This window comes from Salvia miltiorrhiza, chromosome 3 (assembly GCF_028751815.1).
Source record: "Salvia miltiorrhiza cultivar Shanhuang (shh) chromosome 3, IMPLAD_Smil_shh, whole genome shotgun sequence".
Lineage (NCBI taxonomy): Eukaryota > Viridiplantae > Streptophyta > Magnoliopsida > Lamiales > Lamiaceae > Salvia > Salvia miltiorrhiza.
The window spans coordinates 48,328,112-48,400,200 of NC_080389.1; the positions used below are offsets into that span (position 1 = coordinate 48,328,112).

Here is a 72,089-nt window from a genome sequence, read left to right on the forward strand (position 1 = left end):
GTGCCGGTGTAGGTCGATGAACAGGAGAACGAACAGCCGTAGCTCGGACACTCTTACAACTAAAAAAACCCTTCAACTCCTCGAAAAACCCCCTCAATGTCCCCTTGACCCGTTCATGTAAAGCATCGCTGTGCCTTTTCATTCTCTCCTCGTGTGCCTCTTCCATTCTCCTCACAACTGTCTCCATATATTCACGGTCTACACGCCGGTTAGCATGATCGCCGCTACTAGATGATGAAGATGTAGTAGGTGGCCGAACACGCTTTTCCCTAGCTCGTCTACGACGACCCTCTTCATGGGAAGATGAACTCCGCGCCCGTGTGTCCATCACTGTCGCAGCCAAATCATGCGCAGAAATAGGTATATCATGCAGAGCTCCTCCTTCCTCTTGTTCTTGCTCTTCAACATGAATGTCGTGTGAAGGCCCATATGGGAAATCCTGATTAGGAGCTTCATCATGTTGTACCCCCATATACACACGAGCTTCATCATGCTGTGCCCCCATATACACACCAATGGTAGATAAGTAGTACATAGTGCTGACTTCAAATTCGTCTGCGACCAACTCCAATATCTCTTGCTCCTACATAAAAATAAAAATATAAAGAATCATTTCTGTTTAAAAATTAAAAATAACTCCTAATTTAATTTGTAAATGGACTTGGTAATACATCATGGCATTAAAATAAATCTCTAATTCAATTTCTTGAGTAATTTCGAATTTCTTATTTTAATTTCTAAACGAGGACTTCACATTTCAAACATGAAATTTCAAGAATTTAAATGCCTCACATATTGCAAACATTATAATGGTCTTTTCTGTCAACTAAACAAAATAAATGTATTTATAAGAAAAATTAGTGTAACAAAATTCTATCTACAAATATTTAATCACACAACAAATGATTACATAAATTAATAAAGAAAACATCTAAGTACCACTTTCTCGAAGAAGGGCCGTAAATCCTTCGTAGCCGGTCTACTACGAAACTTCCACTTCAAACATCTAGGGTGCGCAAACTCAGCAACACAATTACCGACCACATTACCTAAATCGGGCATAATCTCAAGCGACCACACATGCAACGCCCAAACAGGTCCATACAATTTATACTGTTTTTTAGACTTGCAATTTGTCGTATAGTAACACAACAAATTATACGTATACGCCCCCCACGGAAATTGGTTAAATGCATCAAGATCATCTACCAATGCCCAAACTCAATGCTAAATTGTTTTATCAGTCTCATAACCTACAAGCATTCCATATAGGACTATAATGTAGGCAATCCTCAAGTATAAACTACCATCCTCATCATCAATTTCAAAATTCTCAGAAAGATCAATGAGGGTTGATAGTTTCACATGAGACTCACCACAACTAAATTTATTAAACACTTCCACTCCACTCAAATCATGATTACGCGACATATCTACATTAAAATCACCAAAATTAAGACCAGTCACTAAAGCATAATCCCTCTTCGAAAAATGAACTCTCGTATTATTCAATAAAAAGAAAAGACCATCACGGCTTGACTTTATTTGGCGAGAGACTACTTGATGAACGGCCATTGCACATTTCGGACCAGGATTCTAATCCAATAAATGTCCAAAACAACCGCGTAAAAATCTATTTAACAATTGTTCACCACCTTTATCCTTTAAATTTTTCTTCACTTTGTCTAAATACTTGATTTTATAATAAGTGCCCACGTCCGAAGTTACATTGATAGTGCTTGGTCTCAATAGAGCCCCCTGTTACAAGCAAAAAAAATATTTCAATAACAAAAATAACTTCGAAAACATTTCCGAAACATAATTCAAAATAATGCGCAGACAATATTATTCTGCGGAAACAAACAATGCGCATAAATTATTAACTATGCGGAAAACTTATTAACTATGCGGAAATATCATATGCGGAAAAATTATTAACTATGCGGAAAAATTCGCAAAAATTATTACAGGGTTATGCGCATACAATCAATGCGGAAAAATTCAAAACAAATCTTCAAAACAAATCAATTATTAACTATGCGCAATCTTCAAAACAAATCAAACTATGCGCATCTATGCGGTAAAATTAAAAACAATTCAATTATTTAACATTTATGCGCAAACAATCTTCACCAAATTTGTTATAATAAAATCCCACAATTTAGCCAAACAATACGCAAAATGGTAAGGATTTGGGAATGGCTAAAAAGGTATTGACTAAAAAGAAAAAAAAAATCACAAACAATACGTAAAAAAATCACAATCTTCAACCCATTAGTAAAAAATTCACAATTTTTAATTGTTTAAAAATTCACAACACCCACTTGCGGAAATCATATACAATTTCTTCTACCCATTTTTTCCTATGTAAAATTATAAAAAGAAAAAAAAAAATTCACAAAATAAGCATTCAACTAATTCACAAATCTCTTCAACTGCGGCCATAATCTCCAACGTCGTCTGAAATGAAATGAAAATAAGTCCGTTGCTCTAGGTTTCAAGGAAGCAAGAAATGAAATGGCAAGGATTTGGGAATGAAAGGGAAATAAAATCGCGCAAAACACCACAACTATGCGGACGAAATGGAGTGAGCAATTTAGGGGCAATTCAAATTCAGACATAGTAATGACAAATCTATCTACCAACTACTGTTCCCAATAAAGCGGTCAAATGAGAATCAATATGTGTCAGTACAGAAATGTTAAAATACAGACATAGAGAAGGGAGCAGTCAGGAGTGTACGAAAAAATATTAAAATACTATCATGGTTATGGATTGAATTGTTTGGAAAAAGTGGGTATAGCCTAAATATACTTTTACAAACTTGGGCACTTTTATATATTAGCACTTAATTCTACGTGAAATACGTATAAATTCATTACAAAAATATAGAATTTAAAATTTTGCATTTTATAAGATTTAAATTAAGGACTATAAATTAAGTCAATAAAGTGATGAATATCATATATCTTCATGATTTAAGAATTAAAGATTATTCATTTTGTTTTTAAATAATTTTTATTTTAGCTCATATCATACCACTAATAAATCAATAGATTGAGGATATATTTGAATTTTATCCCTCTAAATACACTAGAAAAAAATCACTAATAAATCAATTAATGGCTATTATGTGTGTCACAAAAATTAGTGACATTTGATAGTGTAGCTAATCACTATTAGTTACACTTTCAAATGCAACTAATTTTTATGACATGAATACTAACTACCAAGTCTCATGTCACTAATAGAAACTTTTTTTTTTGTAGTGATAGATGGATAATATAATAAGATACAAATATTATTAAATTGCGATTTTATTAAAGAAAGAAAGAAAAAACCTAAGAACTCTTGAAAGCACAAGACAGCAGACTAAGGGCCGAGCCTCATTAAAACCACTCTAAAGAAAACCCAAAGGGAAAAACCTTAGAGAGGAAAAAGAGTACTCGTCTAAGACGAAACCAACAAGAGGGAAACAAGCGGAAATGGAACCGCTTCCAGAACTCCGGCCTAACCTTCGTCCTGAAGCAGCCCCGGCTTGTTTCCCTAACCAAAAAACGTAGACCAGAGTCACAGAGAGCAAAGAAGAAAAAATCGTCTCGAGAAAGAGAAGAAAAAACAAGCACCAAAAAACGAAGACGAACAGAATCAACAAAAAAAAGAAAACAGCAGCAAATCAAACCAAAAGGCAGCTCCACCATCAGCAACGAAGGACACCGTAGAGCAAAGACCAAACCAAGATCTTGCCAGAAAACTCATGTCGCTGTCTAAAACACGACGCAACCAACGGAATCCGACTCCATATGGCCCAGTATCTAGCGCACCAGAAAACTGAAAAAGACCATATGGAACATTCCTTAATAAGATACAAATATATCACCCAAAACGTGGACTATATTTTTTTTATATTGTTTTCAATGATAATATATTTATCTCATTTTTTATAGAGTGAATTTTGAAAATAGCCACTTTGCAAATAGTAAAAATAAAAATTAGCCACTAAGATAAAAAAAAATTAAAAATTAGCCACACTTACCAGTTACCATTTTACCCTTCACATAAAAAACTTAAAAATTATTTACAAATTCACAACCAAGTTAAAACTAGCACTAATTTTAGTTGTGAATTCAAGCTTTAAAATTCGAATTCACAACTGAATAAGTAGTATTGGTTGTGAATTCATGGTTTAAAACTCAAATTCACGACTAGAATTATTTCTAGTTGTGAATTCAAGCTTTAAAACTCAAATTCACGGTTACCGCTATTTCTAGCTGTAAATTCAAACTTCAAAATTTGAATTGACAACTAGCAATATAGTTGGTTGTGAATTCATATTTTAAAACTCGAATTCATAACTAACACTAGCAATTCAGTTGTGAATTCATCAAACTGATTGTGAATTCTAGTTTTAAAACTCGAATTCACAGCCAAAACAACTATATAGTTTTGAATTCGAGCTTTTAAACTCGAATTCACAATCAACACTAACAATTCAGTCGTGAATTTATCAAGCTGGTTGTTAATTCATAGATCTGATTATGAATTCAAGAACATTAAGTTGTGAATTCATAGATCTGGTGGAGAATTGAAGAATATTAAGTTATGAATTTATAGATCTGGTTGTAAAAATAACATTAATCAGTTATCCAAAAAATCTCTTTCTTTTATAATTGATCGAATCTCTCCGATAAATTTCACAAATCATCACTAGAAAAAAAAAATGAATCAAACCACCACAAACTTAGCATCTAAAATTATATACTACTCCCTCCGTCCCGCCCAAGATGCTACATATTCCTTTTCGGGCCGTCCCAACGAAGATGCTACATTTCTATATTTGGCAAAAATAAGGAATTTTAAACACTTAATTAACATTAATTAAGTATTTTTTTATTACCTTCTCTCTCCTACTTTATCACTTTATTACATTCTCTTTCTTACTTTATCACTTTATTACTTTCTCTCTCCTACTTTATCACTTAATTATTACACACTTAAAACATTAATCTACAACTCCTTAAATTCCGTGCCGAAAAGTAAATGTAGCGTCTTGGCCGGGACGGAGGGAGTATTAATTAGTACTCCCTTCGTCTCATTAAAAGTGACATGCATTCAATTTTGAGCCGTCCCATTATAAGCAGCTTGTTTTAACCCTCTAAAAAGTGTAAGCCCTACCACTTTTAACTAATTTACACATTCTCCTTAATTTCAGTGTCGAGAGATTTTGAGCCACTTACAACGAGAGTGGGACAGAGAGAGTGATGTATATATATAAGTTCCTCTTAAAAGTCATGTTGAGCCACTTACAATGGAGTTTTTACATAATTTTTCCAACGTTTTAAAAGTGATCATGTTGAAAAATGACTTAATGAACGAAACTGTGAGTTTGAATGCAAGTGCATTGGTTAAAATGTTTCTTAAAATCTCGATAATAAAGACACGGCATATATATAACAACCATATTAATTGTTAGCAACTGCAGAAATGATATATAGAGACAAATCAAAGACTGCATATGATTCCTGGCCACAGTCACCGACAAAAGGCAAAGATTTCCCCTTGACTTGCTGCAGAAATTGTTGTGGCTCCAATAATGGCAGCTCACAGTCGTCGGGCTTCCAAGGAAAAATCATGTAAGAACTCCATCAAACAAACCAACGCCCAAGAAATCTCACCGCAGGAATTTGAGATCACTACTAAACGAACATGCTTCTACTTCTTTTGGGGAATCAGAGAGAGGGAGAGAATGAAGTCGATGATGCAGTGAGGGAGAGAAGAGAGTAATCAATTTTTTTTATTTTTTATGTTAAGGGTAATTTTGTATTTTTACAAAAAAAAATAATCAATTTTTAAAGTTTTTATTGGATAGGCTAATTTTTAAATTTACTATAAGAAAGTGGCTAATTTTATATATTACCTCTTTTTTATATTTAACCAATAGATAAAATATGGTACAAAATTATAATACTCTCTTTTAGGTATAAAATTATACATTGTCCAAGGGAAAAAATATATATTGCTCAAAATTTTACATAATTTACCCAATTTTTTTTATTACATCAAAACAAGCAAGATATATGATGATGATGATAAATAAAATTTATCTCTTCCTTATAACTTAAAGTAAACTTGCCCTAACAATAGTAATACAAAGTTGAGAATAAACCATAAAAAATGGATAAAATTCGACCATTTGAAAAGTATAGTTTGCATGCATTAAAAGTCTCATTTTCATGCATCAAAAATGTCATTTGTCATATACTCTCTTCGTTCTAATAAAACTAGTCACTTTTCTATTTTGGTTTGTCCCACTAAAAGTGGCCCCTTCCTCAAAATAAAAATATTTATTATTTAATTAAATTTTCAATTAGTTAATTTAATTAAAGTTCCTAATTAAAACCTATTTCTGTACCACCAATCTAACCCTAGCCGCACTGAACTATTTTCTCACAATTTTGTCGCCTCTTCCGCTGCTATTGTTCTCTGGCCTCACGCCGTCGTCGACCTTTCACTACCGCAACGGCGAGGAGTCGTCGTTGTCGCCATAAATACATCTTAATCTCCGTGCCTAAAAAAGGGGGGGGGGGGCGCTTTTATTGGGACGGAGGTTTATTCTTATATAAAGTACTCACTCTGTCCACGATAAATGTGATTTTTTTGTCATTTTCAATTGTTCATAATAAATGTGGTCTTTTCATTTTAAGACATATAACTTTATACTTTTTCCTCATTTCACACACTATATTTACAAAAAAACTCATCTCACAAACCATTTATTAATTACATAACAATTCAACTTTGGTGAGACAACTTTTTCATTTTATATACATCTCCCAGAATTTTTTTAAAATTGTGCCCCCTCCCATCCACACCGTTCTTATCATGGACGGACAACCATTTAATATTTAAAAAAAAATATTATTTGCGAAATATCATTTGTATATATTAAAAGATCATTTTCTATTATTAGAAGTGACATTTGTACGTAATGTATCATTTATTCTTATACAAAATATCATTTGCTTTTATAAAAAACAGTACGTGTTATTTGTTAGTAAAATATTATTTACATGGATCGAAGATTTAAAAAATAAAGAAAAACAGAGTCGGATCAAATCTGAACATGATCGAATCTATCCGCATCATACAAATGGATGTACATGAGCTAGCCCTACGAATGATGATGAATATGCATTCAAAAAAAAATTTAATAAACATTAATATGCATTACAAATTAGTATCTTATAAAGAAAGTCTCATACAAATACAAGTATAGATACAACAATTGAGTAATCTGGATGGGACAATAATTGGGAAGCTGTGGTAACTATAGAGAAGAGAACTCCCACTCATTGCAAGTAGTTGGGTATATAGGTAGAATGTGGCTCGACAGCGATTACCGAATCATAGCTGTTAAGATAGACATGCTTGTCTCCACCTTCGAGAGTGACGCTTCACTACATAAATATTTTTTTTTTCCTTTTCATTTTCTCAACCAAAAATTATTAATTACCTCACTAGCATTCGAAATCACAATTCAGAGATGGATCTTCATCTCCTTGTTGTTTATCAACTCGGAGAATATTCTAAACTATATAAACTATACTCGGTTTAGTACATTTTTTAAAAGTGATTTGAAAAGTTTTGCTCAATAAATGATTAAAAGTGGCAATTAATCATTTCTATTGGATGATTGAGTTGACGTTTTACCTTTAGCCACTACTTGTTGTGAGAGCATTATGCAATAAAAGATTGTTAAGAGTGATTTGAGAAATTGTATACTGGATGAGTGAGTGGATGAATGACAGTTTGATCTAGTACAATTGAAAATAATATTTTCTTAACAATTGATAACGCGAGAAAATATTGCAATATTTTCAATCAATGAGTACACGTCGAAATCAATTATCATTAATTTCTCGAATATAAACAATTAGCTCATCAAGTATCTATTTTTAAGTTATTTGTAATGTATTGAAATTATTTAATACATAAAACTATTGTTCGTTATTATTATTATTATTATTATTATTATTATTATTATTATTATTATTATTATTATTATTATTATTATTATTATTATTATTATGCCTGTTTTTAAGTAAAAAAAAGAAAAGAAAAAGTAAACTATATACGATATGTCCCAAAAAATTTAATCCGAGGGCCTATAGCCTCCAAACTTTGGTACAAATTCAGTCTCCCCATGAAAATTCCCGGCTTTGCTCATTGGTTTTTAAGTATAGAAATAGAATATGTGATTATTAGAAAAAGAATGTAAAGAATGGAATTTGAATAGGAGAAAAAGCTCTTTACCAGATGAAGTTTGGGTGCTGGGGTAAGGCCGTAAGGGACTCTTTAAAATTAACCACTTAAATGGGCTTATGGACTTTTCCAGTGAATGGGCTTTGTGTGGATTTTGTAATATTTTAATTAATCTCAATATTTTTTCAGTCCGACACAGATTATCAAACTCTTAGAGCATTGGCAACGCCTTGCACTCGAGTAGGGCGTTGCAGGGGGCACGTACTCGAGCAATACTCGATTCTTCGAGTATGCACGATCGGGGGAGAGGGAAGGCGCGTGCAATGCACGCGCCTTAATTAAAAAAAAAAAAAAACAAAACAAAGAGAAATTCAAATTTTGACTGCTTTTCCTCGATATGCGTGCTTTGATCGACCGTTTCCAATTTTTTCTTCTTCTTCTTCTTCTCCTCTTTAATAAACCCCATCTCCTCCATTTTTCTTCACATCTCTTCTTCTCCAATTTTCTTCTCCTCCATTTGTCTTGTATAATTTTCTTCCTTCATGGATCCACACAACCCTTTCTATGATCCTAATTGGTGCCCCGATCTCTCCGCCGATTATCACCCCGATATGGGAGGGAGGAGGAACCGGTCAGTGCAGAGCAGAGTGCCTCCAAACCAAAGAAGGGCGGCCGGAGGAAGGAAATGGCCACCAAAATCAAGCACGACACGGAAGTAATTAAGGATCCATCATACTTACCTTCCCGAGCATACGGATCTCATCGTCCAAGTTTGGGCGGAGGAGACCAACGACGCCATCCGTGGGACGGATCAGAAGGGGGAGGCGTATTGGGGACGAATCCGCGAACGTGTCAACCCCATCATCGGCGTCGATCTTAAGATCCGGCAACTTCAAGGCCACTGGGCCCGAGTGAGCGCGGATGTACGTCTCTGGGAAGCTATTTGGACGGAGACGCGCAACAATTGGCCTTCCGGCCATTCCGATGATATGCTCCGGGACAAGGCCCAAATCCTCTTCAAGGGTCGAAGGCCACAAAAGGCCGCATTCAACTATTGGAATGCGTGGAGAGTTCTCCGGAACAATCCCAAGTTCAAGTCGATGTACCTCGCCGGAGACGTGCACGCCTCGAAGAGGACAAAGACTACGAAAGAGGGCGGCTTTACCACCTCGGCGTCGGGCGAGGAGATCTCTTCTTCCCGGCCCATTGGCAACAAGGCGGCGAAGGATGCGGCGAAGGGGAAAGGGAAGGCGTCGGCGTCGCAGACTAGCTCGGAGCCTCCACCCAAAATAGTGGAGAGGTTGGACAAGTCCGACCAACAGATGAGGGCATTCACCGCTCAGTACACGCGGAGGAACGATATCAAGGAGATGGAGCTCGATATGCAGCTCCTGAGTGCGGATACGACGCACATGACGGACGCACAAAGGGCATTGCACGCGTCCATGGTCGCCGACGTGCTCAGAAGTCGTGGTCTAGACTAGGATTTTAATTATGTAATTTTAATGATGGTTTTAGGTGTTTTTAATTTTTACGTAATTTTTTATGGTGTTTTATTAGGTGTTTTTAAATTTTATCTAATTTTAATGATGTTTTAGTTTAATGGCATATTTAACTATTAGAAAAATATGTTATTTAAATTTGAGCAATTAAATTTAAATGAAAAACATAAAAATCAAAACTAATGTTATCAAGTAGGCTATCAAGTAACCCCAATGCAGCACTATTTACTCAATAACATAACCCACTATCAAGTAAGCCCATTGTGGATGCTCTTATGCAACTTAATAGCAATTTGTAGAACTAATCTGCATCTTCATAAAATGTAATTCGATTTAATATGTATTGCATACAAATTCAGATAACTTGATTTTACAAAAAAAAAATAGTAAATTATTTTTATTGAAATTAAAAATAAAATTTAATTTCTTTCTTCAGACGTGAATCATCTTAAGCTTGTAGTTTAAAGATCTTGTAAAACTTGGTAGGGAATAACAGTGCGTGTGCGTGCACGCGTAATATATATTTAATTGTTTCACAATTTTGAATGATCATAACTTATTCGTTTTAAATTCTTTCAATTTAAAAATATATCAAATTAAAGTTTTGTGGTGATGTTTAATTTAAGATACATATTAAATATAATTTGATTAATGGAATAACATGATTTTACAAAAAAAATAAAATTATAGGAAAAAGATAAATGAAAAAAAAAATACAACATACAAATAAACCATATATTTTATTATGAACATAAAATTGCTACTCAATTTTGAAATTAATTAAAAATTATGTTTTGATATACTCCCTCTGACTCATTAGGTTTGTTTGTAGTGTAAAATCATTACAAAACATAGAAACATGACAAGATAAATGGGTTAACCCAAAAAAGAAAACAGTATAACATCAATGGGACGGAGGGAGTAATATGTGATGAAGAGCAAAATGTGCGTTATCCCAACACGGAAGATTCCAGCGCTGACCTTCGAACAGTAGGGAGAGGTCGATTCGAGGGTTCCGTGAGAAGGCCGTAGAGTGAGACTTGTGGGAACGTGACCAGAATAATTCTACGCTGGCATGGTACAGCGCTGCGATAGGGGATGGGCTGAAACCAAATTGGCAGGGCTGGCATCGACTGGGCTTAAGAGCAATGTCGACTACGAGGAACGAAGAGCGCAAGGTGGGACTGTCTTCGAGCATACTTAAAATCTCTTCTAACTTAGTATAGGTCAGGGCTGCGACCCCAAATTTACTTCTATACCCCTTTGTATATCCCTATAAATAGAGCAGGTGCCTCATAATGTAAAGGGACGTTTTGAATACAACAACATTCCTTTTCTCATTGGTTATTCTCTAAATTCTCGCTTCATACTCAACAGGTGAACTTTCTTAATCCATTCAAATAACCCACCGAAAACGAACTCATTAATATATATGTATATATATAGGGGACCGTTCTAATGAGATCCCCTATATGTAGTTCGATCTTAGATTAATTTGTGGTGTTAATTTCATGTATCCTATGGATGATATTTACTTAGAGGACGAATTTTTTTTTACCACAGTTCGAATCCTGGAAGGAGCGAAAATTTACCAATTTTTGTAATATCGTTATTCATCAGTATACGTTGTCTTATTCAACACTATATACTGCCTTATTCATTGTACTCATGATCTCACGAAAAATAGCAATCTCACTGAAGTGCATCCCTATATATATATATATATATATGGAGAGGTTCAAGAAAGAACCACTAAGTAAAAGAAGAATGGAAAACCATTTTCAGCCATTCGATCATAAATATCTACGGTGGATGCATCATTTTGTTGGATGAATGCAGATCTTGGGTTCGAATCCTGAAGGGAGTAATTTTTTTTATTTTTTTGAGTACATTAATTTTAACAGCGAATGCATTAATTTTTACAGTGGATGCATTAGATTTGATGGTTTTCACGTTTTCACAAATAATGTAGTTGTATCTAGAACCACACCCTATATATATGGGTGAGCTACCATGAAAACACTCTTAAGTGTATAAAATAGGAACAAAATCTATCCGTCCATCTATCAAAAATCAACGCTCCAGATTTAAAATAAATCAAATTTACGGTTCGTAATATGTGCTCTAATGATTCGTAATTAACACTTTCAAAAGGTAATAGAGTGCAGTTGACTTTTCCACAAATTCTCTCTCTGTTCCGATTCTGATGCTATGAGATATGGAAATATTTTTTATTCCATTTCAGAATTATTTATTTATTACGAATTATAAGTTCTTACGAATTATGTGATTAATTATTGCAGCCACTGCTCGTAAAAGGAAATCCAAGGAACATATTTGTTTTGTTACTAATTACACATTATTGTGTTACGAATTTTAAATTCCTAAAAAAAATGCGTAACATTATTTAAAAAATTCGTCTGAAATTTATCAAATCATAATTCGTAACCAAAATAATAGAATTACCAAACTAGAAATTGAAACAAAATCGATACATGCTCATACTTTATACGCAATATACTACAGCAAACAAAAATTCCTAACAAATTCATAAAAATTCGTACTAAATACCACTCAACATAACCCAAAAATAATTCGTAACAAATTCTATTTCATACAACACGACATAGTCACATAAAATTCGTAACAACATGCTAAGAAGAATAATGTAAATGTTTTTTTACATTTCATAAAAGATTAGGATAAAAGATTAGGATTTAGGTTAGAATGATTTTAATAGGTGTAAGACGTGGGTTAAATAAAGATTTGATATATGAAAATAAAGATTTGATATATTAAACAAATCTACTAATTCGAAATTAAATTAAGCAATTACATAATTATCCTTTCATGAATTAGGCATGAATATATATAGATTAGATTAGGAGGATCTCAAGCCATTAGATCAAACAAGATTTAATGGACAAGATTTATTCATATTTTATACACTTAAAAGTGTTTTTATTATAGCACTCCCCTATATATATATATATATATATATATATATATATAGAGAGAGAGAGAGAGAGAGAGAGAGATGTTATGCTACCTTATGTGAGAATCGCTCACATTTAACCCTCATTAGCATTGTCTTTTTTGTTTTAGGCATTTATTTGTTATTCTAATACTTCATAAATTAATGTGGATCATTAATTTTATAAATTACACCAAAATCAAAGTCTGATTTGTTATTTTTATTAATAATTTGAAGTTAAAGGGAATATGAACTAATCGAAATACGATTTTTTTTTATGTAATTTATAAAATTAATTTTATAAATTAATAATTTATGAAGTATTAAAACAAAATTAAATACCTAAAACAAAAAAGACAGTGATGCTAATATGAGCGCAACATTTGTCTCCATCTCCATATATATATGAGCCCGCGCAGTTGGAGTTTTCATTACTAAATTGGTTGGCAATAATTGTTCAGTACTACTTGCTTCCTTCAACTTCGATTCTAGATTCTCTTTTTTATTTATTTATTGAAAAGTATTTTATTTATGTAATAATATAATGGCATTTAGGGTTATCGATCAGTTCGAGTTTGATTATCCGTACCCAAATTTTTAGTTACACGTACCCAAATTTGGCTCTTCCGGTCTGTCCTCCACGTCTAAAACAGTTTTCTTCTCAAGGCTCTTAACTGGCTGCTCCGAGGAATTTTCTAAGATTTGAACTTCCTCCTCATAACCTTTATCAGTTCCACTTCCTTCATGAGGAGTTAGATGCTTTCCCTGAAGCTGTTGCTCGTACTCCAACTCATCAAAAACATTCTTAGCTTCATCCTCCTCCGTCTCATCATCTTCAGTTTCCACAATCTCGTCGTCATCAACACCAGCATCATCATCGTGATCCTTCTCAGCCACCGGTGCAAATAATTTATCCAGCAAGTCTGGCCCATATAATTCCTTATCCGGTCCTTAGTACTTTCTTCCTCATCCCTCGTTGAGAGGTAAGCAAATGAGTTCTGCTTTCCCATCTCAACCTCCTTGGCTTTCCATTTAGGTGGTATAACCTCAGGCTTAAATTTCCCTTTAGGCTGTTTATATGCTTTCCGAGTTTCTTTCCCTTTTTCCTGGTCAGCTTTAGGGTCGACATCCATCTTTTTGCACTTAGCGAGAGAGTGACCAGTTATTTTGCATTTATTGCAATAGTGAGGGAGTTGTTCATAACTATATCCCACGTAAAAAGACCCTTCATCATAATTGATAAGAAGCGTTTCCGATTGAGGTAGAGCGAGATCAACTTCAACCAGAATGCGGGCAAAATGTCCAAATTCTCCATTAGCCGATGTCGTGTCGATCTTAAGCAGAAGACCAATATGACGTGCGATTCCTGTGAGAATTTCTGGATGCCAACATTCCACTGGTAAATAGTAAATACGAACCCACACGCGGCATAGAGACGATATTTTTCGATAAGGATCAATGGTCTTAACCCATTCTCTTATTCGTATAGTACCAACCGAGATATCCCAAATCATGTGTTGCTTGACACGTTCTTTATCCTCAGCACTTGAAAACTTCAAAATAAAAAATCTTTTTTCCCATAGGAATTAGTTGCCAGTTGTTTTCAGTGCTCCACACCTTACAGAGTTCTTATTTCAAAATTATGTTTGGATGCGGCTTTTTTCCTTTTCGTAAAAGCACCCGTCCAATAAGGGCATGCTGAAGCTCAGAGACTTGTTTCTGATATAAACCAGACGGTATCGATAGGGCAGCCTCCTCCCCTTGCTGCTCCTGCTTCAGCACAAAAAAATGATGGGCAGGGATGGTCGGCTTTGATGCAGACTTAGGCCCCATCACAGCGGTGTAGGAACGTTTCTGATTCTCAGACACCAGTATCGCCGTTAGACACGACATCATCATGCACAAGCCTCTCAGCACAATTGACCAACACCGAAGAATTAGGGTTAGGGTTTTGCAGACTCAAAGGTGAAGCTAAAGGCGAATTTCGCCGCTAAGGAGGATCGAAATTCGAAGAAACTTTCAGGGAAGGTGAAGACAAAACCATATTGTGCTTACCGAAAGAAGAGGGGCCGTCCGTCGCCGGAGAAGCCATGAGAAGCGGCAAAGGGCAGCTAGGGTTTAGGATAGGTTTTCGAGGGGTTCATGCGCCAATCCACAAATGATGATAAAAACACCTTTTATAATATAAAATAAAACTATTTTCAGCTGTTAGGTCCGGGGGGTCTCGAATAGGTGTATGGGGAGGGGGGAAATAAAACTATTTTCAGCTGTTAGGTCCGGGGGGTCTCGAATAGGTGTATGGGGAGGGGGGAAATAAAACTATTTTCAGCTGTTAGGTCCGGGGGGTCTCGAATAGGTGTATGGGGAGGGGGGAATACACCTATAGGCTATTTTTACAACAATCTACTGACCTCAATCAGAGGGATCCCAGTCAGAGATCAAAACGAAACTTTACACGCAAACAAGGACTCCTGTTTTACTGAAATCAGTTTTGACCAACAAGGTTGACGACTGATACTGAAAGCTCTTCAGTAATGAGTTATCAGTTAAGTTGCTGGAACTTAACTGATCCAAGTAAGGGCTTCAGTCGTGTTTGCTAAGATAGAGATGATATCACTCTTCCTTACTATCAGAGGATAGTTCAGTCAGATAGATATCATACGCAGCGAAAATTAAACTTCGTTTTGTAATAGTCTCGGTGGAGCAGATAGTTGGATTAAGGTTTCTCTTTGCTGTTAGTCAGTGTTCAGTTTTATCAATAGAAATAGCACAAGTAAGAATATAAAATTGAAAGCTGTAAACAACACAGAGACTTTTACGTGGTTCGGAAAAACCCTTTCCTACATCCACGGCTGGTTGATCAGACCAACAATCCACTCCGCAAGTGCTTCACTGGTGCACTGCAAACCGTACCCGTGTGCTTGCCTGGTGCACACAACCGTAAACTGAAGAAAACCCTTCTTCAACACCCACACACCTCGCGTAGGATTTCCCTGCTAAGCACACCTCGTGCTCAGACTTTTCACTCAGAGTTCAGAGTACCTTCCTGAACTCCGAACCACTCAAACACTCTTATGGGGGGGAGGTTTGAACGAGTGCCAACTATACTTACAAAGAACAAGTTCTTTGAAGCAAGTTTGACCTTTGGCTTCTGGGTAAACAGATATATGCCTAGGGTCTAAGAGAATGTATGCAATCAGTAGTGACTGATTTTGGCTTTGGAATTCTCTTCTTCGATTCAAGCTTTGGGGCGGTTAAGCTTTAGGCTGAGTAGCAATTTCGGCAGAGCTTCAGCTTATGTCGTTGAATCGGTGAAGGTTGAAGTGATCCTCGAGCGCTATTTGTAGGAGAACTCTTGAATAGATCCGTTGGCGTAAATCGTCCTCAAGATTTCTTCCGTTGGAGAGCAATTCGAATTTGGGCTGAGGCTTCAATCTTCGAGGTTCCTTGTCTGTGTGGAAACGGCTCTCTTTGATGGACAGGAGATGTGACATCTCTGAAAAGTAACCACCAGATAGGAATGACCTCTGCAGAGATAAGATATTCTGAGATCTCTGCATTTAATGCGGCTGTACTTGTGCGTACGTGGCTTCTCATACCTTTCTGGCATTATCGGAGTCTGGATGAAAGTTCCAAATCCTGCAAACGGTTCTGACTTCTTTCTTGATCCTTTCTCTGTCGACTCCATTCCTGATCCTTGGTGGAGTCACTACTTTCTTCTGAGGGCCAGGAATGCCTTGTCCATATTCCTTCTGAGCTTCCAGCATTCGGCGAACAAGATCTCGTTCTTCCAGTTGCATGAGGAAGTACTTCCAGGCTTCATACCTGCGCTCCTTGTCGCCTTGGATACTTGCAAACACCATCCATTTGGTGTAGCGTTCCTTGATTTGCTCCCACCAATCATTCAACTCTGACGGTATCCATTTATCTGGTCGCTCAAACTTTTCCAGATGAGATACAATCAATCCATTCTTGAGATAATGTTCAAGCTTTTGACTTTCCTTTAGAGTTGAAATGAAATCGACAGTTTTCTTCTTCTTCAGTTCTGATTCACTTGAAGAGCTTTCTCTGCTTCTCTTTCTGCTGGCTTCAAGTGAGGCGAAAGTGGGGGCAACCCTTGCAGTGATTTCCTCAGCCCTGTTTTCCATCATGTTGAAAACAGAGGGGAGCATTTCCGCTTCTCTTTGCATACGCCTCATTATATCCTCTTCCCCCTTTTTTGGCATCAGCTGGAGGAAGTCGGCTTTGTAACTCTTGAAGATCATTGAGCATCTTCTGAACGAGAGCGGAGTCAGGAGATTCTTTGGTTCGTTGGAGTTGCCTTTCCACCTGTGCCAGTTGTTCCAGGATAGGCTGTACTGTCGTTGCAACGAGTTCCTTGACCTCGGTTCTCGGCATGAACGTCTGTAGGAACTCGAGTTCCATTTCCCGGATCTTGTTAGTTAGTCCAGCGTATTGTGTCTTCCTTTCAATCTCTGATTCGAGGAAGAGTGTGTACAATTCCGTGTGATCCTTCCAAATTTTGGGGATACCAGTCTCTGGATCAAGCATTTCAAGCTTATATCTGAGCAGAGCGTTTTTCTCTGCCTTTATCCGCTGTTTGAGCTTATCGATCAAGCCGGCATGATAGACCATGTCTTCGGTTGCCTGTTTCTCTACTTCTTTGAGCTTCTTCACGAACTTTTTACCATAGATTTGCTGTAGTTCGAGCTCGTGCTTGAGTGAGTCGATTTCAAGCCGTTGATCAGCAAGCTGGTTCAGCAGTACATCCATTGGTCTTTCTTCATCATCAGAGATCCGTAATAGATGTCTGCGCGGCCGATTATATTTCCAGATGGTAGGGCGCTCATCAGTTTCCGTATCCGAATCAAATAGAACAGGTCCTTCTGCGCGAGGAAGCTCGACGTGTTCTATTGGAACATCTAATTCGGCAGGAGAATTCTGCTCTTGCTGACGCTCTTCGTTGGCCTCGGCTTGATTGGTTTGAGCAGAGCGATCTGTTCTTTCTTCAACAGATTGCGGAATTGCTTGCTCTTGACTGATGTCTTGGCCTTCAGATGAAATAGGCTCATCAGTGCTCAAGAGTATTGATGAAGGCGGAGGAGACTTGAGGATGTCGTCAACTCGTTCTTCAGAAGATGGTAACTCCGGTTGACTGATTGAGTCAGTCATTGGTTGTACATCGGCGGCAGGGTCAGCAGCAGCTTCCACCGGTTGTGCATTGTCATCAACTGGAGAGCTGTGATCCGCAGTAACTTCTTCTATGATTAGAGGCTCGTCCAACACCTTTGATGTCTCGGCATCGTCGTTGAGTGACATAAGACGTCTGAATTGTTTGGAGGAGTACAAGTAATTCATGGCAAAACTGTCAAAGTCATGAATTACGTCCCAAATATGTTCAATTTGAAAGAGGCTGATCAGGGAAGCCTCTTCCATCTCAAACGAGTCTTCAGCTTCAGGGCTGTGAAGACTATTGATTCTTGGGAATGGCGCTGTCTTCAGAAGAGAATACGTGAGGAGTCTATGAAGGTCCCGGTAGACTCCTAAAGACGTATCAACATCACCAATTATGCGTCGGAGGCGATTGGTGGCAATTTGTTGAGCTTCAGACTGAAGTTCAACAGCTTCTTGAGTACCTTTGAAAATAAAGGTGGCGGCTGGTTCTGGTACAGTTTCCACAACTGCTTTGCCTTTGGATTTTGGAGAAAGTTTCCAAGGCATCTCAGTTGGTATAGATGGTTTCTTGGGGAGGATGGTACGAACACGTCGTGGCACATTCGTGCGAGGATTTGATGGAGGTGAATCAGGGGCTTCAGAATCAGATGATCGAGGAGAATAGATGTCAATTACCTTCGCCTTCGAGGAAGGTTTGGGATCTCTTCTGGCCAGTTTGAAGAGACGAAGGCTGTCTGTGAATTCGATCATCTTTGGCCATTGCACATATTTGTGCTTCTTGGTCCCCTCGATGATGATCTGGGATACCCTGTTCCCTTGTCGGACCATCGTCGCCGGCCTTGTGTTGTGAGCTTCATTGAAAAGAAGCTTTAGGTAAGCTTCTTCCCAGTTGTAACATTCTTTCTTCATAAGAGCAACCATGACATTCTTCTGCGGTTGAGAAGCTTTGTCGGGAGTCCCTGTAGCACCTATCCAGCACTTCTGGATAATTTTGCCCAACATGGCAAACTCTGGATGAAGATGAGAAAGAGTGACTTGACTCTTCGTTGATTCAGATTTATCCTTCAGTGCAGACTTGAGAGTTTCATTTGCTTCATCATCAGTCAATGTGGAGAGGGAAGATCCACTGTTCGGGAGATTGAACAGTTTTCTGACAATTTTGGAGACGTTGAGAGTCTCTTCAATGCATTTTGCCCTGTCGATGATGCTGACCTTTGAGATTAGTTCTTCAGAGTTGTTGAATCTGAGATTCTCGTAGAATTCTCTGACAGCGTCGTCGAGTAGATACTTCGGTTCACTTGTGACAAACTTCACCCATCTGTTTCGGTGAAGAATATCTGAGACCTTTGCAAATTCAGGCTTCTTTTCGAATGATTCTTTGTGCACAGTCTGCTCATATCTGACTTCTTTCTCCGTCTGCTCATATCTGACTTCTTTCTCTCTTGATGCCTCCTTCTTGTTGTCATTTTTCTTCATGCTGGTCTTGGCCATTTTGAAGAAGAAATCTGTGAAGAAAATTTTACAGGAAGGGATCTCACAGTATAATGCTGTGGATTTTGAAAGTTAGAGAGAATGCAAGAGTGAAGGAAGTTTGAGTAGAGGTCGTAATGAAGAAAGTGTGACCGTGGGAGATGAACAGTTTCCTAGGGCAATCGAAAAGACGTGGGCGGTTTGAAATCTGGGCGCCAAATCAATTATAATAATTTTTGACGTCCGTAATAAATGCCCGTCAGATAAGTGCCTAGAAAAATGAAATATGAACTGATAAAGAATATTTGTCATGATCTCTTGCCGAAAATAGGCGGCGTATGGTGCATGCAATGATTTGAAAAGATATGCACAAAAAGAGATTTTGTAAATTGAAAACCCAAAACAGAACGCAATGTCGTCAGTTAAACAAAATCACTCATAGGCCCTAATATCATAACTAGTCCAAGTCATAGAGGATACGAACAAGTTCCCAAACAATCAGTAAGGACAACAGTTAAGTACTGAAAAAGCTTAAACAGTGTTCCCCCTAAATTAGATAACCCATAATCATCAAGAGTAAATTAGGCAAAGGGAACAAAGACTGAATAAACATGAATATGCTTAAACTCAGTAAAGAACGATATATCAAACAAAAGTGTGGAAGAACATAACAAGGAAGAACGAACGAATACAATCTAGGAACATCATATTCAAAATAATGAGTTTCTGTTTAGATGACATTCCTTGATCTTCCTTAGTCCTTAGTTGATGCGGAGTTGTTTGCTTGGCTTCCTTAGTGGACTTCCTTTTGGTTCTTCAGTCAGCTTCCCTTTTCCTTTCCTGTCCACTTCTCGTTTGTCTTTGTCATCAGACTCAGGGACCTCGCTGAATTTATTCTGGATTTCCAGTTGCTGTTGAAGATGAGTGACTGTTGATTCAAGAATTGCAATTTTGACTCTCAGCTCATATGAAGCTTCTTCTTGAATAAGCAGCCTCTCGTTCAGCATCTGAATTCTTTCATCAGTGGTAGTTTCAGCAGGTTCTTGCTCTTCAGCTGGTGTTTCTTCTTCTGTTGCTTTGGCTGGAGCAGTCTGATGCAGTGGAGTTTCATGGTGGACTTCGATGTCCTCAGCATTATCTTCTTCGAGAAGACCTCTGGAGGTGAGATACAGTCTGAAGTTGGGTGCCCAGTCGTGGATGCCATCCTAAACATTTGTGACTCTGAATTTCTCAAAGATGCTGTTCTCCAAAGCTTCCATCTCTCTTTCAGTGAGAACCTCATCAATCTCCTTGTATTGAGATTTGGGTAGGGTTTTGATGAAGATGAAAAAGAAATAACTGACAAGAGCTTGGAACTCTTCAGGATTCAGGGAGGCTAAGACTGTGGGAAAGAGGGTTGTGACACAGTGTTCGGACAGTTGTGTCACGAAGTTTTTGAGAAGGGCAGTTTGATTGACAGAGGCTGAGGATGAGGATGCAGCTTTTATGTCAGCAGGTTCATCAAACTTGGCCTTCTTGTTGAACCCTTCAAGACAGTAATGGAAGAAACCTCTGAGAGGAAGTTCTTCAGAATCCGTTTCTCTGTCATAGGTTGCTTGTGTCTCCTCTGTCGGTTGATTTCCTTCATCTGCTGGAGGGACAGACGGAGCCTGTTGTTGAGGAGTTTCCGTACTTGGCATTGGAACTTCTTCAGAAGATTTTGGTGCATCTTCTTCATGTTCCTCATTGTGAGATTTCTGAGGAGTGTCCAGCGAGATCTTGACTGGAGACGATACGCTGTCGAACTTTCTTTTGGTTGATCCTCGAGTCTTGTATCGTGGCTCAGAAGTGAGGAGAGGAATTTCAGTCGAGATACTGATATTCCCTCTGAGTGAACTTTTCTGTTTTTCAAACAGATGGATGGTGGAAGACACTTGAGTAGTGTTCTTCCAGAAGCAAGGTGTCTCCTTAGCACAATGAAGAATGAGTGCTGAGACTCTTGTTCCTTGACGCAGATGTTTGGTGGAGTGAGATTCCTCATTCTCTTCAGCGAGAATCTGAATGTAGGCCTTCTCCCAGTTGAATGGGCCTTTCTGCATTAGGGCAATCAACACTAATTTGTGTGGTCTTGAGAGATGACCAGGGGATCCAAGAGTGCCAAACCAGCATTTCTTGATCATCTTGGCAATGGGTCTGAGATGAAGATGAATTCTTGAAATGCTCAGAACATTGGTGATGACGTGATCGGTAGATGCATTACTCGTCAGTGCTTTTCTCATGTGCTCTGTGGCCTCTTCATCGGTGAAGAATGGAGCTGGTCCATCATTCGGAAAGTTGAACATTTCTCTCACAGCTTTAGATATGTTGATGGACATCTTGGTTGATTCTGAAAAGCCTTCATTCGTGAAAACAGAAATCTCTGTTTTGAGTTCTCCAGTCGATTCATCTGTTTTGATGTTGTCATAGAATTCTCGGATGATCGACTCTTCGAGAAGAAACCTAGGTGAGCATTGTACGAACTTCATCCATCCATGTTGTTCTAAGATCTCGTTGATCTTGTTGAAATCAGCAAATAGTTGGAGTGACTCCAATGTAGTAACAGATTCGTAACAAACAACTTGTTGTGATGCTGATTTTCCCATTTGGATCTTTAAGAGGTTTTCTGCAAAAGTCTGATGGCTGATTCTCACAGAGGTAAAACTGTGGATTCTTACAGTTAGTCTTGCAGAAAAAGGTACTCTCAAGGAATTTTGCACACAAAGATTTCTCTGAGATTGAGTAAATCTTTTAGTCGAAGATGAAACGTTTTTGAAGAAGGTGTGAGAGATCGTGCATAGGGCGGTTTCAATAAACATTTGAAATTCGTGCAAATGGAGTCGTGACACGTGGATCACTCCGCTTGTTAGTAAAAAGGGCGGGATCGTGTGATCGTGTGACAACCGTTTTAAAATGGGTGTGCACGTGTCTAAAATAAAGAATAAAGAGAGTAAGCATCCAGACACGTCAGACTAAGCACAATACAGCCAAAAAGTAATAAAGAAAAGAAGTCATAGAAACATGTGAAATTGTTGAGAGAAGCTTACACAGTGATTATCACTAGATACATTGATGTTTGAAGCGTAAGTTCCCCCTGAGTCTTATGACTGATTCTCCTTTGAATTCACGTTCGTTGGTTGTTGCAGCACGCTCCTTTCACGTTCCATCTTTCTTCTGTGCTGAAGTGATTCCTCATGGATCACTCTTTCAAAAACTTCTGACGCCATTTTGAATTCTGTTTCTGCTTCCTTGAGACGTTGTAGAAGTTCTTGTTTCTGAGACTGAAGAAGTTTCAGTCTGTTGATCAGTCTGCGCTCATGTACATCTCTTTTGTCAGATTCATCTTCATCTGTAATGAAGTGGCGCATGACGATCCTTCGAGCATCTTGCACTAGATCAGTCTCTTCGATGATCTGTTTGTGCTCCCTAAGATGATTTTCAAATCTTGTTCTTAGGTGTTGATACTCTAGTCGTGTTTGATCATATCAGCTCGTTGCTTCTGATTGTGAGTGGGTTGGACTCTGGTTTTCTTCTGGAAAAATGATCCTTTCTTCTTCATCAGAATCCAATGATCCCATCTCAAGTCCACTGATTCCTCGAAAATATGTATGAACATAATTGCTGGAGGAATCTTTCTTGTTCCTGTACATTGTTAGAGAGAACAGAGAGAAGCACGCAGGAAACAGGAAACGAACACAGAGCAAGCAATCTCAAGAGTAAACTTGAGAAAAGATTTTTGATCAAAAACGACGATACCCTCAACAGGATCTAGCTCAAATAGAACCTAGTCAGATGCAGATAGTTCTTGCGAACAACCAGCTCTGATACCAATTGTTAGGTCTGGGGGGTCTCGAATAGGTGTATGGGGGGGAATACACCTATAGGCTATTTTTACAACAATCTACTGACCTCAATCAGAGGGATCTCAGTCAGAGATCAAAACGAAACTTTACACGCAAATAAGGACTCCTGTTTTACTGAAATCAGTTTTGACCAACAGGGTTGACGACTGATACTGAAAGCTCTTCAGTAATGAGTTGTCAGTTAAGTTGCTGGAACTTAACTGATCCAAGTAAGGGCTTCAGTCGTGTTTGCTAAGATAGAGATTATATCACTCTTCCTTACTATCAGAGGATAGTTCAGTCAGATAGATATCATACGCAGCGGAAATTAAACTTCATTTTGTAATAGTCTCGGTGGAGCAGATAGTTGGATTAAGGTTTCTCTTTGCTGTTAGTCAGTGTTCAGTTTTATCAATAGAAATAGCACAAGTAAGAATGTAAAACTGAAAGCTGTAAACAACACAGAGACTTTTACGTGGTTCGGAAAAACCCTTTCCTACATCCACGGCTGGTTGATCAGACCAACAATCCACTCCGCAAGTGCTTCACTGGTGCACTGCAAACCGTACCCGTGTGCTTGCCTGGTGCACACAACCGTAAACTGAAGAAAACCCTTCTTCAGCACCCACACACCTCGCGTAGGATTTCCCTGCTAAGCACACCTCGTGCTCAGACTTTTCACTCAGAGTTCAGAGTACCTTCCTGAACTCCGAACCACTCAAAAACTCTTATGGGGGGAGGTTTGAACGAGTGCCAACTATACTTACAAAGAACAAGTTCTTTGAAGCAAGTTTGACCTTTGGCTTCTGGGTAAACAGATATATGCCTAGGGTCTAAGAGAATGTATGCAATCAGCAGTGACTGATTTTGGCTTTGGAATTCTCTTCTTCGATTCAAGCTTTGGGGCGATTAAGCTTTAGGCTGAGTAGCAATTTCGGCAGAGCTTCAGCTTATGTCGTTGAATCGGTGAAGGTTGAAGTGATCCTCGAACGCTATTTGTAGGAGAACTCTTGAATAGATCCGTTGGCGTAAATCGTCCTCAAGATTTCTTCCGTTGGAGAGCAATTCGAATTTGGGCTGAGGCTTCAATCTTCGAGGTTCCTTGTCTGTGTGGAAACGGCTCTCTTTGATGGACAGGAGATGTGACATCTCTGAAAAGTAACCACCAGATAGGAATGACCTCTGCAGAGATAAGATATTCTGAGATCTCTGCATTTAATGCGGCTGTACTTGTGCGTACGTGGCTTCCTCTGAACGTTGGAAGATCAGTCCTAGGAGGAATGTTCAACTGATACTTGACTTTAGTATCAGTCCCTTGCGCGCATTAAATAATCAGTCTTCAACTGATACTTCAGTTGGTAACTGCAGTCTTCAGTCTTCGTTCTTCAGTCTTCAGTCTTCAGTCTTCGACATCGCAACTAAACTAGAAACGAACTCTAACACTTGAGTTCAAAAACGATTCTAGTCTATTACATATAAGTCCTATGAATTTTGGTATCATCAAAACAAGGGTTAGGATATTCCACAAGGTTCCCAACATCAGCCCTTAGATCATCAGGCTCTACGATTGATTCTTAACTTTGTTGGATGAATTCATGGTCCCGAGTTCGAATCCCATAAGTAGCAAAAAATTTATTTTTCGCAATTCATACATTTAAACAGTGAATTCATACGTGTTCTACATAGAATTCGTTCATTTTAATTAAGCAGTTCGTATTTTATATATTAAGAATTGTTTATATATATATATATATATATATCTGTGTGTGTGTGTGTGCGCGCGCGCGTGTGTGCGTGTGTAGAAAATATACTATATCGCACGTAATCGAGATTAAATCTAAGACCTCCCGCAAAGGAGAGATGAGATTAAACACAAGCGGTATTACTTATCATAGATTTTTGTATTTCGATTTCTATAAATAATCATTAATGTACATCGTAAAATCCAACAGAATACGGATTAGGATATCATAAAATCAAAAACGGGAGAATAATATATACTTCATCTGTCCGCAATATCGTTTCTACATTTGTCATTTCGGTTCGTCCGCAATATAGTTTCCACTTTTATTTATTGAAGTATGATCCATAAATTTCCACTCACAATAATAGTGGGACTCAAACTCCACTCACTACAATATCCACTACTATTTACTATTATCCACTATTTTTTAAAAAACTCGCGTCGTTTACAATGCGGAAATGATATCGCGGACGGAGGACGTAAATGATTTTTGAATTTTAAAAACAAACTGTTCAAAAAATGTGCTATATGGAAATGGCATAAAAATTTTACTCCATATTCCATAATATTTCATGGGAGACCACCTGTTTAGGAAAATAGTTCATACACAACGTTATATATCTATTTTATAAAATAATACACAATGTTTTAATATTTTTTCGAATATACAAAAGTACAAATTCCGACATCAAATAATACGCGTATGTGGCACGTCGAAAATGATACTCCTATTTTGGAAAATATTAATATTAAAAAGAAAAACGTAAATATATGGTAGTATTAATTTTCCCAAAAAATAACAAAATGGTATTCATTTTACAAACGACTTAAAATGGTATTGAGGCAATGCAAGTCCAAGAAAGCGAAAGAGTGGATATGATCGCCGCCGCCTCACTCTACCGCTAAAATCCCATAAAAAGGGCGGGCCTCATCAACTTAACCCCATGTGAGAATGAATCAGGAGAAGCCAGCGAAGGCCGAAGCCATCAAATACGGCGACGTTTTCAACGTCTCCGGCGACCTAGCCGCTAAACCCATAACACCAAAAGACGCCGCCGCAGTGGAGTTGGCGGAGAACCTCGTATTGGGGGAGAATCCCAAGAGTGGGATGGCAACCGTCATGAAATCGGCGGCGGAGCTCAACGAGCGCCGCGGCTTTGTTCGGCACGACGACACGACCGACGTGGTTAGGGACGGCGGAACCGAAATTGCAGAGACCACCGTTGTTGGCCATCGTCTTGTTACTGAGTCTATCGGTGGACAAGTTAGATTTTCTCTCTATCTATATAGTTAAATTTATGTGATGCAAAACTATACATAATCACGTGTAAAATGTGTGCAGCTGTTGGGGCGGTTTGCTATGGATGATAAAGCATCGAGGGGATCTCCAGTTTAGTCAAAAATGGTGTTGGACGAGATTCTCTATTCTAAAATTGTTTAGTTTTATTTTTCAAGTTTTATCAGATGTGTAAACGAGCTTGTTTAAGTGTCTTTATTTTTTATATTTATATGCAGCTTTCTTTTCTTTTCTTTTTTCTTTTTCTTCTTCTTTTTCTTTGGGGGAAGCCTATATTGTAGCCTCTTGTTATTAGGGATGGCAATGGATCCTAGACCCGGTCCAGATCCGCAGATCCAGATCCTTTTTACAGGATCTGGACCTTGTAAAAAATGGATCCAATGGATTTGGACCGGATCTGGATTACTCTTAAGATTTGCGGATCTGGATCTGGAGCAAAAGTTTTGAGACCCAGATCCGGCCCACGAATCCGGTTATATATAAAAAATATATATTTTATTTTGTTTTTATCAAACTCTACCTTAAAGATCTATTACTAATCTAAACATCTCTTCTCATAAATAATGTATATAATTCTATTAAAAATAATATTTTATTTTCTCTTAATTTAAATTTTAGTTGTTGTTATTATTATTATTATTATTATTATTATTAATAATATATCTTTTATTTGTATTGATAATATTATTTTTTTCTTTTCAATGTAAAAATGGAAGACACATTGTTCCACTGTTACTGAATATTGTGATGAAGATAGAGATAAAATTGATTGTAATGATATGATAATTAATTTTTTCATCCCTTTTTTATATATACAATTAAAATAAGTGTGTATCTGCTAATATATTATTCAGTACTTGAATATCATATTCTTACTTATTATGAAATTTTATACTAATATTTTTATATAGGTTATGATTTAATATCTATTTTTAAATAATTGTCGATACTCTAGACAAAATTCGATTTTTTTAGTTAATTAAAAATTTATAAATGATTTAAAAGAGTAAAAAGTATGGATCTGGATCTGGACCCGAGACCCTGTGAATTTAATGGATCTGGGTCTGGATCTTATTTTTTTGGATCCAATGGATCTGGACTGGATCTGGACCTAAGTAAGAAAATTCAGATCTGGATCTGGACCAAGCAGGATCCGGTCCAGATCCGGCCCATTGCCATCCCTACTTGTTATATGTAATGTTTTCTACTGTTTGGAAGAATTAGAAGAATTCTTGGAGTTTATGATGATTGATGAGTTGAAGTTTTGAATACTTCCGGATAAATAGATTAAAAGAGAACGCATCTTCTACTTTGTATATGATGGAGAAGCGTACTTCATAAACATGTAAAATTGTATAGATCGATTTTAAGAAGGTTAGCACTGCAATTTGATGTTATTTACACTAAAATGTCTTTGATAATTTTACAACAATGAAGGTTGAATTATTAGTCCGATTGATCAGTTTACGAGCCGTCAATAGAATTGTTAAATGATCACCCAATTTAGAGCAAGTATTTATCTGAATATTAGTCAGCTACCTTCAATTTATTGATTCGTATCATCAAGCTAACTTAGTATATAAACTAGCCTACTTTAAAATATTTAATCTGAAAAACGAATAAAAGCACCAACTGGAATACTCCCTCCATCCTATATACACATTACATATTCGCCGCGGGACCAATATCCCTCCGTCCCAACACAAAGATGATTTGTATTTCTTTTCGAATCGTCCCAACGAATATGAGTTTCTCTTTTTTTTTGACAAAAATTAGAAAATTTAATACTCTAATTAATAAAATTAATTATATCCTTATTTTCTTTAATTAATCCATCTGGTCCAAAACAACTCATTAGCCCAATTCTTAAGAAAATCTCACGTGGAATGTTCTATAAATGCGCTCTATAAGGTGGTCTCTACCATAGAGCCCCCTCTATAAGAGGCTCTATAATCATCATTTCTATTTTATCCCATTTTATTCTTCTATAAATTTTAAAATTAAACATTTTATTAAAATTTAAATTTGAATTTAAATTACAATAATTTAGATAACTATAATCCTAAATTACATTAATTAAAAAAAAAGGATTATTTGCACGTAAATACACAAACTTTCAGCATTTTCTGGTAAAGTCCGGCGAAGCTCCGCAGTTTAACGGCGACATCCACCGGCGGCGTCGACATTGTTATTTACCGGCGGCGGTCATTTGCCGCCGATAAAAGAATCACCAACGAGGAAATTACCGGCGGCAACCCGCCGCTGGTAATTGTTTTTCCGGCGGCCGCCTAACGATTATCGATGGCAAATGTCGCCGGTAATCGCACATTTTTTGTAGTGATTGGCTTCACATTTCTCGTAGATCGCCTCTCATAACGTCTTTCTAGATGCGTTGAAAATGAGATTCGATCTGCCTGTTGTCACGAATAAGAGCCCTTTCATATTTAGTGTCGTTGAATCTTCGGGCGATATCTCCCCTATATTGGGTTGCCTTTTGGCCCGTCCCAATATTGGATCGTGGGTAGCCTCCGCCCAAAACATACAAATGAGATCCGTCTCCGCCGAGGTGTACTTGGTGCGGGGCTTTGACGTCTTTGGTTTGCGTACTTCAACGACGTTGGGTTTGCCGTGGTTGGAACGGAGCCCGGGGAGAAGATATTCAAGGCTTGCGAGAAAGGCGCAAACCCCATCGTCAGGAAGAACTAGGATCACCCGAGCATAGAGCGTAATTCTTCATGTAGTGGTTGAATTGACGACCCATTTTTTAAACTAAATTTGAGAGAATAAGATGAAAAAGTGAGGGAAGAAGATAGAATTATTGTGTTGGATGTAAAGAATAAAGTGAAAGGATGTGGTATTTATAAAGGATAAAAGAAAATTAAAAAAATAAAAACAAAAACAAAAGAGAGAAAAAGCTGTTTGAGAACTGTCATATTTTTTTTTTAAGTAAAAAAAACAATAAGATTTTAATTTTAATTTTTTTTTTCCGCGCATGCTAGCATGCGCCCGCTTTTTCTCTCCCGCCTCACCGGCACCACGCAACGATCCCAGCACGAGTCGGAGGGGTGCGTCAACACGCGGCCGAGCGCGGTGCACACCAACACCTACTAGGGATGCTCTAAGGAATGAAACATTTACTTAAACCCTACCCATCTTCGTCTTCTACCGCAAACAATCAAATGAAGAAAATCAAAGCTGCCAGCCACCTTCAATCTCAAACTCCCTTCGACGGAGAAATCGCTGATGTCCCTAAGAAATTATCCAAGATATGCTCTTAAGGCTCCCCGTCAAATCCCTCTTGAAATCAAAATCGTGGAATTCCTTGATTTCCAGTTCCCGATTCATTAAAACTCATCTCAAACGCTCCACCAAAAGTGCAGATTTCGCCTATCTCAAATCATCTTTACTCTTATTTGAGATCATTAACTTCGACTTTTTAGTTATCAATTGATAGTCATTTACAATTTGTTATTTTCGATTTTTATATTAAATTTTACAATTTGTTTGTTTTGATTTAAACTTTAACCTTTTGATTATCCATATAAATTTTTATAGTAATCAATTATAAAATATACTAAATAAATTCATGTCTTTTAAATCTAACCTAGCTAGGTCAGTAACTTGATACCCTAATTGTTGACTTGCGTTAAATTTTAAAAATAAAAATAAAAAAACAATTCACTACATACGTTTATGTTAATAATAATATATTAAGTTTGATTAAGTACTATTATTGGATTATATTAGTATATGTAGGTAAAAAATGTAAATATGATAATGTAATGTGAACATAGTTCTCAATATGAGGATATACATTCAAATTTAATGAATTCAGGATGCCTTTAACTAAACACTTAATATTATTTTTTTACGCTCATAGATGATAATTAGTTTGTTTTTAGTTTGTATATATTCATTACATAACTTGGTTAATAGTAAATGGAACGTTTGCATTAGTATAAGATTACTTCAGTTAAGAAAATGGCAAAATAATGAAATGAAAAAAAATAAAAAATAAAAATGAAGTAGAAGCTCCGAAAAATAAAGTTACAATGAGCATGCTTGGACTAAGACTATTTGGTACAAACGTCGTATAAATGAACAATATGTATAAATCATCTAATGAATAAAATATAACACCACCACCTCAATTGCCTCAAGGAAATAAAATAAAAAATAAATGCAAATCGCTCTAGTCTCATGACGATTCTTTTTAAATAAATAATTTTTTAGTCTCTTTTTTTTTTAATAATTTTTAATCTCAAACATTAATCATTCTACTTAATTTAAGATATGCACACCCTTTTCCATGTTGCAATAGGTCATTGTTTCAAGCACGCTATCTAATCTAAGACACCCACATGCTCAATTCTCAAGGTCTCTCTTTCAATAGTTTATTGGTTCAAATTTCACAAACATTGTGTGTAATATTTTCATTAGTTTAATTATTTAGTCTAATTTATTTGTGAGTAAATTGAATTGCATTTTTATTTCTTTAGTTATTTAATCTATTATTTATGAAAAGATTGATTAATTTATTATAATATATATTCGGTTTTATGATATCGTATATAGTGTGTATTTAAAAATACTAGTATATAAAGACGAGACTGAAATCAAAATCGAATACATGTCCGTTTGGAATTTGATAGTATCATATTCATATCAAGTGGCCACCAGCATCCCAGTCGTAGTCACATTCACATAACAAGGGTACGAAATATTCACAAACTCATTAGAGAGAGAGGCAGCCCTTCCGAACAACGCAAGTATACATACATACATCAAACATCCAACTCTCCAAAACACAAGATTAGATACTACATAAATTTCATCCAACATGCATAATATAGAGCTCAAATATAGCCATTCTTAGAGCACCCACAACGCGGGTACTCGAGGGGCTCCTCGAGGAGAGGGGTGGCGTCGAGGAGGGCGTTGCGGCGTGGAGCTACTCGAGGCATACTCGAGTCTTCGAGTATGCTCGAAGGGGGAAGGGATGGCGCGTGCAATGCACGCGCCCAATTAAAAAAAATTGAAAATTCGAATTTTATTCGAATTTTGACTGCACCTCCTCGATTTGCGCACTTTTGACCGACAGTTTTCTATTTTTTTTACCCCTTCTTCTCCTCTTTAAAAAACCCCAACTTCTCCCCACTATCTTCACACCTCTTCTTCTCCAATTTTCTTCTCCTCCATTTATCAACAATACAATTTTCTCCGGCATGGATCCACACAACCCTTTCTACGATCCAAATTGGTGCCCCGATCTCTCCTCCGATTATCATCCCGATATGGGAGGAATCAACTTGGAGGAGAGCCCGCCCGAGGAGGAACCGGTCAGTGCACAGCAGAGTGTCTCCCCACCAAAGAAAGGCGGCCGGAGGAAGGAAATGGCCACCAAAATCAAGCACGACAAGGAAGCTAGGTACCGTCATACGTATGCTCCCGAGCATACGGATCTCATCGTCCAAATTTGGGCGGAGGAGACCAACGACGCCATCCGTGGGACGGATCAAAAAGGAGAGGCGTATTGGGGCCGGATCCGCGCACGTGTGAACCCCATCCTCGGCGTCGACCTTAAGATCAAGCAACTTCAAGGCCACTGGTCCCGGGTGAGCGCGGATGTGCGTCTCTGGGAAGCTGTTTGGGTGGAGACGCGCAACAATTGGCCCTCCGGTCATTCAGATGATATGCTTCTTGACAATGCCCAAATCCTCTTCAGGGCTCGAAGCCCACACAGGGCCTCCTTCAATTTCTGGAACGCGTGGAAAATTCTCCGGAACAATCCCAAGTTCAAGTCGATGTACCTCGTTGGAGACGTGCATGCCTCCAAGAGGACAAAGACCACGGAAGATGGCGGCTTCACCACCTCGGCGTCGGGCGAGGAGATCTCTTCTGCCCGGCCCATTGGCAACGCGGCGGCGAAGGGGAAAGGGAAGGCATCAGCGTCGCATACGAGCTCGGATCCTCCACCGGCAATAGTGGAGAGGTTGGACAGGACCGACGAGCAGATGAGGGCATTCACCGCCCAGTACCAGCGGAGGAACGATATCAGGGAGAGGGAGCTCGATATGCAGCTCCTGAACACGGATACGACGCACATGACGGACGCACAACGTGCATTGCACGCGTCCATGGTCGCCGACGTGCTCAGGCGTCGTGGTCTATGCTAGGCTTTTAATTATGTGATTTTAATGATGTTTTAGGTGTTTTTAATTTTTATGTAATTTTTTTTTTGTTTTAGGTGTTTTTAAATTTTTATAATTTTTTTATGTTTTAAGTAATTTTAAATTTTATGTTTAATGGCGTATTTAACTATTACAAAAATATACTTTTTAAATTATGCAATAAAATTTAAATAAAAAACATAAAATCAAAACTAATATTATCAACTCCAAACACAATATCCATATTTCACCACACAAACATCAAGATAATGCAAGAACCAACCTTGATAAATTCCACACAAATAAAAAACTCAATCCTAAATTCCAAGTAAAATGAATTCTAGATTCAACCAAACATTGATTACGTTGACTTGATTCAAAGTGGAATTAAAATTGCGTGGCCAAGCATGAAATAAGCTTAGATTCATTGAAATTGAAAATGAAAAATGAAGGTGAGAATGAATTAGAAATTAGTGTAGAATTACAAGGCTGTCCTCGTCCTGCGCCGCCCCTTTCGGCACGGTCACCACTAACTCGCCGTCCTCGTAAGCGGCTGAGACGAGCTCCGGCCGAGTGAAGGGCGGCAGGCGGAACCGCCACAAATCGAGCTCGAAGTCGGTCCCCGACAGGTCAACGACGCCGTTTCCTCGGATGACGATCTTCGTGACGCCGGGGTAGATCGCGACGGTGTCGGCCCTGATATCGCCGCTGAAGTCGTCCGTGGCGGCGGTGAATCGGATCGACACGGGCGTCTCGTCGATCGACACGTCGGCGTCGGAGTGGAACGGGAGCTCTAGAACCTTGGCGAAGATGTGGGGCAGCCGCCGCAGCTTCTTCTGCCGGCAGCTGTTGGCCTCACCAAGCAGAGAAGCGACGTCGTAGCGGAGCGTGATGTTGCGTTTCCTCGGCGCCGGGTGAACCTTCATTTCCGGCCACAATCAGATGAAAATCAATAGCGGGAAAAAAGAATCTGAAGAAAAGGGGGAAAAATTTGCGGCCAAGGTTGAATTTTGAGTGGAAATGAATGAATTAAAGGTTTGAGGCAGAGATTGGAAAAGGCAGAATCTTGCACTCGAAAAAGGGGTCCTGCATAACATTTGAGAAATAATAAAAGATTTTTGAGAGAAAAATGGAGCTACGCAACTGTTGAGGAAAAAGATATACTATATATTGTGTGAAAGAGAGAGATTTTGGAATCGCTACGAGAGGCATGGAAGTAGTTTGACGTTGCCCTTTCGCTCCTGCGGAATTGACCGGATTCTTCTTCATTTACCTTCTCAGTGCACAAAGATTATCTGTTTATTAGTATTTTTTTTCCTTCACTAAATTATGTACTCCTTCCATTCCAGGCCAATAGGCCCAGTTACTTTCAACACGAAAATTAAGAAACTTACTTTTTTTATAGATAAGTAGTGTGGTCCACTTTAAGCTTTTAAGAATTCTCTTATTTTTTCTTAATCATTTTTCCTTCCTTATCTCATTTATACCTTCTTCTTTAAATTTAAGTGAATTAAAATAAAATGTCAATTTAAATATGCGGCTGAATCAATTTAATTGAACACTTCATTCTGAAAATTTAAAAAAGGCGGCTAATTCATTAAATTTCCACCCAAAAAAATGTTCCAGATTTTTAAAGCTTCAAACCACCACACTCCTATAAATATTCATTTTCTAACACGACATTCTACACTTCTAAACTAAAATCTTCATACTAAAATTTAACGCAGCAGAATGCACTTGAGGGATCTTTAAGATGATGGTTGTCCAGTTTCTCCTTCAAAACTCGAAAGATGGCAACCCCAAGTACGACAAAATGAAAGAAGCCGGCGTCAAATTCAACTTAGGGCGCCGAACTGTCACTCGATTGTGGGCTGAAGCAAAGAAACAAAAACAACAAGGTGAGCTTATCAATTTGACATCAAAAAAAAAAATTGACACCACGTTTGAGGAAGAGAGTGCAAATAGACATAGAACAAATTCAAGCTCTAAAGCAATGTAGAAGAGGCACAATCAGAAAATTGGCAATTGGCATACAAGTTAGCAAGAGCACAGTGGGACGTTGGGTTCATTTGGGCCTAATCAAAGCGCATACGAATGCCATAAAGCATGATCTCACTGCCCCTAATAAGCTACTGAGGTTAAGGTTTTCTCTTGAAGCCTTAGAGTATGATAGGATTGCAAATATTCTGAAATTTAAGACAATGCATAATGTAGTGCACATAGATGAGAAATGGTTCTACATGACAAAGGCAAATAATCGATATTACCTCACAAAAGAGGAGCCTGAACCTTACAGGAGCTGTAAGAGCAAAAAATTCATCACCAAGGTAATGCTTTTGTGTGCGGTTCGTAGGCCACTCTTTGATGAGAATGGCAATGTATTGTTTGATGGGAAAATTGGTATTTTCCCATTCACACAAGTCATTCCAGCTCAGAGAAGAAGCAAGAACAGGAATGCAGGGACACCAAAGACTAAACCAATTCAGTCAATCACTCAAGCAGTGATGAAAGAGTGTTTCATCAACCAGGTATGGAGACACACAAGGACTTGTATGCAATGCCAAAATGTACTTTATGTCATAGAATTAGTATGCAAAGTGTAATGCAGTATTCATTTATTCAAGTTATTACTTTTTCCAGCTTATTTCCAGCTATCATGAACAAATGGCCTCAAGGTGCATCAAAGTTGATCTTCATTCAACAAGATAATGCAAAGCTACATATAAGTGATTCAGATATAGAGTTCAGACAGGCTGCCTCTCAGAATGGCTTTGATATTAGACTTGTTCAACAACCCCCCCAACTTACCTGACACAAATGTCAATGACTTGGGTTGTTTAAAGCAATTCAAATCATTCAAGAGGAGTCAGTTTGCACTACAGTGGACCAAATAGTTAATGCAGTATGCAAAAGCTTCATGAATCTCAGTTCAATAGCATTGAACAAGGTTTTCTTATCACTACAAGGCTGCATGATAGAAACAATGAAGATGAAGGGGCATAATGCTTACAAACTGCCACATATGAGCAAGGATGCTCTTATAATGCAGAATGCCCTCCCTCTCACATTGAAAGTGGACAAAGATCTTGTCGATCAGTGTATTATGCACATGATAGAGTCAGGGGAAGCAGAAAGCGTGCAGGACATCAGTTTACAGTTGGGTTTTGAACATGAGGCTCACCACACAACAATTCAAGCCTAAGATGAAGACAAGGTGGTTCTTTTTGTAAGTTTCAATGCACATGAATGTGATTGAAAGTGAAATCCTTTTTGTATAGACAGACGGCTCTTTTTGTAAGCTTAAATGCACATGAATGTGCTTGAAAGTGAAATCCTTTTTGTATAGACATATGGCTCATTTTGTAAGCTTAAATGCACATGAATGTGATTGAAAGTTCAAGAACAATGCATCATTTTAGGCACTTAAAGTTTATAATATAGCAACCATCAACCATCACACACAATCTCTGGTAAGCAAACAGGGGCAATGAAAATCGGCGGCCTCAAACTCATCTATTCATACTCGAATCATAGATGAGTTCAGTTGGCCAAACTAAAGCTTAACCGTTCACAAAATATGTTAATACTAAAAAAAAATCATCATTTTAGGCACTGAACTCAATCCCACAAACACTCTTGCCAACACATCAAACACAACCAAATTTTCTTATCACAGATGCAACACAACCAAATAGGCATCACAGATGCAACAATCTAGGGTTTCACCAACAAATCGAAGCATAACAGAGGCTAAAACAACAAATCAAGGCATCACAGATACCATAGCACGAAAAGGAAAGTCCTCACCCGTTTGATAGGAGGAAAATAGATTTCAGTGAACCGATCTACAATCCTCTGGAATCGGTAGGGTGGAGGCTCCGCCTTTTCCTCGAACTCAGGCGCTGCCACTTCATCTTCTTCAGCCACCACCGCATCAGGTGGCTCGAACTCCGGGACGAAACTCTCTGGTAGATCCACAGGAATCGCCTTCCTCTCAGCCTGTCGAACCGTCTTCCTACTAGCATGTCGACCCGCCTTCCTTCTACCCTCTCGAGGAAGACATGGGACGTAGCCACTAAGATCTATATGAGAGTCACAACCATCGGAAAATTACGAGTCGGGGACGTGACCACTGCTCAGAGACTCAGAATCGACGAATTCAACCAAGGATTGGTTGAATTCCTGACAAATCGAATGGGGTTTTGGAGTACACATCACGGCGGGAGATCGAAGAGGTGGGTTGCGGTCGATTGGTGAAGGAGCAGCAGCGGAGGTTGAAGAAGGGTCGGCGCCCTTTTGATTCTAGGGTTTGACTAGAGAGAGAAATGATAGAAAGAGGTTGAGAATGAGTTCAGTGAATGAGCTGCGTGTGTAATGAGCATTTTTAATTAGGAGTATATCTCATTTAATTAATACTCATACTTACACTTAATAAAGCCCTAATTATTTCTATAATAAGACTGGGCCTATTGATGTGGGACGTCCCAGAAATGAAACTGAGCCTATTGGAATGGGACGGAGGGAGTATTTTTAAAAAAAAATCTCCTTTATATTTTAAACCACATTCACACTTAGAGGGTGTATTGGTTGTAGAGTCTGTGGGATTTTTTTGGACTTTGAAAGTTTGGGGGTATTCAATCCAGACTTTTAAAAATCTAGAGGTATGGATTATAAAAAATCTTAAAAATTCCTTAGGTATCCAAAAGTACGTGGATTTTAAAGCTCTATGGATTTTCATGGATTTTCACCTCATCACATGAGATTTTTGTGGATTCTTTCACCTCTCTTCTGTCCAGCGCTCTCTCGAGACCAACGAGCATTGGTGCTTTAAGCATCAAGCATCTCAACGTCGGGTGAGCTCCAGCGGGCACTGGTGCTTTGAGCATCAAGCATCTCAGCTGTTGCTGGGCTCCAGCTCCGGTTCCAGAAGTCGCTGGACATCGGCCGACATTGGGTTGCTCCGGTTCCAGCGGTAGCTGAGCTCCACCCGGCGTTGGGTTTTTGCCTTTCTAATTCCTATCAAGTTGATGAAAATCCATGAAAGTAAAAAAAATAAAAAAATCAACCAAATTCTGCATAGAGTCTATAAATTTCTTAAATCCCCGAAAATTCATGGACTTTTTAAAGTCCAAAAAATCCAATAGAATCCCGAACCAATACACCCCCCTTAATATTTACAAAATACTCACTCTTTACTTTTACAATTTGGTGGGCCCAATACTATCTTTTAACACTAACATCACATTTTTGAATTTTTTTTATTAAATCTCCCGTCTATTGTGGAAGTTTGTTTAAGAAATAGATAAAGTTGTTTCGGTTTTCAGTCCCTGAGAATACGATACTTGACTTGCCATTTATGCTATGATTACACCGTGTTAGTTGCGGTATTTTTTATACTAAGAAAATAGTGATCACCCAATGAAAACCAACTTGGTTCAATTTCAAGTATTCGATTTAAGCAATTCAGAGCCGACAACTCAACAATCCCAGCATTTAATTCAAAAAATAATCTCAAGCCAACATGCTGCATGAAATTATTTGATTAGCTTGTACACCAAGATGGGGCACAATTCGCCTAAGTCAAACGCAATCACAAGTTGGCCAATGTCAGTCGATTCCAATTTGGATAACCAAATAAAATCAAGGTCCAGCCTGGCCTTGCTCAAATACAATAAATTCTCCAACATCTGCTCCAGGCTGATGCAACGAAATAAAAATAAGAGGACAAGCTGCGTCTATTCATCTCTTTGACATATTGTTGTTTTTTCAATATACAAGCTACAATACGTTGCATCAATCCATACGATATTGAAACCATGATTTGAATAAGGTTTTTGCTTCATCAAAAGAGATACTAAAACATATGCACATGTATGTTCTAAAGAAATTTACATGCGAAATGGTTATTGTTCGCTATTATTTTCACCACGCCGCAAGTATACGGTGTAGTTGCAACATAGGGAAGCAAGGTCGTATTCCACAAGGATTAGTAGTCAAATTCTAGTGATTACCTTAAGTCATTATGCTAGAGCTATTTAGACTAAACAAGGAGGTGAGTGGTTTGATTAACTAACAAATTCAAAGACAAAATAAGAACAATCAAATAAAGTGGATTAATTAAGTGATGAAGGTGGTTTAGGGATTAGGCAACGATGGATTAGCAATGGACTTCAATTAGCTCAATATTAGTCTTGATATTCCTATTTATCTAGAGTGATCTCCCCACTAGTTCTAGCCCCCTCCCGGACGACTAAAACTGTAGATTACGGGTCATAGTTGCCGTCCCCGGTCAACTTCTAACCTATAACTCCCAAGAGCACAAATGATCGGTAAACTCTCACCCAACTCTCAACCTCCCGGTTTATTGAGTCAATATGTTTCAAGCTCCTAATCTATTATGATTATCCTCTCCCGATTCAAATCACAAATTAGAAATGCATAGAAAGTGGCCAACAATCCATACAAGAATTAAAGCTAGGGCTTGAAAAGATAATAACAAGGAAATAATCAATACATATATTAAGCATAATAATCAATCCATCACATCATCCATGAGCCTAATCCCCAAACCAATGGGGGATTTTATCCAAACATGTTCACAAACAACAAACCAAAATCAAAGAAATACATAAATGAAAGAGAGAGTAAGAAGTGACAAATCCTATTAATGAGCTTTCTTCAATCTTCTCTCCTCTTCAATGCCTTCAATCTTGGTAAAAAGATGTGGTAATGGAGGCTAGGGTTTGGTGTGAATGAATTGGGGAAGATGGAAATGGGTGAGTATGAGGTTGGGGAAGATGAATAATGTGAGGAAAAGGGGGAGAAAGGGGTTTAAGGGCTGAAAAACGCGACTCCGCTCTTTTCCCGCGGTCATGGCCCGCGCCCGTGGTGCTCAAACGTGGGCAAAACTCAGGGAACCCGCGGGTGGTGACCGCGGTACACCCCTGGAATTGGGAACAGCTGACCCGCGGTCCCACCCCGCGGCCGCGGGTGGTGACCGCGGGGTACTGGGCGTTTTGCACAGTCCGCTCGTTTTGCTCCGTTCTCCCTCGTCCGGACTCGGATTTGGTCGCCGTTTGCGCTCACGGATTCCTCTCGAGACGTACTTCAATCTCATATCTTCAAAATGCTCCAATTAATCCTTTATTTTTCCTAAAATTACTCCAAAACTACACCAAGATATCAAATCTTCATAAAACTAAATATTCGGGCACAAACAAGCATTCACAAGCAAAACATGAAGGGAAATGACAACAAAACATGTGGAATTGAGGTATGAAAACCATGTTTGTCAGTTATACAAGATATCAACAAATCACATCAATTTATAGAATAAGACAAATCTCACAAATATCTGGCAATGTCGACTTTCCAAGAGTTCTCAAATAAAACGTCCTAATATAATAAGACATATATTACTTTTTATGGAAATAAACCTATATAAATGGGACATCTGAAAAGGAAAAAACAAACCTATATGTACGGAACGAATGGAGTAAATATTAATGATAGAATGCAATAAATCATTAATTTAATAATCAAATAATTATTGAAATAATCTAGACCTTCTAACATTTTGAGAAGCAAAATCATCAATAACATTTTCAAGATCAAGTTTTTCTAATACCTCATTTTCAATGTATAAAATTGTTAACTCATTTAATCTTTCTTGAGACATAGTTGAACGTAAATATGATTTTATTTTGAGTGAGATTTTGCGTGAGATTGAGAGGAGAAGCAAAGGCAGGCGCTGTGAGAGAACAAGGATTTTTTTTTTGCTAATGTTTTGCTGACCTAAAGTGAAATAGGAATATATATATATATATATAGGGCATTATTACTATTGAGCCTAAATTTTGGGACTACCGAAAATTTGGGGCCCTAGGCCATTGCCCCACTTGCTACTACACAAGGATCGGCCTTGAATATTTGTAATATGTGTATATCTTAAAAGTGAGCTTTCTAAAAATTATAAAAGTTTTGATTTGATACTAAGATCTATGTTGATGATATATCTGTTGATGTAACCTTGTAGATTGCAACCTATTTATTAGGAGGTGTGTTTTTTATATTTACAAGTTTTAAAATAAAGGATCAGTGGATGTAGTTTGCTGAATGTGCATGAAGATGGAAGTCTCCAAAACTTTTGACCTACTAAGGGGGGTGTATTCGTTGTGGAATTTGATGGATTTCTATGGATTTTAAAAGTCTGGGTGTATTCGTTCAAGACTTTTAAAAGTCCATATAAATCTGGGTGTATTCGTTCAAGACTTTTTAAAATCCATACAAATCTAGGTGTATTCGTTATTCCATTGACTTAAAATCCGGAATGACTTTCATGGATTTCATCCAAAAAATACACACGACGAAATTCGGCCAAGAACCACGAGAATTGACATCCATGAAGTTTTAAGCGAGCGCTGAGTTCTAGCGCCTGCGGCCAAGAAGCCAGCGAGCGCCGGAACTCAGCACTCGCTGGAACCCACTTATTCCACTTATTCCCAGCGCTCGCTGGAACCCAGCGATCGCTGGGTTTCCAGCGCTCGCTGGAACTCAGCGATTGCTGGGTTTCCAGCGGTGCTGGGACTCCGCGGGTGTTGGTTTCATGGAATTCAATTCCAAAATTATCTCGTAAAGTCTTCGAAAATCAGTGAAAATCGGGGTGAAATCCAACCACGAATTCTTTGAAAGTCGTCTGGAATCTATGTGAATTCCATGGAATTTAAATTCCATGGACTTTTTAAAGTCTGTGGAAATCCACAACGAATACACCCCCCTAAGTTTCAGTGAGGCTTGCTGGCTCAAAACCTAGTTGAATCATGCCACGTTAACTCAAAAGTCAATATATTCAAACGTGGAGACAACCTGCAATGTTATGTAGGGAAGGACTATCTGGAGATAACGTAGATAAAGTACAATATCCTCATAATGTTTGAATACTGAAGTACTATGTTGCAATGCACAGAGAATGACATTCCTTGGGTCAAATGGAAAGAAATTCTCAAACACACAATAACATTTTGAAGATGTTCTCTCCAACATAACTATTTAAGTTCGAGAGTATAAATATGATGTCACTCCCACTGGATTACTTACTTGAAACGTTGTACATTTAAATTCGCAAGCAATCAAATCCCTAATTTCTGCTCTCATAATACAACGTATTTCGAAGAAGGGAATTCTACAAGTGTTGTGATTTCTCTTGGGTTTAAATGATCTTTACTCCCGAAGATTTTCATCTACATTCCCTTAGATTCTAGGTGTTTTAACTTGGTATATCGAAAGTATAAATGATTCTAGATTCCAAGACGAACAAGAAATAAGTGTTAAAGGAAAAGTTGTTGGACCAATTCAACCTCATGGTCAGGAGATTTAACAAGATGGACTCTCGGCTGAACATTATAAACGATTCTACAGAGAGAATCGAGACATGAGCCGCACTAATATAAGAAGAAAAGATTATGCTGAAGAAAAGTCCAGCACAACTGAAAACAAGTTGAAAGATGATGAGTCCTTTAATTGTGGCAAAAAGGGACATTTCAAAGTGGACTACCCCGAACTGAGCTACAAGGAAAGCAATGTTGGGGTTGTAGACTGCAAAGAAAAAACTTTCTTTTGTTCCATGTATGTTTCCTGTTTGTCTCATTTTCTTTTGTTCTTGTCTATTTTGATGGGCATTGTCACTTTAGGGCATTGTCGTGTATGAGATACTAGTTTATTTTTATTTTACATGTTGGGGGTCCGCCTAACCCCTCACTCTTCAGGTGTTTTGTTAAACAAAAAAGAAAAAGAAAAATTATGCCTGATGAGGATGGAATCTGGAATTCCCGTCCTTCTAAAGAAAAGCCCGAGAATAAGTCATACGTAACTAAATTAAACTATTATATTCGTATTATTTTGATATTATCGCAGGAATATAAAGCCATGATTGGGCAGATCTGAAACAATCATAAATCTGAGTCTGGCAGAGCTTCAACGAGAAATAGGACAGATCTGAAGATGCGAGTCCAAGCTAAGGAACTAATAAAGATATAGAGCCGATTGGAAGACTGTTACCAAATCTGAAAGTTAGAAGATATATGTATTGTTAATTCTTTTAGCTAGATTAAAATATTCTTTTTCCTTTTTGAGTGTTTTTTCCACGGGATTGTATCTGACATATTTTAAACGAGATTTGGGCCAATGGCCCCACAACATTAATGGGCCCTTGACCTTAGGGCTAAGCTAGGTTTAGAAAATAGCCTATAAATAGAGAAAAATACTCAAACATACACACATTAACTATTCTTCATCCACAAGAAATACAAAAGGAGAAATCCTTTCTTTCTCTTCAAGCTTTCAATTTCCTTCTTGTTTTTGGGTTCGACTCGTCTCGAACTCCAGCAATGCCTGTATACAATGGTTACAAGGCCTCTATTTATTCTCTTTTATGAATTGTTTACAATTGCATTTGAATGTCTCTTTATCTCATAATATAAGTAGATCAGATGGTGATACCAAATTGCAAATAGATCATATAATTGGATCAATCTTTATGATATGCAAAATACCATAAATCACAAATGAGATAATTCAGGACAGAATATCGGTTTAGGCTGCATCATAATAAGTAAATGACTTGTCTTGGTTATTTAGTTATGCTGGTACGTTGTTAAGTATTGAAGAGCACAGTGAGATGTGTTATTTTTTACTGACCCATGAAGAAGAACTAGAGATCTCGGTGACAATGGCAGACACTATGGATCCAATGGTGGCAGCAATGGTGAAACTGATTATGGCAAAAGTAGCGGACCACATCATGGTAGAATTCTTGGCAGCAATTGTAGTGGACTCGTTCGCAATATTTGTTGACATCTCCAACAATTGTATTAAGTTTCAAAAATATTAAATCAATTTTAGTGTCTTGATCTCATCAGTACATCAAGCTATCTCATCGTGCGTTTGTTGGAAATATAGTAGCTTACGGGTATATTACAAAGAAACATAAATGAAGAAGATCAAAATATAATAAAGTAAATTGAATTGAAAAGATTATAAACGAAATCGTAGATAGAATGCAGAAAGTCGAGTTGAGGAACCCCTCTATCCGAAAGACGAGATGTGCCTTAGTAGGGCACACAATTGGGTGTGTTGTCCTAAAAAATATGCCTCGATATTAGCATCACAATATGTTGAGCTCTGGCGAACTGCAACAAAACGACAACATAGCTTTAACTATATGAATATTAAAGATACAAAGAACTTGTATGAAAATTATCCTATTTATAGACAAAGTCCACCATGGGGGGAGCCTGCAAGCTTTATAGGCACTATCGATAATGAAGGGAGCCTATAGGCGTAAAGCCCTATAATTACTGTAGCATGAAGAGTTATGTCTCTCTATGAGGTTACCAACGTATCCCTCGTTGTCCCATCATGGCAAAAAGGTTATCAACTATAACTCATGTTTTCCTATTATGACGAGACGTTCTTGGCTATTGTTGAATCAACTCCTGATGTAATTACGGAAGACCAACGAGTAAGCTCTCCTAACCAGCTACGAAGACCAACGAGCAGACGGGTCCCCATGTGCACAAATAGGCCCAACGGATTGGGTCATGATCTGTTGAGCCCCGAGCAAGTCGAAGGTCCAAAACACTCAGCTCAACTCAGTCTAATGTTTGGCCCAAAGACATCCTTAAATCTATTTGCCAAAATCCAAGTCCAAGTCCAGGAGTTAGCAAAATCCGATGAAATCTGAAAAGCCAAACCGAACCTAACCGAAATACTAATTATGTTCGGTTAATTTGGTTTTCAGTTCGGTCGAACCGACCTCCGTGGACGTAGATCTTTATGATCGAACCACGTAAATTCTTGTGTTATTTTTGTGTTTTTATCTATTTTCCCATTGAGATTAATTTCACGCTCAACAAATACTATCCTTATAAATATACCTTTATTCTACTTACATTGATTTAAAACAATTTATTAAAATATGTATCCAGCCTCAAATGAGACTCTTTTTTGTAGGGGAAAGAGTATACAATTATCTAATATATAAAGTGTTATCATATGCATATACAATCTAGGGGTAGGGGAAAAGAGTATAAAATTATTTAATGCATAAAGTGTTATCATATACATGTACAGTCTATGGGTGTCTATTTGAGGCAAGGCGGGTACCCTACCCAAATTTTGCGGGTAACCCGATTATTCATCCTACAAGATATATGAACCTGATCTGCTGGCTATTGCCGAGTAACCTGATACATTACGCGGGTATTAGGGTACCAGCATACCCGAATTTCTGCGACATTTTTTTATTTTTCTTTTTTTATCGTATTCCTCATATAAGAAAACTAAACAACTAAGGAATACGAGCCCACTTTAATTAAGGGCATTGTTTATAGTTATGAAAAATATACGAGCTCACTGTAATTGAGCCACAAGACTCAAACCATGATTTTATGATTAAAAAAATATATTTTTAATCATAACACAACATAATAATAGTTCAAAAAAATATTTCTAACCATCGATTTTCCCCAAAAAGCATCAAAGTGATCAAAGCTAACCAAAACCCAAAAGGAGCAAAAGAAGTGAATGACCAACAAAGTCTACGGGACTTATCGGCTGGGTGAGAAATCAGGCCGTAGGGACGTCGGATGCGGGGCAGGCTGGTGTTGACCGGAGTGGGAGCTGAGATTAAAAGTTTGAGCGTCAACAATTTACCAGCGTGAGGTTGAGCGACTTACCAGCTAGGGAGTAGGCGCCGGCAGAGCGACATCGTGTCGGGGCGGGAGGGCAGAGGGGTCTGAGTCAGAGAGTCAATAGATTAAAGACGTCAGATGCTAGGGCTTGAACTTGAATAATTGAATTGAAAATTTGAAATCATATTATTAAATTAATAAAACTATAGAATTAAAAAAGCCTAGCAGATATTTGGATATACCCGAGATTCGTCTGGTATACTCGATACGCGCAAACTTACTCAGTGCAACACTCGAACCTAACCTGCATCCCGATTAAGGTGGATATCGAATACCCAAAATCTGCACGGGTATCGGGGCTGAGTCGAGAATACTCGATACCCGCAACCTGTTTTGACACCCTTAGAGCATCTCCAGCCCTTGGCGCATATGGGGTTTAATTGGTGGTCCCCATCTTAGCACCACCCCTCTCTAGTGCATTGGCACTATAAGTGGCACTAAAATTTTCATTTCAATTGATACAATTTTTACTTTTCTATTTTAAAATTTAATACTCACTCCGTCCCTTAAGACCATGTTTGTCGGTGCTGTTTCTCCACGGTGGTCGACTGCCATGTGGATAATGTGGAAAAAAAAAATTCAAAGACACCACACCCAACATGGTCGACCATGAAAAAAAGTAGACCACACATGGTCTCTCTCTCTCCTCTAACATGAATGAATGTTGTGATGACACTTGTCCATGTTTAATTGGTTCAATAGATTTTATTTAGATAATTGATGAAAATTATTATATATTTTATATAAAATATTAAAAAATAAAATTAAAAATACCAAAATTTATATTTTTCATTATCTGTAAATAGAGACCACTCTTGCTATATTTCAACACACCTTCAAATTCCCCTCTCTACATATAACATCTACTACTAGTATTTCTTTCTCTATTTTTCAATGGATCGAGGCAATAATCCCTCCCAAGACTATTATCCAAAAGCACCCATGTGATTTCTGCATTATTGTCACGAAAAGAACATGAGATATTATCTCACTGATGGTATATATCATCAATGTGCGGCATTTATCAAATCTGTTCTTGCTCTACAACTTCGAAAGCACCAGCTGCTTGCTCAACATCAAGAGGCTGCCCGAAAAGATGTTGAGCGAGCATTTGGAGTTTTACAAGCACGTTTTGCTGTTATCAAGTGGCCATGTCTTATTTGGGATCATGATATTATAAGAAAAATAATTATTGCTTGCATCATCATGCATAATATGATAGTGGAAGATGAAAGAAATACTTACCTTAAATATCATGATCCTACAGAATTCATCGAAGATCGACTATTGAAGTGAAGATGGATGGAGAGGAAACTAATGATTTCGTATACTCTACGAATAGGATTGCAAGCCTAACGAGCTATATGAGAACTAGGTCCCAACTTCGCAATAGAGAAGCTTACAGCTCTCTATTAAATGACTTGATGGAGCATATATGACAAAAGTTTGGCGATGATAATTAAATGCTTAGTATGTATTGTTTTTTTTTTCTATTTCGAGTTTGAATTGTTGTAATTTATATTTTTCGTTTGTCGTAATTTAAATTTTTATTATTTTGTTATTTTTTTCATTTTAATTTTTTCGTAATATTTTTATTTATATTTAATATCACTAAAATTATTACGATTAAAAATAATAATAAAATAATTATATATAATGTTGTGGTTGGGGTGGTCATTGATAAATCAACAAAAATAGAGGTGGTTGAGTTGTGATGAATATTAGTGATGTGGAAGAGAGAGAAATAAATTAAATATTGAAGATGGTTGGGTGGTTGCTGATAAACATAGTTTAAGAGTGTATCACATTTTCCATTTTCGTTTATCTCATAAAAATGTATCACTTCTATTTTGGGATATGACCTCACTTTCTCCTTTTAATCACAACCACTCCTTTCTACATAACCTCACAACCAATTCAACGACAATCACTCATTTTCACTCAACACTGAATTATTTCCAATTTGGGAGGGAGGGAGTATTTTATTAAAATTAACAATAAACATTAAATTAATTTAAATACAATACAATAAATAGAAGTATTACAATAATAAAAATTAAGGAATTAAAAAATTTTAAAATTTTAAAAAATAAAAATAATAAATAAAATAAAAAATATTAAAAATATAACAAAAGATATTGTTTTAAAAAAAGTCAAAAGCATTTAACCCTAGTACCCGCCGCCCCCCACCCGACCGCTTTTGTTCTCTTCCCCCTTCGTGCCTCGGCACCAAGCTATGTGCCGCCCTCGAGCCACCGTGATGCGCCAGCCCGCCACCCTCCTCTTCGTGCCAGCTCCGTCGGACTCCAACAATCAGGGCTAGAAATGCTCTTAATACGGTCAAACAACGAATCATGTAATTGATCCTTATTTATCTTAATCAAATAATATTCTCAATTTTTTAATGTAAGTTACGTTCTATCACATATTTTAAGATTAAACATGCAAATGAAAAATAAAATGTTTTCACTACTCTCTTCCGTAGAGGGGAGAATCAATGCTTTTTTTTTTGGAAAAAGGTGAGAATCAAAATATTACACTTGGAAATTTCTTGGGGGGCAAAATTGTCACATACATTTTCTTTTGTAGTTGAACGTCAGCTTCACTGACGCCACGAGTAATTAGTAGTGAAACGCAGGGGCTGTTTGGTAAAATCAGTTACTCACGCACTCAATTGAGAGGGCACGCCGTTCCTGAAGGCGAGATTTAAATACAACTATGAGTCCATTTGAGATCCGAAGATTTATTTTCTCTCAAAAAAATACAAATGAAAAAGCTCTCGCAGACTGCTCTCTCTACTGAACTTCCAATGGCTTTCTCTCTCTAGAAAAGAGCAAAATCAGACTCGTCTATACATACATTCACCAAAATATACTCGGTAGAGACGGTTATTTTTGGAGAAAGGAATTTTGATTCGAAGATTGCGCTGCTACTTCTCTCTAATCGCTGGTAAATCAGGTTAGTTTCATTTGTGTACATGTTCTTTTATTTCCTAGATTTTTTCTTAATGTTTTTTAGTGATTGTTCTCTTTTGGTGTTATTTTTCTGTATGATGTTCGTAGATCTGAAGAAACTGAAGAGTGAGGGTGGGGTTGTTGTGTATAAGCACATATATAGATATATGTTCGATGATTTGGGCGAATTGGGTGAAATAGAGGTTGATCTACTGAGATTTTGGTGGTTATGGCGGAAATCTAAATCTGCTGATTGCGTCAGGTTGATAGACTTAGAATTGTAAAAGTCGTTGAGTTGATAGATCTCTTGTTGTAGTTTTTTAGTTAAGATTGGCGCAGAACAGAGGCAGAAAAAATACCGAGGTGAAGTTTAAGGGTGGAAATTTGTTAGGAATGGAAACATTAGTTGTTGCTCATCACAGAAATCATGAGTACCATGGCAGAAGCCGTGGCCATGGTTCAACTAGATTTGGGTCAAGTTCACCACCTACGGGTGGTTTTCGCGGAATTAATTGTAGGACATTTCATTCTGGAGAAGGTTTGCTCTGTGCTCCAGCCAAATCTTGCTCGAGTAAAACAAAAACCCCTGTTACCAAAAAAGCATTTTGCCCTTCCTTGTCGCCTAAAACTCCTTCCCCATCTTTGAATGAAAACCCAAAAATGCCGAAAAAAATTGCTAAAAGCAGCTCTATTCCAATACCTATGAATATCAAGTTTGAAAGTATGGATGGTGGGTTTCAATTTTCTGAGCGCTGGGCTGGACCTGCTTATTCGAATTCACCTCCCCCAAGTTCTTTGCCGATGCCCAACTTCTCAGTGAGGCCTAAAAGAACTGTTTCCCTTGACTTGCCGACTGTGGCATCAGAAATTGATTTGCCTGCTCTCTCTCAATCTGCACCTGCCTCCCCTAGGGAACGCAGTCATTCTCCGAGCGATTTGTTTGACATTGCTGATTCTGCGACGAAGACCTTGCGCCGCATGCTTAATCTTGACATTGATGATGAATGAAGGGTTGGTGGTGGGTAGTAGTGTTCCTGTAAATAAGGATAGCAGTTTGCTGTAGTTAATTAGTGGTAGGGTTTTAAGTCTAATAAAAAAGATCATGCGTACAGGGGATGGCATGCTAAAGCACTGGTGTTATGGTAGTGCTGGAGCTATATATCAATGATCGGTGATCTCCACATCTTTGGGACTGGCATCTCTTGTTTGGTTGGGAGTATATGGTTTGGTTGCTCAGACATGGATTTTGCATATGGAAGTAGTGAAATGGAAAACAGGGGTTGATCAAGGAGTTAATTGGTGTGCTAGAGTTGAGTGCTTATGGTTTGAAGATCTTATGGTTGCTGAATTAAAAGCAATCAGATTTTCAACTTTTTTTTTTGTTTGGGGACTAGATGCTATTAAAAATGGCTATTCCAGATTTCTGTTCATTTCTCTTCACCTTTTCCCCATATAGTTAGATTTTTTATACAGAATGTACATACACTGTATAATCTAACTTGTTTAGTGTTGATAGTATGCCTGTATCTTTTCTCCATGTTTCCCCCTGAAATCCTGTTTAGTCTCCTTTTACTCCCCTGTTCAGATGCTTTCTTGCTTTTATCTGTTCTTCTTTTTTGTTCGAGTTGGCTCATCATCCTTTTTATCCTTCTTTCTTTTTCTTCTTCTCTCCAGTTGAAAATGCAACTGACTTCTGATCTAGGTTTTCCCTTCACCATTTTTCTTGGTTTTTAAAAAAGAAAAGTGGGATTGGGAATAGAGTAGTCTATCTTTTCACTCGTAGTGCATTTGTCCGATAGTAGTTGAGTTTGTTCTTGCAAGCTTTGCCTATTCTCTTTGTTCATTAGGTTTAGATGTTTTTTCTTCTTTTGTGTCTAGGCTTGATCCTTTCTGAGCATTCGATTGTGATGCCTACTTCTATGAAGTGGGTTTTAGGTTTTACATTTACCCCTTTCCTTGCTGTTGTTTAGTTCCATGGACAGTGGAGATTGTCGATTATATGAAGCCGTTCACAGGTAATGACTTGTAATTTTGTTTATTAATACTTATTTCACTCGTAGATGATAATAGACTCGTTCTTTGCCATTGACAGTGCTTGTTCATGTAGTTGATGGAAGAAAGATTCTTCTGGAGGCTGTTCCACTACCTCCTTCGCTGATCTTTGTAGTATTTGGCCTTTGCTTTCTGATGTATATGGTAGTCTGCTATGAAGCTTTAAGTGTCATGTCTTGAGTCTTATGTTTCTGATAGTTGCTATTCTGCTTATTTTTCGTTGAATTGTTGTTTGAACTTGTGTCTGCTTGTGTAGTTTTCTTCTTACTACCAAGCAAGTTATCCTGCTATTCCAGATTTTAAGCTGTTACTGCTGTCTTGTTTTACTTAAATTGAGCTGTTTCTCTAGTATATTAATGTACCTTTTGATGCCATCAACTGAATGTTCACTTTACCTGAGAGCTCGTAATGATGAAATACTATAGGCGATCATTCAAAGAATTAACATACATACACCTTGATTTACAGGAAATCTGACATAAAAATGTTTGATCTCGTCGTGTTAGATATGAAGTAATATGAAACGAAACGCAACGCAGCAGCAATGTTAATATTTTGTCAAGGCTGTGGTTTTGGACTTATAACTTACTCCGTCCCAAACGAAATGGACTATTTCTTTTCGGCACAGAGATTAAAAAATGTGTATAAAGTAGATAAAGTGGGTTGGTGGAAATTATTTAAATATTAAGTATAGAGAGAAAGTGTATTGCCAAAAAAGGAAACATGACATTTCATTTGGGACAGCTCAAAAAATAAAACAGGACATTTCGTTTGGGACGGAGGGAGTATTTTCATAACCATAAGAGGGAGTTAAGACAACTGCAAGTTGCCCAAACATAGGCTTAGGCAGCTAACTTGTATTTAGTATTTTTCCGTCCGTCAAGATTATGTAAAAATTACTAGATTTGGTGTCCGCCAAAATTATGTCACTTTCCTTTTATGGCAATGGTCCCACCATTTTCTTTAATATTTTATCGTTACTAACACTCTTTATTTACAAAAAATTCACTCAAAATTCAATCTCAACCACATATCTCATAAAATGGTGGAACTCTTTCTCTACTACATCAAAATAATCACTAATTTTATTAAATCGCGTGCCCAAGCAATTTTACATAATCTTGACGGACGGATACTTTGTACGAAAACGACAGCTCGTTTTGGATTTTTTTTTTATCGAGACATTCATTGAGATATTAAAATACAATTTATACGAAAGCAACACGAGAGAAGACTTGCACAGCGATGGATTAGATTCAACGGCTGCGATGCAGTGGAACAAGGACTGCAAGTTGTGGTGTAGTTTGATGTTTTCTCAAGTTACAAATATTTTGAACCAATTCTTACGAATCATACATGAATCAATGTTTTGTTCAAAAAGGAAACAATACCTGTTTCAAATGACAAAAATCATTCATCAAATGTGTCATAGGTTCCAACGTTTTTTGCAATGATTTCTACCTCCCATTTATCTGTATATATGCAAAGGGGGAGAAGGGATTCAAGAAAAAAAAGATTCAGAAAACCAAAAATGCTCCCAAAAATTCTTCACATCAACTTCTGCTAGCTTTAGCGAAAATCCCTAAAACGTCCCTGGATTCTCCATCCCCTCAAAAATCATTTCTTGGCAGCGGCATTCTTGGCTACAAAATGCTTTCTCACCCCTGCAATGATAAATATATTAAAAATTGATTATTTTTCAAAGTATTTTTTATGTAATAATGATAATAAGCATCAATTGATGCATATAGTTGGGTCAAATTATTTCCATAACAAACGAAGCATTAAAGTAAAGCGGCAGCAATGATTGATACCCAAATCACAAAAAGAAGAAGAAGCTAACCTGTACATGTAAATGTCTTTATCCTGTTGAAGAACAGCTTTGCAAGCGTGACAAAAGCTCAAGAAATGGTGCGATTCTTGGATTTGGGGCGGAGAAACATCATCATCATCTAAAATGCAGTCATCGTAGATATGTCGGGTTTTGGGGTTGGGGCCGTGTTTGATGACGCACGTGTAATCCTCCGACATCTCCATCTCCTTCAGCGACAGCTGCCGCGCCAAATCCTTTCCGCCGCCGCCGCCGCCAAACGGACTCGAGAGCTGCGAGCTCCGCGTCTTGATCCCGAAATCGCCCGGCGATTGATCATCCGCCGTCGAAATTGAGCTGCTAATCTCAGGAATCTGGACCTTCAGCTTCGATCCGAACAACGCCAGCCGATTAATCGGCTTCGAGAATCTGCAGTCGCCGCCGCTCCAATCGTCGGCGATCGAGTCAATTAGGGCGAGCCCGATCGATTTGTTGGCCGCGGCGAAGTCGTGGTGGGGATTGGGCGGCGGAGCTGTGTCGCAGGTGAAGGGGTTTAGGGAATTCGCGGAGTTTTTGTAGTCGAGAATGGAGGTGGGGCTCATGGTTTCTGAGTCAAAAACGGATTTTGAGAGGAAGCCATTGAAGAATCTTGGGGAATTCAAGAAATATGAGATGGGCGAGCAGGAATTCTTGGTGGGAGAGAGGAATAATGGAGTTTGATCCGACATTAGGGCTTGTTTGCTTGTTACTGCTCTAGATCTATTCCTCAGCATTCCTCCAAAATTCAATATTTGGGAACTAAAATTAAGCTGCAATTATCACAGAAAAGAAGAGTGTGAGCTCGTATGAATTGTAACATCCTATAGAGAGAGAGAGAGAGAGAGCAAACCTGGTTTTGGCAAGTCCATCAACAGCTAGCTGCTGCAAATCGCAGGAGAAAAAAGACTACAACTTTTCCAAACCTCAAAAGAATAGAAAACAAAAAAATAAAAGTTGTCGAAAGCTAAAAATTATGAGAAATCATAAAGAAATGGAAAGGAGTAAAGTGGAGATTAAATCTGTGGAACGTAAATAACAATGCCAAATCTCATTAGCTTCCATTTTTAAACGCTGACAGACAAACAAAAAAGAGACCGATCTTTTTCTTTTTTCTTATTTTAATCAGTGACACCTTTTCTTTTCTTTTCTCTATAATCTATTCAAGAATCCAAAATCAAGATTGCAAGCACAGCTCTGCGTTAATGATCAAGTTGGAGAGAGAGAGCAGAGGAGAAGAGACAGAGAGAGAGAGAGAGAGAGAGAGAGAGGGAGCGAGCGAGCTAGTATTGGTGCATTTTAAAGAGGATGAGTGATTGCATTTGAGAAAATGAGAGGAAGAAAACAAATTACAAAGAAAAGGAAATACCAGCAAGACAAGGGCCCCACTTGATTGCTATCTGATTTTTTTATTTTTTTCTAATTGAATATTTTGGGGGTTTAGGATTCAATTTTCTTGGCAATAATGATCTGTATAATTAAATAAGCAACAGTGATATGAATAGTCTGAATAAATAAATAATTGGGAGTCGTATTCCAAATTGTAGGCAATCCCAATGTAAGTGTGAATAGTTTTTTTTACAATTTTGCGTGTGACTTTTTCTCTCATGTATATTCCTTAAGGGCGTGTTTGATAGGGGATATAAGCCCTATATTCCTGGTTTATCTCTCTTTATCTACTGTTTGATGGGTTACTTTAATTATAAGCCAAGCCCGCATTTAATTCAAGGCCCGCAGCAATTTCACTGTTCCAGCTACATAATTGATCCAGCGCCCACCACCTGATATTTAATCTCTATTTCTACAGTGTCTGAGATTACATTGAAGTTGTCGACTTTGTCCCTGAATTCATTTCACTCATTTCATCCATTTCTTTTTCTTTTTTGACGGCGGCGTGTTCAACGGGGAGGGAGGAGGCGCGTCGGTGTATTGTTTGGGGGCGTGGTGATGTATCTATGAAGGCAGACGAGAGCATTCGGGATGGGGGAACGACGGCGCTGGGCAAATCTGGGGGGAGGCGCGCCGCAGAAGAGAGTGGAGGGCGGCGGCCGGGAAAGGGGTGGGGGGTTACGGCGCTGGGCGAATCTTGAGGGGAGGAGGGGGAGCGGCGGCGCTGGGCAAATCTGGGGGGAGGCGCGCCGCAGAAGAGAGTGGAGGGCGGCGGCCGGGAAAGGGGTGGGGGGTTACGGCGCTGGGCGAATTTTGAGGGGAGGAGGGGGAGCGGCGGCGCTGGGCAAATCTGGGGGGAGGCGCGCCGCAGAAGAGAGTGGAGGGCGGCGGCCGGGAAAGGGGTGGGGGGTTACGGCGCTGGGCGAATCTTGAGGGGAGGAGGGGGAGCGGCGGCGCTGGGCAAATCTGGGGGCTGGCGCGCCGCAGAAGAGAGTGGAGGGCGACGGCCGGGAAAGGGGTGGGGGGTTACGGCGCTGGGCGAATCTTGAGGGGAGGAGGGGGAGCGGCGGCGCTGGGCAAATCTGGGGGGAGGCGCGCCGCAGAAGAGAGTGGAGGGCGGCGGCCGGGAAAGGGGTGGGGGAGGCGCTGGGCGAAGGTGATGAGGTTTGTGGAGAATTGATGGCATATTCGGTTTCTTCCACAAACGAAAATAGTATTATTTCTTAATTAAAAAATTTCAACTAATTTTAATATAAGGTTAAAATAGTAATTTCACTTTTTAATTAAAATTTTAATTTAAACTATCAAACAACTAAATGATGTTATCTAGATTTTAGTTTTGATCTATCAAACACTAAAATAGATTACTAATCTCACTCAATTCATATTATTTTAACTAGGTTTTATTTATCACTCTTTATCTCAAGTAGCTATCAAACTGGCCCTAATAGAATAAGATATAAAATGTGAGAATTGACATTTGTAGCCTAAAGCACATAGTTTATGACTTTTTTAGCCACCTCTTTTAAAGAATGACTTTTCTAGCTAAAATCCCCTTGAAAGACAACTGCGCCCCTAGGTCAACTGTGCACGTTGTGATTCAACTGTGTACAAGTGTTCAAAAAATGGCTTAATTATAGTGCTGATCCCCCGCTTCTCAAAATGGTATCAGAGCGGGTTTTTATAGAGGAATTATATAATTTTTAGTTTATTTTATTATTAACCCATATGGGAGGAGACTCCATTAAAAGTTTATGGATCCGGACGAGTGTCCGAGATGTGTACACTACAGGAACTCTCTCCAAAATCTGGAGATAGAAACCAGTCGCCTATTAGGCGATCTAAGGTGGAACAATCGAGTCCTCGTTACCAATTTACGACGAGGAGGAGACATCGAGTTTATTCGCGAGGTCATCACGAGTATTCAATTCTATCATGAGCAGCTCATGAGAATGGCGGCAGCCAGAACAAGGATTGAACAACGCATGGACGAGGCCCATCAGTCACACGACGATTGATGGAACAAAAAGACAAGGCGGGAGTAGTCTATCCAGGCTACCACAAGATCGAGCCAGATTCTTCCGACAACGTCAACTTGCGGGAGATTCAGAAAACGGTGGAATATTACGGCAACAAGCTGTACGATCTGCCGATGGAGTTAAGCAGAATATCACTCAAACAAGAGGAAATCCTTACCCTCTTGCGTGATATCCAGAAAAGAATGGAGGAGATCGAAAGGCGGAAACCATGTTCCGGAAAAATTCGGAATCAATGGTCCAAAGACCCGACGTCCACATCTCTATTCGATGCAAAACCCAAGGAGTTGCAGCCGGAGGACATAATCCGAATCATGAAAGGCAAATATCATGAATAGCCTTGACAGAATCGGATTAGAAGATCTACAAGAGTTAGCAGAATCTTTTGCTAACCTCAATATGGTTGATCTAAAGATGAACCAAGGAGATGAGGGCCCTAAAATCGAGCCTCAAGAAGAAGAATCGTCAGAGAAAGGGTCAGCCCAAGACGATGCAAGCCAGTACCAGCGAACCCGACGACGGAGGCCTCAGATGCAGAATACTCCTGTAGGAAAGGTCACGCTGGAACCAGTCCATCCATATGGATTGATCCTCAACCTCGACGAAGCCAGTTTCAAAGAATGGGAGGGTCTCATCGACGAATGGGCTTCATCATTGAAAGTCGTAATTGCTACAATTGATTACGACAAAAAAGAATTTGCCAGAGTCTTCGAAGCTAGTTTGGCAGGCATGGCAAAACAATACTGGGACAAACTTGAGATTCCAGTAAGGGAAGAAATGTTTAGTAGTCCATCCATGTATGACATCATCAAGGAGATTACTAGGCAGATTAAAATCCATTTCTTGGGAATGGGTTTTTTCGAAGGATCTGCGGAGGAGAAGCGTAAGAAATATCAACAGGCACTTCATAATCTGAGATTGATGGTGCTGGAGCCAAAAGCTCTCGATGAATTTCTGCGCCTTTATACCCTATATGTTCATATGGGGGAAGTTAAAGATCAGACGGCCATGGACCTATTTTTTCCAAAGTTTCCAAGTCCATGGAGAGAGATGCTCATCAAGGAGTATGTTTCACCAGGAGGATATCCCCTCGATAGTGCTTCAAGGAGGATGTCTTATGTTCACAAGAAGCTGTCCGAATGGTGCCAGAAGGCGGCGGACCAGAGGAATCTCAAGAGATTGAGAAGACTCAACAAGAAATCCCCATTGATGTGCGACAACATTGATCTTCCAACAGAGATTGGTGCTGAGTTGCTGTATCAAAGGAGGAGCCGAAAGAAACATAGGTACCAACCCTATGAAAGAAAGACCAGAAGGAGTTCTTGGAAGCCAAGAACTATGTGGACCAGACAGAAGGCACGCTCCTACAAGTCAGGTCAACGGAGCGGACCATCAAGAAACCGATTCTCAAATCAAAAGAGAATCCCGGCGAGAAAAACTTTCAGGCGCACTCAAGCCAAAGCAAATGAAAGTTTCAAGGATTGCAACTGCTGGTCGTGCGGGGCAAAGGGGCATATTTCAACTAATTGCCCAGACAACGAAAAAATGGAGATAAGAAGATTCGAATCCACACCGGATATCGAAGATGCTATCTTCTACCAGAAATTGATACCCGTGTATCAATTCGAAGATATATCCTCTGATGAGAGTATATATGAGCAGGAAGAGATCTTTAGTTCTGAAGATTCGGAAACGTCCGATGGATCAACCGGAGCCGAGTCAGACTAAAGAGGAGCACGAGGTCCACCACACCCAGAAGGAGGATCAGAATGGATTTACCAGCCATTTCCTGATTCCACAAGAAGAAGTGGTGAAGAAGCTCGTGAGAAAACTCAAGAAGGAAACCGAAGAGGTTCAAACCTACCAAGGGTTTTCTAATGGGAGATTGAATCGAGTTTTAAATAGCTTGATTCCAACCAAAAGGAAGCATCATGTCTATTTTGGTGTCACAAGCCAAGAAACGGCGCTTCCAATTGAGATCACAAGCAACCAGGTGGAAATCCAGCTGGTTCCGGCCGAAAATATTAGGCAGGATCTCAAGAAAATGAAGCCAGAAGTCGCAAGCACGATGAAATGGATTCATATTGGAGCAATTCAGTTGGTAATCAAATCTTCCCTTTCCCCAGGGACAGACCAACCAATTGATATCGCACTCTGCGATAAAAGAGTCAGAGATGCCAGAGAATCAGTGCTGGGAGCTTTTTCGGGCAATCTCTATGCCAAGAAGATTATAACCGAGTTCTATCCACAAACCGCTTATAATCTACAAGATTCATCCTTCAGCCGAGCCCTGACTCTCTATCAGGACTATAAAAAGAAGGAGTACATGACAGATGGAAATAGGCCATACTCACTGACTTATCAGGTCTCGTATGCCCTATCAAATTCCCATCATACAGAGTTATTTCTGGGAAAAGAATTTATTGAAATTCCAGAAATATTCAAGGAAGTAGCCAAAGCAGCCCCTCCAAATCGAGTGGAAATTCCCCGGATCAGGGAAATCGACATCGATGTTGGGGACAAACCGGTGCTGAGCCATACCCAGAGTCTCAGACTGGGAGCATCCAGGCTATCATTTCAAGGAAATAGGCTAACCTCAGGGCCTATAACAAGAAGTTTCTCTCATTCCTATGAGAGAAGGGCGATCCAGGAAACACCAGTTCCAGACATGAGGGTCAAATTTAAATGCCCCGAAGGATGGAGACAGGTTTCCACAAGAATTGATACAACAGGCATGGAAAACAAGTTTCCTTGTAGTATGTTGTATTATCTGGCGAATCCAGGGGACAACCGATACATCGGAACTCTGGAGGTTGGAGGTTTTGAAATTCAGACCGAAGGCCAAGCCGGACCAGAAGCGGATGTCCTGATCTTAGGACGAAATTTCCTTGACAAATATAAACCATGGTCATGGAAATCAGGAGGAATGGAGATCACCATTGGACGCCAAAGAGTGATGATCCAATGACCAGCCCATTCTCGATATACATCTCGGTAGGGATGTTATACGAGAAATACAAAGCAGAATATTTTGCTGCTTATGTAGATTCAGGAGCAGGAATCTGTACAGCAAAGCGAGGAGTCTTTCCAGCAGAAGTGGAAGAAGATCTACCTCGAATTGTAGGAAGGGATTTCTCCAAAAAGATTTTGCTCTTATCAAAGGGAGTAAAACAAACGGAAATATTGATCGGCGGAGCAGGACAGACACCTTGGTACAAGGTCAAAACTCCACCAATTTATTTCCATGATACCGGAGCAGATATATTATTTGGAAATAATTTTCTGCAAAGCTTCAAGCGATACATACAAGACAATGAGGCCAGGAGGCTAGTGTTCACAACAAATTGTGACCACAAAATCATTGTGCAAAGGCTCAAAGGAGCTTTTCATCGATCGATGCCAATCAACTTTCGCAGCAAGCGTGGTGATGATGGCAGACTCCGGAGACCCCAAATGAAGGATCAAAGGAGATTCGGAGAAGTTTTGCTCAAATGCAGAACTGAGGGATTCCCAAATCTCTCTGAGGAAGAAATTCAAATCCTCAAAGTCTCCCTGATATCACACCAAGATATCAAGGAAGAAGAACAGGTGTCCATTGCCGACGTCAAAAGAAGGATTCAGAAGTGTTACCACGAAGATCCTTTGGCATGGTGGGACAAGAACCAGCTCAGAGCAACCTTGACAGTTAAAGCTGGAAAGGAGTATGAGTTCGTAAGGTTTAAACCTATCCTGATGAATCCTCAAGATCAACAGGATATGATGATTATAATCAAGGACACACCTTGATTTAAAGCTGATTGAAGAAGGGAGATCACCCTACAGCAGTCCGGGATTTCTGGTGAGAAATCATGGGGAGATCAAGCGAGGAAAACCAAGATTGGTCATTAATTACAAAGGGATTAATGACATTCTTGAGTTTGACGGATATTTCATCCCAAGTAGAGAACACCTCATTAACTGCATCCGAAGTGCAAGGGTATTCTCAAAGTTCGATTGCAAATCAGGGTTTTACCAGATTCGCATGGAGGAAGGGAGTAAGAAGTTCACAGCCTTCTCAACTCCACAAGGACATTATGTCTGGAATGTCATGCCAATGGGGCTAGCCAACGCGCCTCAGATATTCCAAAGGAAGATGGATAATCTCTTCAAAGATTATTCTTCGTTTATGTTTGTTTATATTGATGACATCCTTATTGCATCAAAAAACATTCATGAACATGTCAGGCATCTGGAGATCTTTGCGGATGTTTGTCAACAAGAAGGACTAGTGCTGTCAGAAAAGAAGGCAGTCATAGCCACCCAGAAGATGGAGTTTCTGGGGATTGAGATTGATGAATCAGGGATAATTCTACAAGATCATATTGTAGAAAAAGTCCAGGGATTTCCGGAGGATCTCAAAGAAAAGAAGCAGCTCCAAAGCTTTCTCGGAGTTGTTAACTTTGTAGGAATGTTTATCAAAAATCTTGCAGAGTACCGGAAAGTCTTCAGTCCATTACTGAAGAAGGATGTTCCATTCATTTGGAAAGAGGAGCATCGGGAGGGTATGAAGAAGTTAAAAGAGATTTGTAAAAATCTCCCAAAACTTTCAATACCACAGGATGAAGATGATTTGGTCCTCTACACCGATGCGAGTGATTTCTGGTGGGCAGCAGTGCTTACAAAGATCACCCCTTATGGAGAAGAACCTTGCAGATACTGTAGCGGTCTCTTTTCCGATGATGAAGCTGTGCGATGGCACATCAACGAAAAGGAATTCTTTGCAGTGCGAAAGGCGTTTAAAAAATGGCCGCTTTTCTTACTTGCTAAGAAGTTTGTTTTGAAAGTAGATAACACTAACGTTAAAGCTTTCTTAACAAAAAAGATTGAATCTAAGCCTGAAAAATCTAGATTGCTTAGATGGCAAGCCGAATGTCAATATTATGATTATGATATCGTCGTTTTGAAATCTGATCAGAATGTTCTTGCAGATTTCCTTACAAGGGATGGAGCTCCCTGAAGTGGAGGCCATCGAGGCAATACAGGGGCAGCTCTTTGCAAGTCTAGAGCTGCTACAACAAGAATGGCAGAAGTGTGTACTACACACTAAACAAGCTGGAAAGATACAAGCGGCTGACGAAGCCCAAGTATCCAACCAAATCGATGATTGCTTCATGAAGATGTTCAATCTTCAGGAAGTACTCAGCAAGCCGCTCTTGCGCGTTGTCCGTGAAAACCGGGCTAAAGCAATGCTTTCCGTACAGGGCGGATTACCTGTAGCAGGGGATTCAAGTACCCCTAGCACAAGTCCTGAGAGAATGGCTTCACGGCCGGACGCTCGAGGAAAAAATGTTGTTAAGGGGTCACTCCCTGAATCAACATGTCAACCCACCACCTCTGGGGTAAAAGAGGGAGAGATCAATCTTAGGCCGATGACTGGCCAACTTAAGATTGATACTAATTTTATTGATATTTCTCCTTCCTGGCAGATGTATCAAGACCGGTGGGTGAAACTCATCACGAGAAAGGGCATTAATCCGGGAAATTGCCGGGTTGATGTTGCAGGGAGATACCCTAGGATCTGGACAACTCCGGGAGCTAATCCAGACCACATCAAGGAATGGTATGAGTTTGGGGCTTTGGCCTCAGTTTATACCACTGCTCCAGCCTTCAACGAAATCAAGGGTCTACCCAAGTGGATCCAGAGAACGGTGTTTGAAGCCTGGGAGAACAACGAATCCCTTAAACGGGGAGACGTTCTGGAACTGTACTTCTTCAGCGCAGCACCAGAACCTGTCGGAAAAGGAGTCTATGAAGCTTTCCATTTCATCAAGCTTCGGAGACCAGATACAGGAGCCTTGAACCGGATCAAAGTTCCTGATTTTCAAGTCCCAATTGCTTCAACATTCACGGAGGATCAAATCTCCACGAGACGAGCATGGGGGCTATGGGTCTGTCTTACAGAGATGGACAAAATGAAGTCCAGATTTAAATTCTTTCAGAGTTCAGATCTGGGAACGTTCCTGGTCAACACAATGACAGGAACAACAACTGAGTTTGCCGAAAAATCTTTTGAGAAAAAGAGGCAAACCATTTGGGACAACAAGATTGCGGGGAGCAAAGAGACTCGTCGCAAATTCTGCAACATGGCTCATTCGGGCCAATGGATCGAGAAAATCTGCGATCAATGTTCGTCGCAGAAGGAGCCAGAATTCGGAAAAGGTTTCTTCCCGAAACCTGACAGAAGGAGGTTCCGGTCTGATGAACACGACAAGCATCAGACTCCAAAAGGAAGGACCCCTCGGGCACCAAAAAAGTAAGGTGGCCGACAGAGCAAAGTGAATCATGTGATTCACAGCAAGGATCGCACCCACAAAAGAAACGACAAAAGTGGGTGGAATGACAGGAGGACCACTCAACGCTCCAGGACAAATGTGAGTGGAAAGAAAGCAGCCGGCCCCTACCAGCATTATCACAAAGCGATATAGCAAGGGCCCAGCACATGTGACAACACCAACAAGTGTCGGCAATAATGGCCAACAAAAGAAGGTGGCTGTCAATTTCAAAACAAGCTGGCCACGAAGATAGTATCCGAGGCCAACCACCAAGTAATAATAGAGGGTATCAGACCTCTATAAAAACACAAGAGCTGGAGAGAAGAAATCATCGAAAAATTCACAGCATCTTCACACACCACTTCCTCTCTCTAGATAATTATCTTTGTAATTTTTAATTTTGTTTTTAAAGTTTTAAGTTTTAGTTTAGTTTCCTTTTTTATTTTATGTACACAAGAATCGGCTACTATGAGTAGCTGAACAAGTTGTCTCCTCCCTTGGGGGATTATTTTATGAAATAAATTAATTTTTATATAATTCCTCTATAAACACTTTGTTTTTGTCCAACTATTCCGGTTTAGTAAGAATATTTTCTTTATTTTTCCGACAAAGTATTGAGTCGACACTTAGTGAAGGGGAAGGGTTGCAACCATCTCTTGCGAGTGTGTGGTTGGTGCGTGCCAGGTGGGCAGACGAGCCGTAAAACGCAACAAGACCGACTCCTGAAGAAGACCAGTCGACAAAGGTATAATGTTGGTTTAATTTAAGAATTATTTTGAAGTGTTACGGAAGCATGTTGGGCCTGATTAAATGTTAAACTGTTAAAATTTTGCTAATTGAACTTGAATGGTATATCGGCTGAAAACTTTCCTCGTGCCCGATAGATTACTTTGTGATCTGGGTCTGGACTGTATAACAACGCCACGTACCTTTAAGCAAAACAGTTTAATAAAATTTGGTTTAATTGTGATTTGCATGGATTAATTAAGCATGATTTTTGACGAAGGGCTGTTTGGTCGATTGATTGGCTTTTGGTTACTAAAGTCTTACTTTAAACCTTGTGGCTATATAAGTCTCTAACTATGTGAGTTTTGCTAAATGTGTCTTTTCCTCATATAAAATCCTGCACATATCTGTTTTTCAACAATTATTGTACATTTTCTTAATGTTGTTGCTTTACTTTTGATCTTTCCTGGCGAAGTGTTATAATATTTGATACTATAACATCATTATACATAATCTCATAACGAATGAACATTGGACTGAATTGATGAATGTGAAATTTCAAAACAAGTAATTCGCAGCTTGAATTATTTCATGTAAGAAATGAAAGCAAAATTAGTCGATTTGTTGATGTAGTAATTGTGGGAGCTATTTAATTTTGTGGTGGTTCCCACTAAATAATGATGCAATTGGAAAGTGGGGCAGTTAAATATATTTGCACGCACTCGGAGGTTATGACCACATTTTTACTGCTCTCACTCTGCTCTCTCTACACACAATACTTCTCTTTTCTCTTTTTCTTTTTTCCTTTTTCTTACGTGTTGCCTGCATAGAAAATATTCACAACATATTTATGTTTTTCAAATTTTCATAAAATATGAATAGACTTATTAGTCCTACTTTAAACATGAGTTGAAGTTGAAGGCGGAGTACATTTTTGTCTTAAGAAATTACTCCATTTTCTGAGAAATTGGTAGTAGCATAGAAATACAGTGGAAAGAGAAGAAAAAATTTTGCAGCAGTTTCATTCTGCACATATACTCTCTGTTTACTTGGCTAGTTATCAGGGGTAGATTTGTTATTATTGAACATATTTTTATTTTTAAAATTAAATTAAAGCATATAAAGTAGAAATTGAAGAAAATATAGATAAAAAATTAAATAAAATTGAAAGTGAGACACAAAGTGGAACATACAGTGTGGTCCACTGGATCTCATTCCGTTTACTTTGTGATAAGATAAGATATATGATTAAGTATATTTATCTTTAAAAGTATAATTTCTTTAATTTCACTCTTTTAGTGGAATATCAATCAAGTAAAATTAGGTTAAATGATAGAAATAATCAAAAAATTTAGAATATAATAAAATTTCAATTCATCTAAATAAATAGGGGATTAACCTTACTATTTTATAATTTATTTATCACAGCTAATCTTCAAAAGTAAATGCCCCCTATGTTGTCTTTGCAAGGCAATTCTTGAGTCATTAAAGCATCTCCAATGCATTGGGTCTTAGATGATGGTCACCACCTAAGACACACCCCTCTCTAATGCATTTGGGTCTTAGAGTGGGTCTTAGATCCCCATTTTCACAAAATTCACATTTCTACACTTTTATTTTTAAATTTCAAATTTCATTAAAATTAAAATTCAACATTACAATAATTAAAATAAAATTAAAGACATAATTAAAATATGATAATAAAATAAAAATTACAATAATTTCCTAGGGCTCAACCGGACCAAAACGAGACCAAATGTGCTCCTTCAAATTCAAAGTAAGGCGATCATGCATCTCCGCGTCTTTCAAGGATGCTTGTCGTGCCACAAATTCTGGCGGAACACCGGCACGAGGTCGAGATGCGGCGGCGCTACTCGAAGCTTCGTCAGCGACCTCTTCTTCCCATTGCGTTGCGTGGTTGCCTTCGTCTTCAATAATCATGTTGTGCAAAATGATGCACGTGAACATGATGTCGCTCATCTCCTCCTTGCTCCAAAGACGCGATGGTCGCCGAAAGCTCGTTCGATATCCATGCGAGCCGCTTCTTGCATCACTTTGAACCTCTTTCCCTTCGCGTCCGTCGGATGTGTAGTACTCTTCACGAAAATAGGCCAATTGGGGTAGATGACGTCAGTCAAGTAGTACCCACTCGTGTAGTAGGAGTTGCTGACTTGATATGTGATCGGCACAGTCTTTCCTTGTAGGAGATCGTTGAACAATGTCGAAGAGTTGAACACATTGATGTCGTTGTTCGAACCAGGAGTCCCAAAAAAGGCGTGCCAAATCCATAGATCTTGAGATGCGACAGCTTCGAGGATGATGGTCGGTTCCTCTGATCTCCTCGAGTGTATGCGCCTTGCCATGCTGTTGGACAATTCTTCCACGCCCAATGCATGCAATCGAGGCTCCCTAGCATTCCCGGGAAGTCGTGCTTCACCTCGTGCAGTGCTAGAAGGCTTTGGCAGTCGGTGAAAGTCGGTCTCCTCAGGTATTCCAAGTCGAAGAGTTGGACAATGACTCGACAGAATCTGTGCAAGCACTCCAACGAGGTGGACTCGATAATCCGTAGATACTCATCGTACTGATTAGTTGCACCTCCACTTGCTAGCATACAAATAGCAACCGTACATTTCTGCAACGATGTGAATCCGGGTCTGCCAAGTGCATCCGTGCGTTGTTGGAAGTATGTATCGGACTGCACAGCGTCGACGATGCGCAAAAACAATGCACGACGCATACAAAATCGGCACCGAAAAACGTTGTCGGGGAAGATCGAATTTTCTGCAAAATAATCCGCGTGCAAACATTGTGCTCCGGCTTCACGGTCCCGATGAATGTACGCCTTCTTTGCCACCCTTCTTCAAGGACGAAAGATTTTCGTCTTTGGATAACCAATAGCTTCAACAATTTGATGAAATTGTTGCACGAGATTGGAGAATTGTTGAGTACGTCACCGCTTGATGAAGATGATGACATTTTTGTAGAGATTTTTTTGATGTAGAAATATTTTTTTGGTAGTGAATTGAATGGAGATGAAATGAGGTATATATAGAGAATGTGAAAAGTTAAAAGTAAATAAATTAAAAACCTAAAACTACCGTTGCATTCTGATGGAACATAAAACCTCACCCTAATTAAAACAGTAAATAACAACAGGATTTACGTTGGTCGGTCATCAAGATCTACATCCACGGGAGATCTTCGGGGTTTTTCACTATATCGATAGTGTTTTCATATTACAAGTGATGAATGAAATATATGATGATCCTCTAACTCACTACTAAGCTTCTATTTATAGGCATGGGAATAAGCCCTAAGGCCTTAAGCTCATTCACTAAGATAATTGGGCTTAAGCCCCTTTCATATATTGGCCTTGGTTTGAGTCGCCTGTGCTGGCTTGACTGCTCCGGAAGCTCCGTTATTTCTCGACTACGTAGGTGCTTCGGGTTCTCTTTACTGCGAAGGTACTTCAAGTTCCTTTTATGATCCCAATTCTTCAATTAACCCTGCGCTGGTTAGCTTTATTTAATAATAATAATAATAATAATAATAATAATAATAATAATAATAATAATAATAATAATAATAATTAGGCGAAATATCCTGGTATTATTACGCATAGCGCTGATGAGTATTTTAGCCCTCATCACATTCTTAACGGTCATATTTAAAAAAAAAAATTTGAAACGGTCAAAAAAATTGAAATAAAATCAATTTTCAAATTTTTTTTTATTGGACGCGTCCGCCGGATGTGCCATACATAATCCACCATCGCCCCGCTTCTTCCTCTCGCCCCGGCTTCAACCCCCTTCGTGTCTCCAGCGCGGCTGCCTTCCCCTCACACCGCGACCCGGGGCAAAAGGCCCGCATTGGAGATGCTCTTAGCGCATATTTTATTTGTTTACCCTTTGATTTCAAGTTAGAGTAAGGCTCAAGCTTAATTAGATATCACTAGATTCATGTCAATCTCTTGAAATCTTATTAAGTGGACCTGTGGATGCATTTAGAGAGGAAGGGATCGTCAATGATTGAAAAGGCAAAATGAATGGCTTTTGCAGCTACCATTTATCTTCTGTATCCTGTAAATGGTGTCTCATCCCATTTTTCAATATAAAGACTGCTTAATTATAATGTAAATCCATTCAATTCGTATTTCTACAGTGTAGCCCGTCTTGACTTCAATCAACACCAAAATTAGTAAATTACGTAATTTTGATAGTTGTATCTCATCTGAGAGATAAAACTTAATTTTCTTGAAAATTAACATCCTATAGTCTTTTGGAAATGTACTTGAAATGAAACCATAAAGCTAGTGGACCGATCTTCCTACGGATCGGATAAGCTCTCATCAACTTACACAAGTACTATTGATGAAGTCTCGCATATTTATAGGGTGCCCACAATTATTTATAGGGTAGTAGAGTTTATAAATGTGTTGAGATATTTGTGAGCTGCTCAAAATTTTAATTCAATAAATTAAAGATAAACGCAAATAAGAGCATCCGCATCGCTTACACGATGCGGCCTACTCGTGTAAGGCCGCTATCGTGTAAGGCGATGCAGCTCTTGCCTACACGTTCTAACGTATAGCTCATTTGCTCGTTGATGAAAGGTGCGTGTAAACACGCGCCATTAAAAAAATAGAAAATTCGATTTTTTGAATTTAAAGGCAGCTTTGACTGCATCGGTTTGCGTGCAAATTTGACCGTTCGATTTTTATTATTATTATTTATTTTTTCTTCTCTTTATATTCTCTTTTCGTCCTTCTTTCTCACTTTCACTCCATAATTCTCCTCTTTCAATCTACACCTTTCAAGTCTTTTCTTCTTTTTTCTTCCGACAATGGCGGAATTCGACCACGGTTCTTCGTCTGATTCATCCGACAGTAGCTCACGCGATCATGGAGGAGATAGAGTTGCAGAAATAATTGCTTGCTCAAATCTACACCCAATCGGCGCCGGAGCCGGGACGTGTTAAACGTCCCCGGTCTTACGTCCACCGTGATCGTGAGGATGCCCATCTACGTCTTATGCAAGACTACTTCAACGAAAATCTGACGTACGGACCTACATTTTTCCGACGGAGAGTGGTCGAGCAACCCCAGTTACTTTCGAGGAATATTGTGCAAAGAGATACCCTTCTCCGAGATAGGTAGTTGCACTCCGCGCTTCAATATGATTTGATGGAGCATGTTTGGGCACGTTTCGGACCTCTAGGGCCGGAATAGTTATTTGTAGGATTTATTTTTATTTTATTAAGTTTTATGTAATTTTTAGGATTTCAAAATTAATGCAATTTAAATTTGAAGTAAATTGTGTGATTTAAATTTATGCAATTAACTTAAATGAAAAATAGAAAAATCAAAACTAAAAAAATCATGTAGGCTATTATGTAACCCCAATGCAGCCTCTTTACACCATGTGGTCCCCCCCTCATAAAGTAAGCTATCATGTTACACCAATGTGGATGCTCTAATGCACGAAGTTTTTTTTTTCCTATGCAGCCTCTTAAAACTCGTGCCAGAAGCACCTATGCATATTTATGGAGACAGGGATAGTATTAATTTGATGATCCATCCTCCGTCCCTGAAATATTTTCCTTTATTTTTATTTTCGTCCACCCTCAGAACATCATCCTAATCTATTTTTGAAAACAATTCCACTAACTATTACTCTTACAACTCTCACATATTTACACATATTGTTACAAATGGTCCCACCACTTTTCATTTTAATTGGTTCATTAGTCACTATTATCATTTTTTCTAGTTTGTGGGACCTCTTCTTGACTTATCAAATATACAATTAATTTTTATTAAAATATGTGCCGTCTCCCCTTAGAAAGATATTTTAGGGACCAATGAAGTATTTAATATATGAATTTATTCTTTAATTAGCAATACATATACATTAATTATCTAATTAGCCATATTTGTTACAAGAAAAAATGGATCTTATTAGATATATTATAGTTTTGAAAATTAAATAATTCACTTTTAAATTAATGGTGATTATATATATACTCCATCCGTCCCTGAAATAAGCTCATCTTTTTCCTTTTTGGGACGTCCCCCAAATAAGTTCATATTTCTTTCTTTCCATTTTTGGACAACTACCCCACCACTAATAATACTTTATTTATTCTTACTTTTTACTTTTTCACCACTCTCAATACTAATTATAACACTTTTTCACATTTTCATCACTCTCAATACTAATTATAACACATTTTCTCCACTATCAATACAATTTACCACTTTTTCTTAAAACCCATGCCGTCCCCAAAGATGAACTTATTTCAGGGACGGAGGGAGTATATATATATATAGGAGAGCGTTCCAATGGTATATTATATATATAGTGAGATTTTAGATTGATTTGTCAGTATTGATTTAATGTATCCTATTACTAATATTTATCTAGAGGGAGAAATTTTTTACCTGGGTTCGAATCCTGGAGGGAACAAAAATTTTACTAATTTTTTGAATATCGTTATTCAACACTATATATTGTCTTATTCATTAGTCTCACAATCACACGAAAAATATCAATCACACTGGAACCTACCCTATGTGTGTGTGTGTGTGTGTGTATAAAGGTTAAATGGTTAGCTAGGTTATAGTGAGATTGTTATTTTTCATGAGATGTGAGACTAATGAATATTTCAATATATATATATATATATATATATATATATATAGTGTTGAATAACGACATTAAAAAAATTAGTAAAATTTTCGATCTCTTCAAAATTCAAACCCAAGTAAATTTTTTCCTCCTCCAGATAAAGATCAGTCATAGGATACATTAAGTTAACACCTACAAATCAATCTAATATCTCACCATATACAAGGATCTCATTGGAACCATTCCATATATATATATATAGGGATGGTATCAAGTGAGAATTTAGAAATCTGTGACACCTAAGAACAATCATAGACCATTGATTATAGTTGATCCAATGGTTGTCATTAATAGAATTTTAATAAAAATTATATTACCCTATTAAATCTAAAGTATCGATTAGTATGAATAGGGTCATGCAAGTAATTATCTATGTGAATAAAAAAGGAATTAGATTTGAGATTTAATGAATCCTGATTTACCGCATTGACTAAAAGGAAGAAATCATTATTTGGGTTAAATTAATATCTTTTCACCTATCATTTATCCTTTTATCTTCTTCTCTATTTTTCTGCCGCCATTACCGAGGAAGTAGAAATTTCCGGCCAACAAGAAATTTCTGTTACTTGGGTGACCGCTATTCATCTATATCGGCTGAAAGTCCGGCAATCGAACAAGGTTTGAGATCCTACCCTTGTTTTTTTTTTCATACTCCATGTTTCGATGAACAAGAAATTTCCGTCACTTACAGAGGTCGTTGTGCATGTTTTTTTTTTTGTACAACTCTTGTAAATCCGGAGATGTGGAGTAATATTTGTTCATCTTTTCAGTGGATTGTAGGGAGATTTGTTTAGATGAACATTGTAGTGTTGACTTGACTCCGCCACTTAATTTGAAAGTGGTAGTAGGACCTCCAAGCGAGCCGACGACCATAGGCACCAAGGTAAATTAAAATAAGTATATCAAATTTTGATAGTATCTGTGCATTTGAATAAACACAGGTCTTTATGTTTGTTCATCTGAATATGGTGAAGTGCATATATTTACATGTATGTTGTTCATGCGAACAAGTGGCACATTATTGTATGTTGTTCACATGAATATGGTTTATTCACATGAATATTTGAATTTGAACACATGTTGTTCATGTGAACATAATGTCACATTATTAATGTGTGTTGTTCACTAATGATCATATTGTTCATGTACGGTATTCTTTGTCTTGGACAGTACAGTAGACCCTTCAAATGCGTGTGAATTAGTGAAGTATGAAAAATTGGTTGATGTGTTGGTATGTGAGCAAATATGCATTTAAATTTCCTATAATTTTATATATTTTAATCTTGTGTGGTTTTTTAGTGTTTTTTGTTGTCAGAGTATCTTTTGGACCATCAGGAATTTGCAAAGGCAAACACGATATCAAGAGCCCAAGCGCAACATGTAAATATGAAATGGGCAGACAATAAAAATATTATGGGCGATGGATCAACAAATTGAAAATGTGGAATGTTGTCGTCGTCTCCACGTCATATGAGCCGTATGCGAGTTAAATATTGTGGCACGATTTTAAGTTGCGAGTACAATGATGTGAGGGGAGGGCTGCTGAAATGTGCATCTACACATTATCGGGAGTTGTGTGCAAGAATAGTAACTTCAATGCTAACTATGTTTTGCTTGGATGAGACAAGTCAGTAATATGAACAAGTTATAAACTTTCAAAAAATACTATGTTTTATGTCATATTTCAATAAAGCACAAACTCATGATTGCATTTGGTAGTTGAAATCAAAGTCTATTCATTTTTAATTGTTCTAGTTTGCTTCTCTAAAAAAAATTGTTCTACTTTGCTCATATACTTATGAAAAAATGTGCATAAATTTGGTTATGCACTGTTGTTAAGCAATATCAAATACTTATTCCTGTATTTTTTTAGTGTTTTATAAATTTTGTTCCATGTTCGGAATTCATAACCAAAAATATATTCATTAATTGGAAAATGATTGTTCATATTTCAATACAGTCATGGATAAAAGGTAAGGTCAAAAATTTTCAAAGCACAAACTAATATAATCAATAAAAATCTACATTTATTTTATGCACACGAACAACATGCATGAACAATTCAATCACGAATGAACAAAGTTTATTCAATAAAGCAGTTGTTAAGCAAATGCACTTATGAAAAAATGTGCATAAATTCCTTGAATGTGACTTTATGTTCAAGCGAACAACAAATGTTGAGGTCACAAAATTCATGTGAACATGTGAAGATATACTTGACCAAATAACATGTTCATTAATTGAAAAATACATGTTCATCAATTACTACAGTCATGAATATATGTGTGATTATTCACCCACAAATTAGACGTGAGTTACAAACTTAGCAGTTTCCTTCTTCAATTTTTTGAAAGCGATGAACATAATTGGTGAAGAAAGAACTCTACTAACAATAAAAGAAAAAATCTACATAATCATGTGTTAGTGGGTCATTAAAGATATGATAGTTTGACCAAATCAAAAATACCATAAATAAGAGATATTATCTTGCATGAAATAAGGATGTAACGGAGCATAATAATTGATGATATACTACTATACCCCTTCAAGCCATATATACACGCTGAAATTGAAATCATATCCCAATTGTTAGATTCCCAAAATCAAAGGCTAGAATTCATTCTTAGGTGTCACAAAATATTAGAGTTTTCACATGATCCTCTCCCTATATATATATATATATATATATATATATAATATCTCACCATATACGAGGGATCTCATTGGAACCATTCCATATATATATATATATATATATATATATATATATATATGAGTGAGCTAAAATAAAAAACATATCTTAAAATATAAAATAGGAATCATTTCCAGCCCTTAGATCATCAAAATCTACGATTGATTCATCATCTTGTTGAATGAATTCATGGTCTT

General features: G+C 38.2%; 5 protein-coding genes across 6 annotated transcripts in view; 2 read left to right on the forward strand and 3 right to left on the reverse strand.

The window, feature by feature from the left end:
* The window catches only part of LOC131016264 (uncharacterized), a 3,365-nt gene extending 1,610 nt beyond the window's left edge, over nucleotides 1–1,755 (reverse strand). Inside the window, exons 1-2 of the mRNA XM_057944912.1 lie at nucleotides 940–1,755; nucleotides 1–583 (exon numbers count right to left, since the gene is read on the reverse strand). The exon at nucleotides 1–583 is cut by the window's left edge and continues 209 nt beyond it. Of these exons, the coding sequence (XP_057800895.1) occupies nucleotides 1–583; nucleotides 940–1,062 (706 nt within the window). The 5' untranslated portion in view covers nucleotides 1,063–1,755. The remainder of the gene's footprint in view (nucleotides 584–939) is intronic.
* A 24,007-nt stretch (nucleotides 1,756–25,762) lies between these two features.
* LOC131016265 (late embryogenesis abundant protein D-34-like) lies at nucleotides 25,763–26,574 on the forward strand. Its single transcript, XM_057944913.1, has 2 exons — nucleotides 25,763–26,248; nucleotides 26,327–26,574. The coding sequence occupies exons 1-2, from the start codon at nucleotides 25,937–25,939 to the stop codon at nucleotides 26,378–26,380; spliced, it is 366 nt and encodes a 121-aa protein (XP_057800896.1). The 5' UTR covers nucleotides 25,763–25,936; the 3' UTR covers nucleotides 26,381–26,574.
* Nucleotides 26,575–32,859: 6,285 nt separating this feature from the next.
* On the reverse strand, nucleotides 32,860–33,377 carry LOC131016266 (uncharacterized). Its single transcript, XM_057944914.1, has one exon. The coding sequence runs from the start codon at nucleotides 33,375–33,377 to the stop codon at nucleotides 32,922–32,924; it is 456 nt and encodes a 151-aa protein (XP_057800897.1). The 3' UTR covers nucleotides 32,860–32,921.
* A 14,537-nt stretch (nucleotides 33,378–47,914) lies between these two features.
* On the forward strand, nucleotides 47,915–50,538 carry LOC131016267 (uncharacterized). 2 transcript variants are annotated; one of them, XR_009098903.1, is made up of 3 exons: nucleotides 47,915–48,158; nucleotides 48,263–50,169; nucleotides 50,247–50,538. XR_009098903.1 is itself a non-coding variant. In XM_057944915.1 (2 exons), exon 2 carries the CDS (start codon nucleotides 48,548–48,550, stop codon nucleotides 49,160–49,162), a length of 615 nt encoding a protein of 204 aa, XP_057800898.1. In that variant the 5' UTR covers nucleotides 47,939–48,158; nucleotides 48,263–48,547; the 3' UTR covers nucleotides 49,163–50,538. The 2 variants fall into 2 exon arrangements, 1 of the variants encoding a protein (XP_057800898.1); XM_057944915.1 differs by having other exon boundaries at nucleotides 47,939–48,158; nucleotides 48,263–50,538.
* Nucleotides 50,539–51,573: 1,035 nt separating this feature from the next.
* On the reverse strand, nucleotides 51,574–53,496 carry LOC131016268 (FCS-Like Zinc finger 8-like). Its single transcript, XM_057944916.1, has 3 exons — nucleotides 52,906–53,496; nucleotides 52,050–52,825; nucleotides 51,574–51,870 (listed from the first exon to the last, which is right to left on the reverse strand). Exons 2-3 carry the CDS (start codon nucleotides 52,787–52,789, stop codon nucleotides 51,789–51,791), a joined length of 822 nt encoding a protein of 273 aa, XP_057800899.1. The 5' UTR covers nucleotides 52,790–52,825; nucleotides 52,906–53,496; the 3' UTR covers nucleotides 51,574–51,788.
* Nucleotides 53,497–72,089: the final 18,593 nt, after the last annotated feature.

Coding starts and splice junctions, on each gene's coding strand:
- LOC131016267 (XM_057944915.1), top strand. CDS start 48,548: ATGGAAACATTAGTTGTTGCTCATCACAGAAATCATGAGTACCATGGC.
- LOC131016266 (XM_057944914.1), bottom strand. CDS start 33,377: ATGAAGGTTCACCCGGCGCCGAGGAAACGCAACATCACGCTCCGCTAC.
- LOC131016268 (XM_057944916.1), bottom strand. CDS start 52,789: ATGCTGAGGAATAGATCTAGAGCAGTAACAAGCAAACAAGCCCTAATG. Junction 51,871..52,049: donor AAAGACATTTACATGTACAG/GTTAGCTTCTTC, acceptor TTATCATTGCAG/GGGTGAGAAAGCATTTTGTA.
- LOC131016265 (XM_057944913.1), top strand. CDS start 25,937: ATGAATCAGGAGAAGCCAGCGAAGGCCGAAGCCATCAAATACGGCGAC. Junction 26,249..26,326: donor CTGAGTCTATCGGTGGACAA/GTTAGATTTTCT, acceptor AAATGTGTGCAG/CTGTTGGGGCGGTTTGCTAT.